General features: G+C 43.1%; 5 protein-coding genes across 6 annotated transcripts in view; 3 read left to right on the plus strand and 2 right to left on the minus strand.

Moving 5' to 3' along the window:
- Positions 1-969: 969 nt before the first annotated feature.
- On the minus strand, positions 970-15,263 carry LOC110494948. Its single transcript, XM_036949139.1, has 13 exons — positions 14,949-15,263; positions 14,125-14,253; positions 13,436-13,567; positions 5,603-5,722; positions 5,276-5,407; positions 4,748-4,831; positions 3,742-3,894; positions 3,307-3,352; positions 3,184-3,223; positions 2,959-3,088; positions 2,490-2,678; positions 2,035-2,207; positions 970-1,932 (listed from the first exon to the last, which is right to left on the minus strand). The coding sequence occupies exons 1-13, from the start codon at positions 14,955-14,957 to the stop codon at positions 1,671-1,673; spliced, it is 1,599 nt and encodes a 532-aa protein (XP_036805034.1). The 5' UTR covers positions 14,958-15,263; the 3' UTR covers positions 970-1,670.
- Positions 15,264-20,370: 5,107 nt separating this feature from the next.
- On the minus strand, positions 20,371-25,406 carry LOC110494933 (active regulator of SIRT1). 2 transcript variants are annotated; one of them, XR_005036855.1, is made up of 5 exons: positions 25,211-25,406; positions 23,076-23,264; positions 21,275-21,372; positions 20,724-20,940; positions 20,371-20,690 (listed from the first exon to the last, which is right to left on the minus strand). XR_005036855.1 is itself a non-coding variant. In XM_036949154.1 (4 exons), the coding sequence occupies exons 1-4, from the start codon at positions 25,263-25,265 to the stop codon at positions 20,791-20,793; spliced, it is 492 nt and encodes a 163-aa protein (XP_036805049.1). In that variant the 5' UTR covers positions 25,266-25,406; the 3' UTR covers positions 20,374-20,790. The 2 variants fall into 2 exon arrangements, 1 of the variants encoding a protein (XP_036805049.1); XM_036949154.1 differs by having other exon boundaries at positions 20,374-20,940.
- A 448-nt stretch (positions 25,407-25,854) lies between these two features.
- On the plus strand, positions 25,855-28,962 carry LOC110494916 (3-mercaptopyruvate sulfurtransferase). Its single transcript, XM_036949150.1, has 2 exons — positions 25,855-26,570; positions 28,045-28,962. The coding sequence occupies exons 1-2, from the start codon at positions 25,982-25,984 to the stop codon at positions 28,353-28,355; spliced, it is 900 nt and encodes a 299-aa protein (XP_036805045.1). The 5' UTR covers positions 25,855-25,981; the 3' UTR covers positions 28,356-28,962.
- An 11,833-nt stretch (positions 28,963-40,795) lies between these two features.
- Positions 40,796-51,152, plus strand: LOC110495072 (interleukin-2 receptor subunit beta). The gene is made up of 10 exons (XM_036949117.1): positions 40,796-40,813; positions 41,823-41,922; positions 44,743-44,854; positions 44,990-45,065; positions 45,313-45,412; positions 45,766-45,899; positions 46,017-46,200; positions 46,582-46,681; positions 46,908-46,992; positions 48,114-51,152. Exons 2-10 carry the CDS (start codon positions 41,853-41,855, stop codon positions 49,413-49,415), a joined length of 2,163 nt encoding a protein of 720 aa, XP_036805012.1. The 5' UTR covers positions 40,796-40,813; positions 41,823-41,852; the 3' UTR covers positions 49,416-51,152.
- An 11,186-nt stretch (positions 51,153-62,338) lies between these two features.
- LOC110495069 (interleukin-2 receptor subunit beta-like) overlaps positions 62,339-71,048 on the plus strand; it is an 18,556-nt gene continuing 9,846 nt past the window's right edge. Inside the window, exons 1-2 of the mRNA XM_036948338.1 lie at positions 62,339-62,562; positions 70,469-70,571. Of these exons, the coding sequence (XP_036804233.1) occupies positions 70,499-70,571 (73 nt within the window). The 5' untranslated portion in view covers positions 62,339-62,562; positions 70,469-70,498. The remainder of the gene's footprint in view (positions 62,563-70,468; positions 70,572-71,048) is intronic.

Consider the following 71,048-nt stretch of genomic DNA (forward strand, 5'->3'; position numbering starts at 1 on the left):
TATTTTCTCAGCTAAAAGTCAGAAGGAACAGAAGAGTAGCTCAATGAATAGGCCTATGCTACAAATTAAACGCAATTTTTAATACATCTCGTTAATAGGCTATATAACCAGTTCAATGTCAATAATATAGTTAAAATCACTAATGCCCCGGAAGCTCTGCCATCCGAGGTGAGACAAAAAAAATTACAGGAGTATTTTATGTTTTTTTGTCTGGGAGTCGGACTTAGCAGTAGTACCACAACTGTCATCGGGGACGGGGAGCGAAGAATCTGAATCTGGGTCCAAGATAGGGTCTTGGCGGCATTGTTTGGAGGTGTGGCTTGGCCTGGTGCGAGCACCTGTTCTTGTCCAGCCCAGAGAGCTGTCATCATCGGTGGAAGTGCATGGCTTGGGACTCCACCGGTTTGCCCTCTTTGCTGCTAGAATCAGCGAACCGGGGCTCGTCGTCCTCGTAGGCTTGTCATTCTCCACACCGACTGATGGACATTGCTGCATGCTGATACAATGCACCAGCACATTTCTTTGGTTCAGAGATTGTGCCTCTTTTCTCATAGTTGTCGGTTAGACGTGGTAGCAAATTGTTTCAACTCTCTATAGATTACGTTTAGCTAAAATTATATCCACTGTTAGCTACATGGTAGGCTACTGCCTTAAATCACTAATCGTGTCACACACAAATATATTTTAAAACAAACATTTAATTGGCAGATTCATTTTTATAATTTTTTCACAATTGGATAATCCCATAAACACATCACCACCAAGGATAGTGGGATTCGGGAGAAGTAGGAATGGGGTGGGGGCGGGAACAGCAGCAACGCTATGAGCTGGTGGCTGGGGTGCCGCGGGCGGTGTAGTAGCCGATCAGGGGCGCCAGAGGGCGGCAACCAATTGCCAAAATGCCTCCCCAAAAATCAAGTGCCGGGCATAATTTTGCCTAGAGGGAGGGCCGGCCCTGATCATTGCACCGGAAAGTACATTATCAGTTATAATATACAGACAGTCCTACAAGGTCCATTGAGAGATTAATTGAAATTTGAAAAAAAGGAACATGACTAAATCTATGTCTTCTAATTATTTATTTATTCACAACATTGGTTTATATGACAATAGATTTGACAATGGAAAATGTTGCAGTGATTCTGAAACCTGGTAGTGAACTGAAACCTGGTAGACAACATACCACAATGTTCTATAAATAACCATTTCTAAAAAGTTTTAGACAAAGGGTTCTGTTATGGTTACAACTCTTATGGTTATTTTTAGAAGAGAATGGAGAATGATCTCAAAAGGTTATTTATTCTGGTTTAATAGCAATGTTATATTTTTAAAATTCCATCGGTTTTTACTATTGTGTCTATTAACAGAATCAAGTGCGCTAGCGCTGGAACTGCTCAGGGTCCCTGAGGAGAGAATTGAGAACTACTGACTGTCAACCAGTCTCAATTCACAAGACACTGACCTTAAATCATGTAATCGCATAACATCAAGTCCAATGAGCCGCCACCAACATTTAAAATTTCACTGGAACCATCACCCTTCCCAAAGAAGCCTTGAGGAAACCACATTTTTGTGTGTGTGTAGGGCTGTCGATTAAGGCAGAGGGGTTGGGTTAAATGCGGAAGACATTTCAGTTGAGCAACAGACCAGGTATCCCCCTTTCCCTTTCTTCAGAGGATTAGATTATTTTCAACTAGCTCATATTTGACCTTGATCACTTCATCCAGCCCTTCATTCAGCTGCTGAGCCACTTCGCGTATCTTTCTCCCAAACTTGGACTCCAATCCCTTCTTCAGCTTCGGGCCACCTTTGCCATCCTCCTTCTGGGTAAAATAGATATCCATGCCCAGAGCAAAGCCTTGGAGCATCCCCGATGCCTTACTGCTGGCATCTATGGCACTGGAGCTACCCACTCCTGTCACTATGGCCACCCTGGTTTAGGTTAAGTTTTAAAAACATGCAAATATAAAAAAAATAAATAAAGATAATATATTTCCAGACAAGAGTAAATGCAGTATATTATTAAGATCATACCTGACCACTCTGACGGCCTCTGTGTCGACCTCCTGTCTAGTTGAGAGGTTGTGCTTCCTCAGGTGCTCCATGCCCACATTGATGAACCTCAAGCAGGCTTCAATGTCACCCATCAGGGCCAGGTAGTCTTGAAGGATCAACTCAATCTTCTTCCTGTCCTGTGCACTGCTCACCTAAGAGAGATGAAGAATTTACTTCCTGGAATGAAGAGGAGTTGGACAGTGATGTTATGCACAGTACTTCTCAACATTCGTTTAAGTATCTAAGTTCCGAAGGGAAAACTTAGTGAATTTATCTGAGTGAGTTTCATGGGAAACTAACTTGGCTCCCAGGCCAAGTTAAATTCCTGGTGTCTGTCCAATCAAGCATGAACCATATTAATATATTAAGTGTGCCATCATCCTGCAGATGCTCTATAAATATAGTTTGATTGTGTTTGGATTCTAACAGCTCACTTTGTTAGCAATAACTGCAGAGGCCCCTGTGACCCCTCCAGCTGCAGCTACACCGACACCGACCACTGTCAAGGCCAGTGATGCCCCTAGGGTGAAGGGGGCGAGGATCACCCCTGCTGCAGCCGCCACCCCTCCAACCGCCCCCGTGGCGCCCCCGGTGATGCCAGCAATCTTGGTTCCCTTGGAAACCTTGGATAGAATTAAATTGTTGATTTGAATGGAATGAACTCTAATGGAATTGTAGAATTGTATTTAAATCTGCTTGGGGGTAATTGATGTTAGTTACAGGCTTACATTAAAAATCAAAGGCATTACAAGCGTATACAGTAGTATTCTATAGTGTTCCTACCTTGTTTAAGTTGTCTGTACACTAGACTTAAGTGCTACCTTGTCTAAGTAGTCTGTACAGTAGGTCATCATGCTCCTACCCTGTCTACGTTGCCTGTACAGTAGTCTTTAGTACTCCTACCTTGTCTAAGTTGTCTGCGATGCTGATGAGGTCAATGATGTGGTTCTTTAGGGTCTCGCCATGCTTAGTCAGGAGGAGGTTGTACAACTGCAATGCATTCTGGAACCGCTGGGCTTTCTCTTTGAACAGTCTAGAAATAGAAGGTCATCAGTATGGAGGGTGGTTAGTGACAGAATATTCAAATGTACACACTTTTGTTAGCTGGGTCTAAACTAAATAACTTACTTTGCTTCTCCCTTCGTGGCCAGTTTAGGGTCTTTCCATGCTAAAAAGGCAGAGGAAAATATTAAAGTTGCACCTAAACTATGCTGGAAATTACAAAGTACATTTTGAAGCTGTGATGCTCACGTTCACTTTTCACCTTCTCCCACCATTCCATCAGACGATCTGCATCCTGATGGAAGAATTAAATGAAAGGGTGAAATGAGAATGACAAATGGTTGTGGTCAAATTGTCATTAGTGATGATTCTTTGGGAGGTTCTGTATGTAACAAACCCACATGCATGTAAATAATATAATACACAATGTATTGATGCCTGACAGCTTAGTTGAGCTGTTCATGGTTATACATAGGCCCAACAGCCGCTAGTGGTTGTGGTTTCATTCCTGTCTTTTGACCACTTTGGGTTTTACGGTGTATGGTGAATTTTCCAGTCAATTCTGATCGTGGATCAGTTTAGCATATTTCCCCCCCTAATTGTTACTGTTAGGACTGGGGAAGTGGAAGCTGATCCTAGATCTATACCCAGGGGAATCATCACGGAGCAGGTTCACGGTCATACCTTGATGTTATCTTCTTTTTCCTCTTCACTAATGCTGCTTTTTGAGAGTGTTTTGATTCTGCCTTTCAGAGGGAGTGCCTGCTTTAACGGCAATGGAGGAGGTGGCCTTACACAGTGAACATAGGTTGCACATATCCGCTGTTGAACTGCTACCTAAAACAATAGAAATACAATAAACTTTATTTCAGGACACTTTGTTTGACCTGTAATAAAGGATGACACGTCGGGCCGGTTTGCCAGATTAAGATCAAGCCTAGTCCCAGTAAAAACTATTTCAAAAGAGAATCTACATAGAGAATGGTCCCGTGTGGCACAGTTGGTAGAGCATGGCGCTTGCAACAATAGGGGTGTGGGTTTGATTCCAATGAAGAAAAAAAAATGTTGCTCTGGACAAGAGCGTATGCTACATTTTTAAAAAGCATTATTTAAACAAATTTTTACAAAATCATGGACTAGGCTTAATCTGGGTCTGGGATATCAGGCTGGTCTCAGAATAGATGTAACATAGTAAACGAAAATCAGTGGCACTCAAATGTATATGTAATGTTTGGTATGGTTACATAAGACAGAAGGTTACTTAAGGCAAAAACTAAAGGAGGATGGATGGGTTGGCGTATAAAGTGAATGTTGAGCAACCCAAAATGTGCATGTTCAAATCGCCTCATGGACAACTTTGCAACTACTTGCTACTTTGCAACTAGTTAGCTAACCTTTACCCCTAGCCTAGCAAACAGACATCTAGCTAACGTTAGCATTAGCCACCTAGCCAATGTCAGCCACCACAAATTGGAATCTAACATATGTATTACAATTTGTAACATATTGTAATTCATAACATACGAAGTGTTAAATACACAATAAATACATATACTAATTTGAGTGTCACCGATTTTTGTTTACTGTTACATCCACCCCCAAGTCCAGGAAACCGGCCCTTGAAGTATAATGTGAAAAACGTAAAAACAGTATTTTGTAGCTGGCTGACTGATCCCTTCAGGTGTCTCACCGTACGAGTTTCATGCGTAGCAAAAACCTCTTCATAGATATAGTCATTGGATTCTTCTCTGTCAACGAAGGCAGGCGACCCGAACTGGAAGAACAATGAACAGCTCGGAAAAACCAAGCATTAGTGTTATGATTAAATACTGTATTCTCCGTATAGCTCATTCTAATATTTCTACTACTGTACATTGTAGTTACAACCTTTATACACACCACATATGTATTATATACTGGATTCTTGACAGCTCACTGTAATATATATACTGCTGTACTCTGTCATTCTTAGTATATTGTGGAAGTTCTCAGTATACATACATAGATTGCATTTGGATTACCGTTCCAGTGTTATTTGGGTTGTTAATTGGATTCGTTGAGACAATCCTTACTTGTTTGGCATTATACTCCATTGTTAGGAGCTAGTAACATAAGCATTTCGCCGCACACTTTACAACATCTTCTAAACTGTGTACGCGACCAATACACGATTATTTGATTTAAGCTTAGTGTTAAACATCTGTTCTCTCTGTCTCACCGTACGAGTTTCCTGCGTAGCCAAAACCTTTTCGTAGAGAGGGGGAACGGAGTCCTCCCTGTAGATGACGGCAGGCGGACCAACAGGACAACGCACCACCAGCTGCTTGTTCTGGTCCTCTTTAGCTTCAAACTGAAAAATAACATTCAAGTCATATTCAGAGACAGAACTTACGTCAAAGTGCACAAACTTCCGCTCAAGACGAATTTCCACTTAGTTGTTCGTTAAATGTCAGTGGGAGACAGAGAAAATGCAACATGAGTGGAAGTTAGGATTCACTCTCACTGTATATGAAAGAGAAGTGTGTTGCTGCACCAGATGAGATACCTTCTTAATGAATTCAGACACACTCCCCCCATCCGGAGGGTCACAACCGCCTTCTTGTGGAGGATTCCTTCCCACCGACCTCTGGGTCACAGGGGGCGGTTTCTGGGCGGTGCCTGGCTTCTAAGATGTCAGTTACAAAAAATAAAATAGAGTCACACCATAGTTATACACACACACACACGGTACAAAACATTAAGAACCTCTTCCTAATACCGAGTTGTACCCCCCCTCAACCCTTTTGCCCTCAGAACAGCCTCAATTCATCTAGACTCCGCTGCCTCCCCAGTTGTGTCAAGTTGGCTGGATGTCATTGGGTGGTGGACCATTGATACACACGGGAAACTGTTGATCTTGAAAAACCCAGCAGCGTTGTAGTTCTTGACATAAACCAGTGAACCTGGCACCTGCTACCATACCCCTTTCAAAGGCACAACTTTTGTCAAGCCCATTCACCCTCTGAATGGGACGCATACAGTCGTGGCCAAAAGTTTTGAGAATGACAAATATTAATTTTCAAAGTTTGCTGCTTCAGTGTCTTTAGATATTTTTGGCAGATGTTACTATGGAATACTGAAGTATAATTACAAGCATTTCATAAGTGTCAAAGGCTTTGATTGACAATTACACAAAGTTGATATAAACAATTTTTGTAGGGTTGACCCTTCTTTTTCAAGACCTCTCCAAATCCGCCCTGGCATGCTGTCAATTAACTTCTGGGCCACATCCGGACTGATGGCAGCCCATTCTGCCATAAGCAATGCTTGGTGTGTCAGAATTTGTGGGCTTTTGTTTGTCCACCCACCTCTTGACGATTGACCACAAGTTTTCAATGGGATTTTCCTGGCCATGGACCCAAAATATAAATATTTTGTTCCCCGAGCCACTTAGTTATCACTTTTGCCTTATGACAAGGTGCTCCATCATGCTGGAAAAGGCATCGTTCGTCACCAAACTGTTCCTGGATGGTTGGGAGAAGTTGCTCTCGGGGGATGTGTTGGTACCATTCTTTATTCATGGCTGTGTTCTTAGGCAAAATTGTGAATGAACCCACTCTTGGCTGAGAAGCAACCCCACACATGAATGGTCTCAGGATGCTTTACTGTTGGCATGACACAGGACTGATGGTAGCGCTCACCTTGTCTTCTCCGTACAAGCTTTTTTTCCGGATGCTCCAAACAATCGGAAAGGGGATTCATCAGAGAAAATGACTTTACCCCAGGCCTCAGCAGTACAATCCCTGCACCTTTGGCAGAATATCAGTCTGTCCCTGATGTTTGTCCCAGAAAGAAGTGTCTTCTTTGCTGCCCTTCTTGATGCCAGGCCATCCTCCAAAAGTATTTGCCTCACTGTGCGTGCAGATGCACTCACACCTGCCTGCTGCCATTCCTGAGCAAGCTCTGTACTGGTGGTGCCCCGATCCCGCAGCTGAATCAACTTTAGGAGACGGTCCTGGCGCTTGCTGGACATTCTTGGGTGCCCTGAAGCCTTCTTCACAACAATTGAACCGCTCTCCTTGAAGTTCTTGATGATCCGATAAATGTTTGATTTAGGTGCAATCTTACTGGTAGCAATATCCTTGCTTGTGAAGCCCTTTTTGTGCAAAGCAATGATGACGGCATGTGTTTCCTTGCAGGCAACCATGGTTGACAGAGGAACAATGATTCCAAGCATCACCCTGCTTTTGAAGCTTCCAGTCTGTTATTCGAACTCAATCAGCATGACGGAGTGATCCCCAGCCTTGTCCTCGTCAACACTCACACCTGTGTTGACGAAAGAATCACTGACATCATGTCAGCTGGTCCGTTTGTGGCAGGGCTGAAATGCAGTGGAAATGTTTTTGGGGGATTCAGTTCATTTGCATGGCAAAGAGGGACTGCAATTCATCTGATCACTCTTCATAACATTCTGGAGTATATGCAAATTGCAATCATACAAACTGAGACTTTGTGAAAATTAGTATGTGTGTCATTCTCAAAACTTTTGGCCACGACTGTTTTAAATGTCTTGACATGGATTGTGTACAATCTTATTTAACCTGTCCCCCCCGCTTCCCTTCACTGTTTGAAGTGGATTTAACAAGTGACATCAATAAGGAATCATAGCTTTAACCTGGATAGTCTATGTAGTGGAAAGAGCAGATTTTCATAATGTTTTGTACACAGTGCGTTCAGAAAGTATTCCCACCCCTAGCCATTTAAGTCTTTCCATAGATTTAAGCCAATTGAAGTAAAACCTGTCAACTACAGTAGGCCACTCAGAAACATTCAAAGTTGTCTTGGTAAGCTACTCCAGTGTATATTTGGCCTTGTGTTTTAGGTTATTGTCCTGCTCAAAAAGGTGAATTTGTCTCTGTTGAAAAGCAGACTGAACAAGGTTTTCCTCTAAGATTTTGCCTGTTATTAGCTCAATTCCATTTATTTTAAGAAATCCCTAGTCTTTGCCGATGACATGCACACCCATAAATGGACGCCAGAGGACAAAAATCAGTTAACCACCTAACTGAGGAACTCAACTTAACCTTGCGCAATACCCTAGATGCAGTTGCACCCCTAAAAACTAAAAACATTTCTCATAAGAAACTAGCTCCCTGGTACACAGAAAATACCCGAGCTCTGAAGCAAGCTTCCAGAAAATTGGAACGGAAATGGCGACACACCAAACTGGAAGTCTTCCGACTAGCTTGGAAAGACAGTACTGTGCAGTACCGAAGAGCCCTTACTGCTGCTCGATCATCCTATTTTTCTAACTTAATTGAGGAAAATAAGAACAATCCGAAATTCCTTTTTGATACTGTCGCAAAGCTAACTAAAAAGCAGCATTCCCCAAGAGAGGATGACTTTCACTTTAGCAGTGATAAATTCATGAACTTCTTTGAGGAAAAGATTATGATTATTAGAAAGCAAATTACGGACTCTTCCTTAAATCTGCGTATTCCTTCAAAGCTCAGTTGTCCTGAGTCTGCACAACTCTGCCAGGACCTAGGATCAAGAGAGACACTCAAGTGTTTTAGTACTATATCTCTTGACACAATGATGAAAATAATCATGGCCTCTAAACCTTCAAGCTGCATACTGGACCCTAGACCCTAACTAAACTACTGAAAGAGCTGCTTCCTGTGCTTGGCCCTCCTATGTTGAACATAATAAACGGCTCTCTATCCACCGGATGTGTACCAAACTCACTAAAAGTGGCAGTAATAAAGCCTCTCTTGAAAAAGCCAAACCTTGACCCAGAAAATATAAAAAACTATCGGCCTATATCGAATCTTCCATTCCTCTCAAAAATTTTAGAAAAGGCTGTTGCGCAACAACTCACTGCCTTCCTGAAGACAAACAATGTATACGAAATGCTTCAGTCTGGTTTTAGACCCCATCATAGCACTGAGACGGCACTTGTGAAGGTGGTAAATGACATTTTAATGGCATCGGACCGAGGCTCTGCATCTGTCCTCGTGCTCCTAGACCTTAGTGCTGCTTTTGATACCATCGATCACCACATTCTTTTGGAGAGATTGGAAACCCAAATTGGTCTACACGGACAAGTTCTGGCCTGGTTTAGATCTTATCTGTCGGAAAGATATCAGTTTGTCTCTGTGAATGGTCTGTCCTCTGACAAATCAACTGTAAATTTCGGTGTTCCTCAAGGTTCCGTTTTAGGACCACTATTGTTTTCACTATATATTTTACCTCTTGGGGATGTCAATCGAAAACATAATGTTAACTTTCACTGCTATGCGGATGACACACAGCTGTACATTTCAATTAAACATGGTGAAGCCCCAAAATTGCCCTTGCTAGAAGAATGTGTTTCAGACATAAGGAAGTGGATGGCTGCAAACTTTCTACTTTTAAACTCGGACAAAACAGAGATGCTTGTTCTAGGTCCCAAGAAACAAAGAGATCTTCTGTTGAATCTGACAATTAATCTTAATGGTTGTACAGTCGTCTCAAATAAAACTGTGAAGGACCTCGGCGTTACTCTGGACCCTGATCTCTCTTTTGAAGAACATATCAAGACCATTTCAAGGACAGCTTTTTTCCATCTACGTAACATTGCAAAAATCAGGAACTTTCTGTCCAAAAATGATGCAGAAAAATTAATCCATGCTTTTGTCACTTCCAGGTTAGACTACTGCAATGCTCTACTCTCCGGCTACCCGGATAAAGCACTAAATAAACTTCAGTTAGTGCTAAATACGGCTGCTAGAATCCTGACTAGAACCAAAAAATTTGATCATATTACTCCAGTGCTAGCCTCTCTACACTGGCTTCCTGTCAAAGCAAGGGCTGATTTCAAGGTTTTACTGCTAACCTACAAAGCATTACATGGGCTTGCTCCTATCTATCTCTGTGATTTGGTCCTGCCGTACATACCTACACGTACGCTACGGTCACAAGACGCAGGCCTCCTAATTGTCCCTAGAATTTTTAAGCAAACAGCTGGAGGCAGGGCTTTCTCCTATAGAGCTCAATTTTTATGGAACGGTCTGCCTACCCATGTCAGAGACGCAAACTCGGTCTCAACCTTTAAGTCTCTACTGAAGACTCATCTCTTCAGTGGGTCATATGATTGAGTGTAGTCTGGCCCAGGAGTGGGAGGGTGAACGGAAAGGCTCTGGAGCAACGAACCACCCTTGCTGTCTCTGCCTGGCCGGTTCCCCTCTTTCCACTGGGATTCTCTGCCTCTAACCCTATTACAGGGGCTGAGTCACTGGCTTTACTGGGGCTCTCTCATGCCGTCCCTGGAGGGGGTGCGTCACCTGAGTGGGTTGAGTCACTGATGTGGTCATCCTGTCTGGGTTGGCGCCCCCCCCCCCCCCCTTAAGTTGTGCCGTGGCGGAGGTCTTTGTGGGCTATACTCAGCCTTGTCTCAGGATGGTATGTTGGTGGTTGAAGATATCCCTCTAGTGGTGTGGGGGCTGTGCTTTGGCAAAGTGGGTGGGGTTATATCCTTCCTGTTTGGCCCTGTCCGGGGGTGTCCTCGGAGTGGGCCACAGTGTCTCCTGACCCCTCCTGTCTCAGCCTCCAGTATTTATGCTGCAGTAGTTTATGTGTCGGGGGGCTAGGGTCAGTTTGTTATATCTGGAGTACTTCTCCTGTCCTATTCGGTGTCCTGTGTGAATCTAAGTGTGCGTTCTCTAATTCTCTCCTTCTCTCTTTCTCTCTCTCGGAGGACCTGAGCCCTAGGACCATGCCCCAGGACTACCTGACATGATGACTCCTTGTTGTCCCCAGTCCACCTGGCTGTGCTGCTGCTCCAGTTTCAACTGTTCTGCCTTATTATTATTCAACCATGCTGATCATTTATGAACATTTGAACATCTTGGCCATGTTCTGTTATAATCTCCACCCGGCACAGCCAGAAGAGGACTGGCCATCCCACATATGCTCTCTCTAATTCTCTCTTTCTTTCTCTCTCTCGGAGGACCTGAGCCCTAGGACCATGCCCCAGGAATACCTGACATGATGACTCTTTGCTGTCCCCAGTCCACCTGACTGTGCTGCTGCTCCAGTTTCAACTATTCTGCCTTATTATTATTCGACCATGCTGGTCATTTATGAACATTTGAACATCTTGACCATGTTTTGTTATAATCTCCACCCGGCACAGCCAGAAGAGGACTGGCCACCCCACATAGCCTGGTTCCTCTCTAGGTTTCTTCCTAGGTTTTGGCCTTTCTAGGGAGTTTTTCCTAGCCACCGTGCTTCTTCACCTGCATTGCTTGCTGTTTGGGGTTTTAGGCTGGGTTTCTGTACAGCACTTTGAGATATCAGCTGATGTACGAAGGGCTATATAAAATAAATTTGATTGATTGATTGATTGATAAATGATGCAGCCACCATGCTTGAAAATATGAAGAGTGGTACTCAGTGATGTGGTGTTGGATTTGCCCCAAACATAATGCTTTGTATCCAGAACCGATGTTCCCTCTGAGCTGCATGCCTGCGCTAGCACGCAGCTCCCCCGGGACTGCAGCACAGAAGAAATATCAGTGCACACAGAGAAGCATGAGATTGAACATCACTCAATTTTCTCGAGTTTTCCCCCTTAGTGTTACATATCCACATTTCCCCTTTACTGTGGGAGTTGTGATCGAATCAACACAATATTAGCCACTTTCAATTTAACATACCGAAATAAAAAACGATCTACGCAAGAGATTGTTGTAGGCAGAACGCATCAAAGTAGAATTCTATAGCATTGACAGGCACGACCCATACTCTACACAGACCCATACTCTACACAGACCCATACTCTACACAGACCCATACTCTACACAGACCCATACTCTACACAGACCCATACTCTACACAGACCCATACTCTACACAGACCCATACTCTACACAGACCCATACTCTACACAGACCCATACTCTACACAGACCCGTGTGCCATAACCAGATCAGAGCTGCAGTAGGCCTATATGCAAACAGACTCATTGCCATATATAGATCTGTGCCATTCACTTTGAACTGGACTGTGTTTACAGCATGAGCGGTCATGAGTAGATGCGCTTGAAATCAAAGCGAGAGCTACATATAGTGACAATGCATTTTATTTTGTAAAGTGGCTTCTTGTATCAAACACCAGAACATTTTCAGTCACCTTGTCTGAAGGACAAGTGGATCAACAGGTTCATGTCAAGCCCTGAATTTTTTTTTTCAAAAGTCTCATGGAATGTAGGCCTACATTGAACGCCACACATTAGCTGCTACTGTAGGCTGAATGATAGAACAGCTATTTCCATGTTAAAATGTAACGTGATACATCGTCTTCATTGTAAGCCCCTCTAGTAGGCCTTCATTATAATGAAATAGTCACAGTAGCCTACTTGACCACTTTAGTTAAGTGGGTACAGCCTCAGTGTTCTGCACTCAGCAGACCAGACATACTCACTGATGCTACTCTCTGCCTATTGTCTACTTAGCTTATTCATGCCGGTCTCAAAATACAACACTGCCCATTTAAGCAAAAAAATAAAATAAAACTTTTCAAAGATGTCCAGAAATGCAGACGTTTTGTGCTCTTGTAGGAAGCAATCGCTCCCCCATTGCTGACTACAAATGACCTAGAACTGGGCTAATAACCAATTATACTTTTCTAGTTTTGAACACGTGTCGCTACATGTACCTAAAAACAAGCCATTTACTCTTGCGTGGTTCGTTTTGCTTCGGTATGCTTGCATTGAAAGTGGCTAGTGTTGATTCAAACAGTAGAGAGAAAGGTTTTTAGTGTTAACGGGGAAAACAGAAAGTTCAGTGTTGTCTTGCTTCGCTGCTTACAGAGAAAGTCGCCTGTATATAGTATGCTATATTTTTTGTTCTACGTAATTTTTTAGTATTACATTGTTATTGATTTCTGCAATGTTGGGGTTAGACCTTCAAGAAAGACATTTCACACGTCTACCAGCTCTCACATCAGAGTTAGATGTTCATCCATGTTTCTCAAACATCAACTTCTTAATTGTTTAAGGTTAACCATTCACTCTGAATTGTTTAAGGTTAAGCATTCACTCTGAATTGTTTAAGGTTAGGCATTCACTCCAAATGGTTATGGCTTAAAACAAAAATACAGAAAACGACTTCATTGTTTGATTCGAACATGAAGCCTTTGGCATCAGGGGCAGATGCTTACGCCATCCCCAACGCCCTAGCAAAACTGAAACCTTCTTGAAGGTAACAGCGCTCACTGTTGCCCCTAGTGGCCAGGTTCCACTTCATTTCCCAACATCCTCAGACATAGATGGACATTGAATACTGACTTGTATCATGGGTGACCTGACTGGTTGTCAATGGTTGATTCCAATTCATTGATTTATGGACAGTCTCTTACTCTGCCTCTATCAACCCCTGGACCGGATGTGTGTGAGGGAGAGGAGGGACCATAGCTCCATCTCCTCTGGGGCTTACTCTCCTCAGGCTTGCTCCTATTGATTTTCCTGGGGTGGGGCACTGGAGGTGGAGGCTGTGGGTGAAGAATGTATGGGTGGGTGTTAAGATTCATACTGTATGAGAGCAAAGTAAAAGAGAATAATGCATATTGCTGCATCAGATGAGATGCCTTCAGACACTCCATCCTGAGGGTCACAACCACCTTCTTGTGGAGGACTCTCAACCATCCCTTATTCTGGGCCACAGGGGGCAGCTTCTGGGCTGTTCCTGGGTTCTAACAATTCACATTTACAATAACAGTTTCACACTATAGTTATATACTGTACATCATGGTATACCACTGCAGTTCTAATATAAATACATTTGAGTCCATTTATATTTCAAACCATAGGTCTCTCAGAGAAGAGTTAGGTGGAGAGCCATGGTGGATGTCCTACGCTCCCCAGGGGGCCAAGAGGATGAAGTCAGGTGAGTCATACCATAGTTAAAACTGCAGTTCAAATAGTAAGGAATGCAAGTCAATAGCCATGTCAAAGGTAGTGCACTATATAGGGAATAGGGTCCCAAATGGCTCCCATTCCCTACATAGTGCACTTCTTTTGACCAGGGCTCATGTTGTCAGTCTCTTACTCTGCCTTCACCAAGCCCTGGGACAGATGGGTCTGGGGGAGAGGGACCATAGCTCCATCTCCTCTGGGGATCACTCTCCTCAGGCTTGCCCATACAGATGTTCCTGGGGTAGGGCACCAGAGGTGGAGGCTGTGGGTGGAGGGGGGGGGGGGGGTTAAGAACGTATGGGTGGGTGTGAAATAGAAGCCGAGGTGGCTGATCGGACAGTGAGGAGGAGACAGGACGAATTGGCCAATAAACCTTGTACAGAAAATAACAGGACGTTAACATAAATACTTTAATAAATCTAAATATTCTCTGTATACTAGCCAGGCAACAACTCTTGGCCTTTAAGAAAACTCAGGTATGACTGTACTCTACCCAACCTGTTAACTGCCCAGCCTGCTCTCCCGCCAGCAAAGACCAACTGAGCACTCCCAGTAGGAATGTTCCATCATGATAGCCCCAAAACACATCTACCATAAATGCATAATTTATCTTAAGTAAAATGTTATCAATGCAATAGTTTTAAATCTGCCTAAATATGCTTTCTTTTTTTTTTGCAGTGGTAAAGGAACCCTGGATGTAATTGCCTCGTCTATCCAGTTGGACGAGACATTTCAGCTGTTGACACTGCGCCTTGCCATTCCACCCCTTTCACTTTCAGCCTGACTTTTTACATGTAGATTGTGTGAAAAACAAAATGCATTTACTGTGACACAACAGAGAACTACAAACATCTGTCAAACACGGTGCTGCACAATGTTAGTTTCCACTTAAAATTATAAGCTTATCAATTGCACTTCAGTCATAAAACTCCACAGGTAAATGAAAAAGTACCTTACCTTTGCCATCTCAGATATACCAGTATTCCCCTGTCTGAACGTCTCTGGATATTGGTCTTGTCCTAAAGCACGGTTTACCTCATACACTTCCTCTCCTTTCTCCACTCACAATAGGAGAGACTTCTTTGTGTGCATCAATCTACTATTCGGAGGGCAGTGCCTAGAAAAGCAGGTTTTTCTGCATCAACTTGATAACACCATGCAACGGGGACTACAGAGTCAGTTATGCAGCGTTTCCCCCCAACCCTGGTCCTGGAGTAGCCCCAATAGTACACATTTTTCTTGTAACCCTGGACACGCACACCTGTTTCAACTTGTCAACTAATCATCAGGCCCTCAAAGAGTTGAGTGAGGTGTGTTTGTCCAGGGCTATAATTAACTGTATTGTTGGGGGTACTGGAGGACCAGGGTTGGGAAACACTGCCATATAACTGTAATCCCCGGTGCAGTTATACGGTACACTTTTACAAGGCCCATTGAGAGATTCAGTGAAATGAACATGACTAAATAATTTCTCTTTTAATGATTTGGTTCACAACGATAGATTGGACGATGAAACATGGTAGCCATTCTGACGCACAACTGAACCAGACTGAATGTACCCAGTTGGTCTCACTAATGCAGGGTCTCCCAGACCAGGGGTGGGCGCGAGAGAAAATGTGCACTTGGTTCATAGAACCGGGGTTACATTAGTAAACTCCGGTTGCCGCTAGTTGAGGTTGTAATAAACAAACAGAGCGCTTTATGTTTTCTTCCTGTGTAGAGACAGTGTACTTTTACATTGAAAAAGAAAATGCCACTTGGGGCCAATTTCCTATTTAGAGCTGACTGACTGTGATGCTTTCATTTTGTCTCACCGAACACATTTCCTGTGTAGCTGAACTGGACTCCTCTCTGTCAACAATAGAAGGTGGCCTGAGAGGAGTAAAAAAAGATATTCAAGTCATTTCAGAGACCATGCACTCTGGGGAGAAATGTAACCGCCACTCAAGTAGAATGGTCACTTAGCCATGCATTTAGCCATGCATTGATGTCAATGGGAGACAAAGTGAAAATACAGTTCAAACAAAGGAATTTAAGACCATGTACAGTGAGAATACAAAACATTATGAACACCTCTTTCCATACATAGACTGACCAGGAAAGCTACGACCCCTTATTGATGTCACATGTTAAAATCACTTCAAATTAATGTAGATGAACCAGAGGAGTCAAGTTAAATAAGGATTTTTAAGCCTTGAGACATGGATTGTGTATGTGTGACATTGAGGGTGGACGTGTAAGACAAAATATTTAAGTGTCTTTGAACAGGGTTTGGTAGTAGGTGCCAGGCGCACCGGTTTGTGTCAAATTTTAACGGTGCTGGGTTTTTCCACACTCAGTTTCCTGTGTGTATCAATAATGCTCCACCACCCGAAGGACATCCAGACAACTTGACAACTGTGGGAACCATTGGAGTCAAAATGGGACAGCATCCCTGTGGAACACTTGACACCTTGTAGAGTCCATAGCATGACAAATTGAAGCTGTTCTGAGGGCAGAGGGGGTGGGTTGATTTGAATCTCTTGAGTTATGGACAGTGTCTTACCCTGCCTTCACCAACCCCTGGGTCAAGTGTATCTGAGATACAGAGGGCGAACCAATTCTCCATCTCATCAGGGGGTCACTTTCCTCAGGGTTGCCCAGAAAGCTTTTCCTTGGGTGGGGCACCAGAGGTGAAGACTGTTGGAGGAGTGGGACTGAGTTTCTGAACATTTCTACATGATGTGGATGCTCTACCAGGATTACAGAATCTTGAATGAAATGTTAATAATGATAATATACTAACCTCCCTTGTTATTGGTGAGAGGTTAGCGTGTCTTGGGGGTATGATATTTGTGCTTCAACTTTCTTACTCATTATACAGGATTATCTGTAATTATACTAGCGTCAACATTATGTAGAAATGTTCAGAAACATTCTATTCACAAAATTGACTCCAAAATGGCAGTACATTATTTACCATCATTTATTTTGGGCACAAAATAATCTGAAACAAAAACAAACAGCAAATGCATCCAACAAGTTTGTAGAGTCACAAGCTTGATGTAGTTATTGTGTTTTAGGAACATGGGGCCAAATCAATGATGAATATAAACCCTTGATTGGTGATGCTGTGCGTTATTGGCCATTGAAAGGCTTTGAAGCAACAGGTCAGCCATAATGGCACTCCCCAGTAGGCGCAGTCTTCCATAGGAATGAATGGAATTCTACAGTATTTACATTAAATATGCCATGGACACAATGACATGTATTTAAGGGTATTATTCTGGTGACCGATGCTTGATAAATAAACGTATTCTCGCTTTTACCCAAAATAATCTAATCATGTAGCCTAGATTAGTTTACCCGTGCTGCATCTGCGCGCTGTTGGCTAATGATGGGTCGATCTCGAACGGACGGCTCTTTCTGAGCCGATTGTTTTGGTGAACGTCGTTGGCCGAATCGAATCGGTAGAAGAGTCGTTCATAAAATACCGGAGGCACTCCTGATTTGTGTCATAAAATAAAACTTTACAATAACTGTAATAGGCCTACCTGAGTTTCAACAAATGCCTGAAATCAATTGTTTGTCCATGCAAGTAATGTTTTATTGTGTGATATAATTCAGTCAATATCTGATTGATTTTACAAGTTCAGTATCTTCATCCATCGCAAACAGCTTCGATAACCGTTACTACTTTAATCTAAATATATTGGTAATTAGACAACTTCTAGATATTATGCAGCAAAAACAGCGACATCGGATTTTAGTAACCTTATGGGCCTGTTGGGACACAAGTCACGTCGGATTTGACGAATATCTACTTTGTTTGACCAGCTTTTTTGAACGGCCGCTAACGAAGGCGTCCTATGTCCCACGGTCTGTATTCCATCTACTGCACGTATGGTACATTTCCAAATATTCTCATTCAGTCAACACATGAATTGTTAAATCAAACCAGCCTCGGAGTCCTACTATTCCACAGATAAGACCCTTACCATTTCAGATGTCAGTCTTTTGTCACAAAGCAGTTTCTCACTGATATTCTCCCAACAGAGAGGAGACTGGTTCATTTATGTGCTGCACCTGCGATATATTTATTCTGGGGTCAGTGCCTATAAAGGCAGGTCTTTCTCCATCGTCACCTTGATACGGTCATATCTAGACTGGATACAGCTTTTGTCAAATTTGACATCAAACGTTGATAGTTTTTAGCTAACTCTTTTCCTGACCTTAACCTAATTATCCTAACCAGCGCCAGATAGAGGCTACAACCCATAGGAATCTCCACCCAGTTTACTATTTTAAAAGGGTGGAATCACTCAATGGCACTGCTCATGCTAAAACTGCATTTTGGCTGCTTAGAGGCCTCTATCATTCTCTATGGCCCACCTCTTAGTACATGTCACTGGGTGGGAGTGTGATGCCTTTAAAACTCAATGTTACATTGTTTGACCTCACTGTGCTTGCACCATATTTAATTATGATGTTAGCCTACCTCTATCCAGAGCATTGTAGGCTATTAAGGCTGTGTTTACACAGGCAGGCCAATTCAGATATATTTCTTACACTAATTGGTCTTTTGACCAATCATATCAGATCTTTTTACATCGGATCATTTTTCAACTAGTGAAAAATAACACAGCCATTGAATCTGATCTTTTGACTTCCGATTTATACCACATCCATATGTGGATCTCTAACCTGGTACTAACCCAATCCTCCATAGATCTCGCCAGCTTGAAATGAGTTACCTGTGCTTCGTTCAGCCATTCCTAAGGGGAAAATGAATTGGCCCTCGTGGGGCAATACTTGTAAACACAGAAAGGGTTCAATAGGTGTTGGCCAACGAACCATGACTGAGTTAGTGCATACAAAAAGACGCCATTGGGACTACTATTACTTGCTCTCTACACGCGAACGGTCTGGACACTCAGATCAGATTTTGTTTTACTTATAAATTATTATTATAGATTATTTTTTACAACCCGTCGTTACCACGACAACCACCCCAAATTTTAAAGGAACAGTGGAATGTTGGTGTGCTATTTCAGAGGCTACATTAAGTGTGAATGTGCATATCGGATATGGATCAGGTGTGGACATTCAGAAAAAAAAGATTGTCTATAAAGAAAATCAGATTTGGGTTTTTAGGGTGGCTGTGTAAACACAGCCTAAGAGAGTTGGGCCGATTCATAATGGAATTCTCTAGTCTACACCACCGATTAAAGATGATGCACTCCCATCACCATTTATCCTCAGAATTCAGCTTATTCAAATTCAATCCATTGGTAGACCACAGCGCTTGTAACACCAGGGTAGTGGGCTTGATTCCCAGGACCACCGATATGTAAACTGTATGCACACATGACTGCATGTCTCTTTGGATGAAAGCGTCTGCTAAATGGCATATACAGCATAATGAATTGTTTCATGTGAATTTCTATTGCCTTTGTAATGATGTCATTGTCAATGTTACATTGTCTGACCTCACTATGCATCATCTTCGTCCGTCAAATTACTTTGAGTGGGTGGGAGTATCATGCATAGACAGAACAGCGTAAGCCTGACATACAGGGGCTATACACCCAGAATATGCTGTTCCGTTCTGTTGAAATACATTTTATTTGTATTATGTTTCTTAGTTAAGATGTGCCTAAACAATGAAGCATTTTCGTGATGGTCAATATTAAATGGAATTATTACTGTTTAAATGTAGCGGTTCCAAAGGCACACATCAGCAACTTGTATGGCCGGAGATACAACACATGTTTATGTTCATGGTAAATAACTGTGACAGCGCAATGATTTGCATGACAGTTAACGGCTAACACAAAATGTCATGACCGTCACACCCCTACTGCTGCTTCAGTTTGTGTAGGCTTCATGACAGTGTTCTACATACATTTATTCATCGTTTACAAATCAAAGGGACACGACATTTACTTTCTGAAAATTCACTTAATAAAACAGCATCCTCTAGTTCATTGTCCTTTCATCTTGTCAACACAAGGAAACAAGAAATTCTCTGAAAATCGATTTGAAGACAAGTAGAAAATGAAGTTTTAAACAATACTTTTGTTTCTCTGAAAGTTGACTATTTTCTCCTGCATGAATAGAACAAGTTGGGAATGAGCCTCAAGGCCACTTAACAGTCACATGTTGTCCATGAAGCGCAGTATCACATTCCAAGTCCAAAGTGAAGTACTTTGGACAAAAACTAAAGTCAGTCAAGTGTCCAATCTCTTTACCAAGTCCTCATTGGCTCTGGAACTGAACTCACATTCTCCCATGGATTTAAAAAGGCCCAGTGCAGTCCAAAATGTGATTTTACTGTTCCCCCCCCCCCCCCCCCCCCCCCCCCCCCCCCCTCTCCTAGGAGGTTGGAATAATACTGTGAAAATGCCCTGTTAGAGTAAGCTGTTTGAAAAGACTGCCTAAAATGTCAGCCTGTTTTGGTGAGGTGGAGTTTTGGCCTGCCTGGTGACATAACCAGGAGGTAAATAAGAGAGTTCCAACCTCTCTGCCAATAACAGCTAGTTTTCTCCCTCCCCACTCAGACCACTCCCAGACAGGCATGGGAAGATAATTGTTTGAGAAATTGCTCTTTGCAAAGAAGGTGTTTTTCTTTTTAAATAACACGGTCAAAAATTAACAATCACAGTAAGATACTTAATTGTTACCCATAAAATAGTCGATATTGAAATACAGCTGCATTGGACCTTTAACAATGGTGAAATTAGCAATCCATGGCAAGGAGTGTGAAGCGCACACCTCTGGAATTGGAATGCAGCCTTAAGTCTCTGGAACTAGAATCTGTCTAGTTACCCTCCTCCACAGTTCTGCCAAAGTATTCCTTCTGGAACTGTTGGAACTCATCCTCTGTGAACACAGACTTCTCCCCGGAGGCTTTCTTGACCGTGCGGTCCGGACGGTGGCGAGACTGCCGGCCCGAATTCTGGTTGACGATCTGAAGGGGAATAAGAAGGGAGACAGTCTAAGAAATTAAGATGATGAAGACTATGTGATTCACCCATAAGAGGGCGCTTAGAAGGCGCTTAGAAGAAAAGTTGACTGAAACAGGGATAGGACCTTTCCAATAAAATTAAATAAAAAAACACTACTTTTTTGATTTCCGTTTCAAAGTGTTAAAACATTTTTCCACGTGTATCTACAGTTATTTTACCAAATCAATCAAAAGTCATGACAGGGACCAAAGACCTCAACCAACTATCCTCCGTAGTAGTAGTAGTAGTAGTAGTAGTTAGAGGGCATGACATTTGAACTGTCAGACTGTCTCTTACCTTCATAGTGTCGGAGTCTGTAGCTCTGAAGCCCGTCCCCAGGAAGTACAGCAGGTTGGAGCTCAGATGGCTCTTCCCCTGCTTCTTCCTGAACTCCTCTGGAAACACAAAGACATGACAGATCAGAGGTCAAGACGAAGTCCATGACACAGACACTAAATGATATGACCTGAGGAGTTTGCACAGAAGGCCTACGCATAATCTATGGAAACACAAGATGGAGACAAAAGAGGATGGTAAGGAGTCGGCCCATGAGGCTGACACACTGACACCAAGTTTACAGACAGACAGTGTGATTCTATTGATTTGATTAGCATTCCATTATTATTATTGGACAGACTGTAAAAACAAAAAGCCAATCAGCTCCAAGTGATTTTCATTGTCAAGTTCCAAAGTTTTCCCACATATAATAAAGAGTTCCTGTATGTGATCGTATACAAATGTAAGCAAGGTTTGAAGTGATCATGTTTTAGTCATATGTTATGTTTGGACTTCTTGCGGTCAATTTGCAGCAGTGGTTGATAAAGTCCCCAATTGTCATTCTTGAGTAAAAGTAAAGACACCTTAATAGAAAATGACTCAAGTGTACTTAAGTATCAAAATGATGAATCATTTCTAATTACTTATATTAAGCAAACCAGTAGGCACAATGTGTTTTTTTATTTTATTTACAGATAGCCAGGGGCATTTTCCAACACTCAGACTGCTAGAGCAGAGGCAGTAGTAATGACCAGGGATGTCCTCTTGATAAATGTGTTCTGTCTCGCTAAACATTCAAATTGTAAAGAGTACTTTTGGGTGTCAGGGAAAACGTATGGAGTAAAAAGTACAGGATTTTCTTTAGGAATGAGTTTAAGTAAAAGTAGTTAAAAATATTACGGTAAAGTACATATACCCCCAAAAACAACTTAAGTAGTACATTAAAGTATTTTTACTTAAGTACTTTACACCACTAACTTGCAGTCTAAATGATTTGTGATTATGTTTCGACCCCGTAACCATCTGCTCAAGAAAAAATAACATTCTAAATTGTCACGTGGCTGAATCTAGTTGATGATCCCTGGACTAGACCATGAGGCTGGTACACTGACATCAGCTTCACAGACACACTAGTCCCCTCAAATGCAACTGTGGACCTCAAAGCCAGTTGCATTTTTTTCATTGTTCCCCTCTAATCTGGGACTGATTTAGACCTGGGACACCATAACACAAAGTCACATAGGGTATAGTCTTACACATATGAGAAACAACATTGGGTGTGGATACCATGGGAACATGTGGGTCTGAACAAGTGTGATGTCATTAATGTTTGTGGAAATGTATTCATGTAAATGTTAAGTTTTTTTTTTTTTTTTACACAAAAAACAATAAATATCTGCAACAAAAAAGTTAAATAAAATATTACAAGAAAAATAAACCTGGTACACCAGGTGGGTATAATTAACTATCAGGTAGAACAGAAATCCAGCAGACTCAGAATCTCGTAGGGTAAGAGTTGAATTCCCCTGGACTACACCAGGAAGCTGATACACTGACACCAATTTCACAGACAGACTAGTTTCATCTTCAGACACACACGTCAACAAATAGCTAAGAGAAGAGCATGATCCTCAACCCAAGAAAAAACAAACATTCTAGCTAGTTGCCAGAACATAGAAATAGCATGAACAGAGACCATAGCAATAGAATAACTAGACTATATTAATATGTACCAGACCATCCCCTACACAAATGAATGCGTTCATTTTTCTGCACAGTGCACAGAAATACTTTGTGCCTCTGAACGCGTTGAGCCACTCACCCACAGCAGACTTGATCCTCTTGTCTTTGACGGTGGCCTTGCTCTTCCCCGGACCGAGACGCCCCTGCAGCCGCCGGACCTGCCTGCTGACGCCCTGACGGTTGGTGCTCACCAGGCCCATCAACTCAACCTTGCTCGGTGTGTGCTTCTTCTTGGCAGCGCTCTTCTGCTTCTTGCTACCATCTGACACTGCGGAGGGAGAAAGGGGGAGCGAGAGAGAGAGAGACATTTGTGTAGGAGACATTTTGGACTGCTTATGTTATCTGCTCATGTGTGTTGTGTATGTGGTCTGTCTAGGGATGTTTCACATGGGCTAATAGGTCATGTGTAAATAGGCACACAGTGGTGACCAGGAAGTGTCAGCACAGATGACACTACTTTGCATAGAATAAATACTGTAACAATGTGAACCCTAACATGGTCCAAACACACCAACACAGTTGTGAAGAGGGCACGATAACACCTCTTCCCCCTCAGAAAGCTGAAAAGATTTGGCAACTTTGATCCTCAAAGTTCTACTGCTGCAAACATCTCCTGAACAGCTTCTATCCCCAAGCCATGAAACTGCTTAACAGTTCATCAAATGGCTACCCGGACTATTTACATTGACCCCTCCCTTTTTTTGTGCACTGACTCTGCACACTCACAACACACTACACACACACACAGATACACTTTCACACGTGTTGCGGCTAGCCTGTTTATTATCTATGCTGATTGCCTTGTCACATTTACCCCAACCTACATGTTCATATTACTACCTCGTACCCCTGCACATTGACTCGGTACTGGTACTGCTTGTATATAGCCTCGTTATTGTTATTCCACTGTGTTAGCTACTATTTTCCTCCTTTTTTAAAAGCTAATTATATATTTTATTCATACTTTTTTACTCTGCAGTGTTGGGGAAGGGCTCATAAGTAAGCGCTTCACGGTAAAGTCGACACCTGTTGTATTCGGGGCGTGTGACAAATACAATTTTACTTGAAGAATGGGTCTCACTACAACACGTATGAAATGCACCTTTCTTTCACGCTGTAACATTTCGGTAATTATATTATGCAAAGTAGCTAGCTGTATGTCGCTTATCTGCAATAAATAGGAACATCACAGAACTAAAAGATCTACGTCTGGAAAGCCAATTGAATTGTCATGAACTGCTCTCAACCTGTGCCCTTGGTGTTTCATAGATAGCTATAGCTTTGATGCAACCAAGAGAGTATCTATTTAGTTTTTATATTGTGCTGGACACTATCTTGGTGGCATTGAAGCTAACATAGCTAGCTCAGTCATTCCTACAATGCAGTGCCATTTGGACCTCAAAACTTTAGAACACACACGTTATTTTTCCTATCAGAAAAAGGATGTTTAAGTTTCTGAAAAACATACTGGTCAAGCTCAGGAACGTTTTGGGTGCATTTTCCAATTTGTTAGGTGCATAATCCTAACTGGGCTGAAATGTTTAGCCTAAATTTCCCATAGCTCTGTGAATGAGCAAGATTGAGCATAATGGTGAACACTTGAACAGGATTAACTTATCACATATATTTTTCTCTCTATATAATTTAGCCTAACAGGGTGAACATTTATGAGTTGGACCTACAGACTAACATGAAACATGGACAAACAGATAAAACTACGTGTTTATATTTATTTAGCCTTCTACCATAGTTTTCCCATCAAAGAAATGATGACATTTCCTGAATGTGGTGTCATTGTAGGAAGGGGTTGTTTTCTATAATGGAGAATTACAACAAACTAAAAGGGTGGAAAGTGATATCAGGGAAACACAGAAAATATATCATAAATACAATGATCATGAAAAAACGTTAATGATTAAAGATGTTATAAATGTTATGGCTTATATTTCTTGTGGAAGTAGATAAATAACAACTGGGGACGTGGCAAAAACGCCAACATCCTATGACATTTATTTTTTTAAATGCATAGAATTCCCTTTCAGAATCCATATTTTTGTGTTTTTAAGGTACATAACACCTGACATTATACTTAAAGCCTTTGGAATCCACACTTACACGAAATAAGAACTGATATTTCATAAGGGCAGAAAATGCACCTCAAAGTAGGAATGACCCAACTAGCTAATGAAACCGTGGTTACTGTAGATAATTTACCTTTTATGTCATCGCTTAGCAACTCCAGTCCCCTCCGAATCATTGATGCCGACATGTTGATATGCACTTTACTTTTTAAATAACAAACATGTGAGTAAACGTTAAGATTTCTCCAGCAAATCTAGCAAAACTATCTTGCTTCTGTAAAAAAAATAACATGTGAGTTCTACATCCGGCGAAGAGTGTTTGGGGATCACTACTCGGGTGAAAACTATTTTCAAAGTGCACCATCCCAAAATGGTTCCGGATTGTTTACAAAATACCTTTCGCGTTTGGAAACATGATGACATTTCATAGAAAACACACAAGGCCATGTTAATGAGGTTATTTAGCCTTATTATTATTTAGACATGATTTAAATACATGCTTTATAAAGTTCATGATCTGATCCTATTTGAATTGTTGTGGGTACGGTGGGAAAATATGCCATTAATGTTTTTGGAAATGTTTGTAAATGTTAAGTTGTTATATGTTTTTGTCTATATATGTTTTTGTAAATAAAATGTTACAAATTACGCACAATTCCATATGAATAAAATAAAAAACATGACGGAAATACCGAGTTTCCAACTTATATAAAGTTGCCTTACTGTTCATTTTGATGAATGTCTGTTGGCCATATGGTAACGCCCCCATTCACTTTCAACTGTAACTACAGGCTGTGCAACGGGGGCGTGTTATTTCTTCTGGGACAGCTCTCTTTCTCCATAAAACCCGTCTCTCGTTCTACCTGTATCACATTTGCAAACGTGGGGAATTACACGTTCAACCATGGCGCTCCAAGCGAGGGCTATCGTCGCATCCAAGTGGCTTCTCGATGCCGTCAAAGACCAACGGGTCGGACCAAAACTCCGCGTCTTGGACACGTCTTGGTACTTACCCAAACTCAGGCGCAACGCCAAGAGCGAATTCAAACAGAGGCATATCCCGGGTGCAGCCTTCTTTGACATAGACCAGTGTTGCGACAAAACATCTCCGCTGGATCATATGCTGCCATCTGAGCGCATTTTTGCAGATTATGTTGGAAATTTGGGAATTGGAAACGATACGCACGTCGTGGTCTACGACGCTAGCAACTTCGGCGCGTTCTCTGCGCCTCGAGTTTGGTGGATGTTCCGAGTTTTCGGCCACAGTTATGTATCGGTTCTGAATGGAGGACTCAAAAACTGGGCGAACGAGGGACTTCCAGTGAGTGACCGGTACTCCCGACCCGAGCAGACCGAATTTAGGGCCTCTTTGAACCGATCCTGGGTAAAGACGTACGAGGACATCCTGGATAACCTGGATAGTAAAGAATTTCAGGTGGTCGATGCCAGACCAGGGGGGAGATTCAGAGGGGTGGATCCAGAACCCAGAGACAGTGAGCCACACACACACACACACACACACACACACACACAACATCAATGCACTTTCAGTGTGTGTATCTCACACACTGTAAATACGTCTCTTACTTACCCTTTCCCAACAATGCAGAGTTAAAATTAAGAAAATGCAAAAAAAAGAGACACAAGAAAGGTGTAGCCTACAATAGGTGTATAACTTAAAGTATGGAGGTGTGCTCATGTCACCTTATTAGTAGCTCATTTAGCATTTGATCAATGCTGCTGATCGGTCAACAGGGTTCCAACTGGGGGGGTAAACATAAACAACAACTCCCTTTGGGGGTAAACATAAACAACAACTCCCTTTGACCTATAATCAATAGGCCTAGACCAACTACTGACAACTGAGAAGCCCACTCCTCTCCTTCAATCCTCTCGGATCTCTTCCTCCAGTGAGCTTTGACCCATGATCAACAACACAATAGACTGACAGATTGCTCATGTTAGTTGATCCAGTTTCTCTCAGCTGTCATGTTGAGATAGATAATAGGTGTGTTATCTATGGGATGTGGACTTCGTCTGGCCTTGAGGCACAGAGCTGCTGAACGTGTGACTTCCTCCTCGTACACTGGCTGCATCCTATGGTTCACTACTTTTGACCAGGGCCCATAGTGCACTACTTTGGACCAGAGCTCTATGTAGGAAATGGGGTGCGATATTTGGATGCACACTTGGTCTGAAATGTTACTTACTGCCTGTCAAATCCTTTCTTCCTCTGTCCTTGTTTCCTAAATTCCTCTCCAAAGCTCATTGGAGGAGAGGATCCAAGGTCCTTCCTTCGGTCCTTTTCCTCTGATAAGCTTTGAGTGGAATTGAGGCGACGAGGACAGAGGAAGCAAGGCTTTGCACAAGATGGCGTTTGCAGACACAAGCCATAGGCCTCCTTTGTTTGCACAAGCTGATAAGCAAACATGGAGGTTGGGTCATAAATCAGAACATCTGTCAGCACAATTGTGTACCATACGCATGCATGCACACACACACTAGTGAACAGAGTGGAAACGCAGCATATAGTAGTAGGCTGAATACAATTCTGTAGATTTGACTGTTGCACTTGATTGGTATTGTACCAGTTTAGAGCATACCCCTTGTTGTGACGCTCTAGCCGTTCCAGGTGTTCTAATCTACCTTGTTGTCACGCTCTATTCGTTCTAAGTGTTCTAAATGACCTCTATGGCGATTAGGGCTTATGTGGCTGTACTTTATTTATTCTGAAGTTGTCCTACACACACACATTATGTACGTGCTCTTTCACACATTTCAGTGTTCATCTGCCTATAAGTGTCTCTCCGGCTGGGGACTTTGACCTCTTGAGTATTCTCTATTGGCATGGAAACGACACAGGAAGAGGGAGCATTTTTAGACTGGAAATTCACCCAGCAGCACTAACCCTTTCCCTCTGTTTGTCCTTTTTTGTCATCCACTCACTCTCTTCCTCCTCTCTTTCAGATACTGAGCCAGGCCACATCCCTGGCTCCATCAGCATGCCCTTCTCCTCCTTCCTCTCTCCGTCCGGTCACCTCCATCCCCGTGAAGACCTCCAGACCATGTTCACCCTGGCTGGTGTCGACCTCTCCCACCCGCTCTGCGTGTCCTGTGGGTCGGGTGTGACTGCCTGCCACGTGGCCCTCGCCGCCCACGAGTGCGGGCACCCTGGGGTGTCTGTGTACGACGGGGCGTGGTCCGAGTGGTACACCCGCGCCGTGCCCGAGCATGTGATCTCTGTGGGGTTTGGGAAACACTCCCCTGTGTTTGAATGAGGGAGGAAGAGGAATGTGTGATTTGGATGGGGAGGGAGAGGAAGCTCGCTGTGGTTGGATGATTATTGGACAATAGTTAGAACCTGCCTTACCCCCACCCCGTAGCCACAGATCTAGGATCAGCGTACTCTCAATTCTTAAGGAGCAATGTAGAACTAGCCTTAGATCAGTGTCTGGGGGTAACTGTATCCTACTGTTTGGACTAGAGGGGGTTGGTGACGATCACATGTCATAGAAGGTCAGTTGGCGTTTGAATTCACGTCAGTTAGTCAGTCTTTCATTAGCCTTATCATTCACACCAGACAATGACATCACTGATTTCCTCAACACGAGGGGAAGTGGGTGGCCCCACTGGACAATCCAGTACCTCTGCTAAACAGTGTGTGGGTCTGGTCCTCACAGATGGATGGGGCTGAACCCCACACGCCTACACAAACCTTAAGACATTCTGTAGTTATATCAATATTGTAACGTCACCGATTTTACATTTTATTTGTGAAATAACATGGTTGAATTCTTGTACACATCTGATATTAAAAATAAGTTCTATAATAACTTATGCCTCTCTTTGCTGTATAAATAAAGCACCGGGATACGGTTGAAGGAAGACTCATGTAATGAACAGTCTCATTTCACAGTTTCTTGTGGAGGAGAAAATCGACTAGTTGTTACGCCAAGGCCATACTTTATTCATACTTTGTCCACTAGATGGCAGCAAAACGTCTTTGTTCTCTCTTGCTCGTTCTCTTTCATTACCTAACTCACATCAAGATATTTTCAAAGCTTTTGCACCTGTTATTTTCAGAGGAATAATTTTTAAAAATAATTTTACACTTCTTAAAATGTCACAATAGCAGAAGTAATATCTGATGCTTTTGAAAAAAGAAACAAGAACAGAGACCGAAAGAAGAACTTATTTTTACAACAAAAAAATTTCTCCACCCCCACTTCTGATAAAGGGAAGCAAGATCACAGCGTTGATGACGTGTGTGGTTTCAGTTGAAACTAACGAACCACAGAAATCCCTTTTCAGTCAACAATCTCTTTTCTGTTCACACATTTACTTTTCAGAGAAGGCAGTCAGATGTTTTTCTCCTCATTAAAGGGTTTGAATCATCCGGTGGCAGAGAGACGAGAAATTCATCATTAAGCACTTGTCCTTCAGTTCAGAGTGAAACGTAACTCAACCGTAGAGCATTGAGAAGCCGGTGTTTCTGAGACTACAAGAAGGTCCACTATACAGTAAGGTAAGGCTCTCTTTGAATATTCATATACAGATGTAGGATCTTAATTTGACGAATCTTGTAATGCTTAGAATTTTCCTGCACAGTAGAAAATGCAAACTTGTCGTGTAATTAAGGTTGAATAAGGCTTCTAAAGTTTGTCATTTCCTCTTCATCAGACTTGATTTGCCTTAACAAAAATTGTATCAACCCCTACAAAAAATGTCCATTATAATTCACATTTCTGGTTGCTGCTATAGCAAACTGTCTCAAATTAAGATCCTACATCTATGATGTATTCAGGTGGTTATGGATTACATTTATTGTTCAAGCAAAGTTACTCTGCCTGTGTGTGTGTGTGTGTGTGTGTGTGTGTGTGTGTGTGTGTGATCATTTGGAAGACACAGTATTACACAGTTGAGATAAAGATCATTGTGTTGCTGCCATGCCCCTGACCCGCATAAGGCCTTTTGGTAGGCCGTCATTGTAAATAATCATTTGTTCTTAACTGACTTGCCTAGTTAAAGGTTTAAATATAAAACATGTAAAATCATGGTACTGATGATTACACAGAGAGCGGAGTTGTTACAATATTGCATACGCCTCTCCAATCCTTTGGGGCCCATTGAGACGTCCAGGCTATGTGCTACCACAGTATTCTTCCACCTTGGTCCCAGAGAACCCAAGGCTTTTAATCACTTTTTCAAGCTTTGTGCATATCTTTCTCTATAATATATATTCTATATTTGATATACTCCTGTAGTATATGCCAGCCTTTTTGTTCTGTGTTAGTGTTGGGCTGCACCAAAACCCTGCACACCGTTTAGATTTCTAGGATCAAGGTTGAAGACCACTGTCCTCATGGTGGAGGGGGCTAGGGGTTGATTAGGGCCTCATTACGGAGGTTGATGAGGGATGATGCGGGCTTCATCATGGAGGGGGCTAAGGGACGAATAGGGCCTCATTACGGAGGGGGCTAGGGTTTGATTAGGGCTTAATTACGGAGGGGACATGGGGTTGATTAGGGCTTTATTATAGAGGGGGCTATGGATTGATTAGGGCTTTATTATAGAGGGGGCTATGGGTTGATTAGGGCTTTATTATAGAGTGGGCTATGGGTTGATTAGGGCTTTATTATAGAGGGGGCTATGGGTTGATTAGGGCTTTATTATAGAGGGGGCTATGGATTGATTAGGGCTTTATTATAGAGTGGGCTATGGATTGATTAGGGCTTTATTATAGAGGGGGCTATGGATTGATTAGGGCTTTATTATAGAGTGGGCTATGGGTTGATTAGGGCTTTATTATAGAGGGGGCTATGGGTTGATTAGGGCTTTATTATAGAGGGGGCTATGGGTTGATTAGGGCTTTATTATAGAGGGGGCTAGGAGCTGATCTGGGCCTGGGTTTACTAGGACAGGATGTTCAAATAGAAATGGAGCAAAACCCTGCACACCTTGTGGGCTCCCAGTAGAGTTGAACTGGAGACTGTTGTCCTCATTGTGGAGGGGCTTTGGAGTGTGTTCCTAATGGCACCCTATTCCTTATATTGTGTACTACTTTTAACCAGGGCCTCTAGGGTATATAGTGCACTATATAGGGAATAAGGGTGCCAGTTAGAATGTAGCCTAGGGGTTGATTTGGTCCAGTGTTTAAGTAGGACAGGATGTACACACCCAGCCACAGGTACAGAGGAAGTCAAAGACAAGAGGGGGAGGTGAAGGGGGAGGAGGGAGAGAGTGTTTGTGGAAACGAAGTCAGAGAGAAGATAGGGAGCGTGAGGAGGGGAGAGTCAGAGAGAAGATGGTGAGGGGGGAGTCAGAGAGAAGATGGGGAGGGGGAGGAGGGGAGAGTCAGAGAGAAGATGAGGAGGGGAGAGTCAGAGAGAAGATGGGGTGGGTGAGGGGGGAGTCAGAGAGAAGATGGTGAGGGGGGAGTCAGAGAGAAGATGGGGAGGGGGAGTCAGAGAAAAGATGGGGAGGGGGAGGGGGAGTCATAGAGAAGAGGGGGAGGGGGGAGTCAGAGAGAAGAGGGGGAGGGGGGAGTCAGAGAGAAGAGGGGGAGGGGGGAGTCAGAGAGAAGATGGGGAGGGGGAGTCAGAGAGAAGATGGGGAGGGGGAGTCAGAGAAAAGATGGGGAGGGGGAGGGGGGAGTCATAGAGAAGAGGGGGAGGGGGGAGTCAGAGAGAAGAGGGGGAGGGGGGAGTCAGAGAGAAGAGGGGGAGGGGGGAGTCAGAGAGAAGATGGGGAGGGGGAGTCAGAGAGAAGATGGGGAGGGGGAGTCAGAGAAAAGATGGGGAGGGGGAGGGGGAGTCAGAGAAAAGATGGGGAGGGGGAGGGGGGAGTCAGAGAGAAGAGAGAGAGGGAGGGGGGAGTCAGAGAGAAGAGGGGGAGTCAGAGAAAAGATGGGGAGAGGGAGGGGGGAGTCAGAGAGAAGAGGGGGAGGGGGGAGTCAGAGAGAAGATGGGGGGTGACAAGAGATGTGAGCGGCTATGTCTAAACACCCCAACATTCTAAATAGTAACATTTGGGCTGTGGAAAAGTTGTACAGTATGTGAAATGTCAAAACTGTAAATACCAGCATGTCATACTAATTTAGTCTTTTCATCTAGTAGAATTCACTGCACACTATTGAGGAACAGAAACGTGCTTTGGAATCCACGTGAGTCTGACAACAGCTGATAATCAGCTGAGGGTACTTGCTCTACCAAAATGAAGGAATGGCTGGAATCAACACAGTTGTGCTTCAGATGACACGTTCTCAGTAGGATGAAGCTAGTTTTCTGTTATTTGTTGCTGACTGCATACGTTTATACTAAATAGTATGCAGCACCATTAGTACACAGATTATCACACAGTATGCAAGTAGTAGGCAAGCCAGATTTCAGACACTGCCAGTGAGGGAGTGAGTGGGTGGGATGAGAGGATGGGGGAGTGGGTATATACTCTTAGAAAAAAGGGTTCAAATGGTTCATTGGCTGTCCCCACAGGAGAACCCTTTTTGGTTCCATGTAGAACCCTCTGTGGAAAGGAACCAAAAGGGTTCTATTTAGAACCAAAAATGGTTATTCATTTCCCCTATAAGGACAGCGTAGGAACCCCTTTAGGTTCTAGATATCACCTATTTTTCTGTGAGTATAGTGTAGAGCCAAAAAAGGAGAGGAGGTAGGGGGGGGGGGGGGGGGTGAGAGGATGAGCAATGTACATAAGAAGAAGAAGAAGGGAGGGGTGTTAGTATGAGGTTTGGTTTGGGAGAGGATGAGAAGAGAGGAGGAGGGGACGGGGGTGTTAGTGGTTTGAGGTTTGTTTGTTATTGGAAACAGCTTGTAAACATTCTGGGAAATGAGGACGTTGTGGTTTTCTTAACTGCAGCCCGTGTGTGTGTGTGTGTGTGTGTGTGTGTGTGTGTGTGTGTGTGCGCGTGTGTGTATATAAGCATGTGTGTGGGAGTACTGTGTGTTCATGTATGCAGAATGTGCTTGTGTGTGTGTGCATGGATAACGTGTTTTGTGAGTGTGTGTACATTAAGACTGCACTTGCGTTGGTGCTTGCGTGGGCATGTGTGAGTGTGTTCTCTGCGATACTGACCTTTAAACTGTTCTCTCAGAGGTTGATCATGTCTGCTGTGCTGTTTCACTTCACTGAAGGGAACTTCCTAATGTCTGACCCAGAGACCAATAAGAGGGACAAAGTCCATCAGGGCCTGTATACACAAAGCCTCTCAGAGTAGGAGTGCTGATCTCGGATCAGATATCCCCCCCCCCCCCCCCCCCCCCTCTGTGTTTTTAACTGTGGCCTAAAAGGCAGAACTGATTCTAGATCAGCACTCCTACTCTGAGAGGCTTTATGTATACAGGCCCTGGACAGTAGCCTGAGAGCCCTGAATTGGGACCAGGCTACCAGGTTAGGGCTGGAAAGCCCTGAATTGGGACACAGGACTGTTGGTACATTTGACATCGAACACGACATCAGAAGGCTTCACAGCTAACAATGTACAGAAACTAGTGGTGGCTGGTGGCAGACTCCTAGTAATGGCTGGAACAGAATTAATGGAAGGGTATCAAACACATCTAACACACTGATTATATACACTGCTCAAAAAAATAAAGGGAACACTTAAACAACACAATGTAACTCCAAGTCAATCACACTTCTGTGAAATCAAACTGTCCACTTAGGAAGCAACACTGATGGACAATACATTTCACATGCTGTTGTGGAAATTATAGGCATTTAGCAAGACACCCTCAATAAAGGAGTGGTTCTGCAGGTGGTAACCACAGACCACTTCTCAGTTCCTATGCTTCCTGGCTGATGTTTTGGTCACTTTTGAATGCTGGCGGTGCTTTCACTCTACTGGTAGCATGAGACGGAGTCTACAACCCACACAAGTGGCTCAGGTGGTGCAGCTCATCCAGGATGGCACATCAATGTGAGCTGTGGCAAGAAGGTTTGCTGTGTCTGTCAGCGTAGTATCCAGAGCATGGAGGCGCTACGAGGAGACAGGCAAGTACATCAGGAGACGTGGAGGAGGCGGTAGGAGGGCAACCACCCAGCAGCAGGACCGCTACCTCCGCCTTTGTGCAAGGAGGAGCAGGAGGAGCACTGCCAGAGCCCCACAAATGTGCATGTGTCTGCTCAAACGGTCAGAAACAGACTCCATGAGGGTGGTATGAGGGCCCGACGTCCACAGGTGGGGGTTGTGCTTACAGCCCAACACCGTGCAGGACGTTTGGCATTTGCCATAGAACACCAAGATTGGCAAATTCGCCACTGGCGCCCTGTGCTCTTCACAGATGAAAGCAGATTCACACTGAGCACATGTGACAGACCTGACAGTCTGGAGACGTGGTGGAGAACGTTCTGCTGCCTGCAACATCCTCCAGCATGACCGGTTTGGCGGTGGATCAGTCATGGTGTGGGGTGGCATTTCTTTGGGGGGCCGCACAGCCCTCCATGTGCTCGCCAGAGGTAGCCTGACTGCCATTAGGTACCGAGATGAGATCCTCAGACCCCTTGTGAGACCATATGCTGGTGCGGTTGGCCCTGGGTTCATCCTAATGCAAGACAATGCTAGACCTCATGTGGCTGGAGTGTGTCAGCAGTTCCTGCAAGAAGAAGGCATTGATGCTATGGACTGGCCCACCCGTTCCCCAGACCTGAATCCAATTGAGCACATCTGGGACATCATGTCTCGCTCCATCCACCAACGCCACGTTGCACCACAGACTGTCCAGGAGTTGGCGGATGCTTTAGTCCAGGTCTGGGAGGAGATCCCTCAGGAGACCATCCGCCACCTCATCAGGAGCATGCCCAGGCGTTGTAGGGAGGTCATACAGGCACGTGGATGCCACACACACTACTGAGCCTCATTTTGACTTGTTTTAAGGACATTACATCAAAGTTGGATCAGCCTGTAGTGTGGTTTTCCACTTTAATTTTGAGTGTGACTCCAAATCCAGACCTCCATGGGTTGATACATTTGATTTCCATTGATCATTTTTGTGTGATTTTGTTGTCAGCACATTCAACTATGTAAAGAAAAAAAGTATTTAATAAGAATATTTCATTCATTCAGATCTAGGATGTGTTATTTTAGTGTTCCCTTTATTTTTTTGAGCAGTGTATGTTTGATACCCTTCCATGAACTCCATTCCAGGCATTATTATGAGCCATCCTCCTCTGTTATAAACACACAGGGTGTGCATGCTTTTGTTCCAGCCCTGCACTAACATATCATCCAGGTCATTCATTATCATCATCACAATCTTCTTCTTCCTCACCCGCTCAACACATCTTGTACCTGTTAGATGGTTGTTTATATAACAGAGGAGTGGAAACTTCACATCTTCACAGGCTGAACATAACATCAGTCTCTCTAACCACAGTGACCTTTTACTAAATACCAAGACATGAGAGAATGGTTGCAAACAGCACACTGGCCATCAAATCTAAGTGTATTTGTCACATGCGCTGAATACAACAGGTATTATGGGGAGGGGGTATCACAGTGAAATGCTTACTTACAAGCCGTTAACCTACAAGGCAGTTAAGAAAAATACCAACAAAAGAAAATAAATAAAAGTAACAAATAATTAAAGAGCAGCAGTAAAAGAACAGTAGTGAGGCTAAATACAGGGTACAGAGTCGATGTGTGGGGGCACCGGTTATTCGAGGTAATATGTACATGTAGGTAGAGTTATTAAAGTGTCTATGCATAGATAATAACAGAGAGTAGCAGCACCGTGAAGGGGGGTAGTCTTGGTAGCTATTTGATTAAATGTTTTGGAGTCTTATGGCTTGGGGGTAGAAGCTGTTTAGAAGCCTCTTGGACCTAGACTTGGTGCTCCGGTACTGCTTGCCGTGTGGTAGCAGAGAGAACAGTCTATGACTAAGGTGGTCTTTGACAATGTTTAGGGCCTTCCTCTGACAACACCTGGTGTAGAGGTCCTGGATGGCAGGAAGCTTGGCACCAGTGATGCACTGGGCCATTCGCACTACCCTCTGTAGTGCCTTGCGGTCAGTGGCCGAGCAGTTTCCATATCAGGCAGTGATGGAACCCGTCAAGATGCTCTCAATGGTGCAGCTGTAGACCCTCTTCACGTCGTGCCTTCTTGGTGTACTTGGGCCATGTTAGTTTGCTGGTGATGTGGACGCCAAGGAACTTGAAGCTCTCAACCTGCTCCACTACAGCCCCATCGATGAGAATGGGGACGTGCTCGGTCCTCCTTTTCCTGTAGTCCACAATAATCTCCTTTGTCTTGATTACGTTGAGGGAGACGTTGTTGTCCTTGCACCAAATGGTCAGGTCTCTGACCTCTTCCCTATCGGCTGTCTCGTCATTGTCGGTGATCAGGCCTACCACTGTTGTGTCATCGGCAAACTTAATGATGATGTTGGAGTCGTGCCTGACCGTGCAGTCATGAGTGAACAGGGAGTACAGTAGTGGACTGAGCATGCACCCCTGAGGGGCCCCCATGTTGAGGATCAGCGTGGCGGATGTGTTGTTACCTACCCTTACCACACGGGGGCTGCCCGTTAGGAAGTTCAGGATCCAGTTGTAGAGGGAGGTGTTTAGTCTGGGCAGGTCTCGACTGTGCAAGCCCTGCCACATCCGATGAGTGTTGGAGCCGGTATAGTACGATTCGATCTTAGTCCTTTATTGACGCTTTGCCTGTTTGATGGTTCAAAGGCATAGAGGGATTTCTTATAAGCGTCTGGATTGGTTTCCTGCTCCTTGATAGTGGCAGCTCTAGCCTTTAGCTCAGTGAGGATGTTGCCTGTAATCCATGGCTTCTGGTTGGGGTATGTACGTACAGTCACTGTGGGGACGACGTCATTGATGCACTTATTGATGAAGCCAGTGACTGAAGTGGTGTACTCCTCAATGCCATCGGAAGAATCCCGGAACATATTCCAGTCTGTGCTAGCAAAACAGTCCTGTATCTTAGCATCTGCTTCATCTGACAACTTTTTTCATTGACCAAGTCACTGGTGCTTCCTGCTTCAATTTTTTTCTTCTAAGCAGGAATCAGGAGGATAGAATTATGGTCAGATTTGCTAAATGGAGGGTGAGGGAGAGCTTTGTATGCGTCTTTGTGTGTGGAGTAAAGTTGGTCCAGTTTTTTCCCCCTCTGGTTGTACATTTAACATGCTGGTAGAAATTAGGTAAAATGTACAGCTATGGAAGCATATATACAGTTGAAGTCAGAAGTTTAAATACACATTAGCCAAATACATTTAAACTCAGTTTTTCACAATTCCTGACATTTAATCCTAGTAAAAATACCCTGTCTTAGGTCAGTTAGGATCACCACTTCATTTTAAGAATGTGAAATGCCAGAATAATAGTAGAGGAAATTATTTATTTCAGCTTTTATTTCTTTCATCACATTCCCAGTGGGTCAGAAGTTTACATACACTCAATTAGTATTTGGTAGCATTGCCTTTAAATTGTTTAACTTGGATCAAATGTTTTGGGTAGGCTTCCACAAGCTTCCCACAATAATTTTGGGGAATTTTGGCCCATTCCTCTTGACATAGTTGGTGTAACTGAGTCAGGTTTGTAGGCCTCCTTGCTCGCACACACTTTTTCAGTTCTGCCCACAAATGTTCTATAGGATTGAGGACTGAGCTTTGTGATGGCCACTCCAATACCTTGACTTTGTGGTACTTAAGCCATTTCTCCACAACTTTGGAAGTATGCTTGGGGTCATTGTTCATTTGGAAGACCCATTTGTGACCAAGCTTTAAGTTCCTGACTGATGTCTTGAGATGTTGCATCAATATATCTACATAATTTCCCTTCCTCGTGATGCCATCTATTTTGTGAAGTGCACCAGTCCCTCCTGCAGCAAAGCACCCCCACACCATGATGCTGCCACCCCCGTGCTGCACGGTTGGGATGGTGTTCTTCGGCTTGCAAGCCTCCCCCTTTTTCCTCCAAACATAACGATGGTCATTGTGGCCAAACAGTTCAATTTTTGTTTCATCAGACCAGAGGACATTTCTCCAAAAAGTACGATATTTTTCCCCGTGTGCAGTTGCAAACCGTAGTGTGGCTTTTTTATGGCGGTTTTGGAGCAGTGGCTTCTTCCTTGCTGAGTGGCCTTTCAGGTTATGTCAATATAGGATTCTTACTGTGGATATGGATACTTTTGTACCTGTTTCCTCCAGCATCTTTGCACGGTCCTTTGTTGTTGTTCTGGGATTGATTTGCACTTTTCGCACCAAAGAACGTTCATCTCTAGGAGACATAACGCGTCTCCTTCCTGAGCGGTATGACGGCTGTGTGGTCCCATGGTTTTTATACTTGCGTACTATTGTTTGTACAGATGAACGTGGTACCTTCAGGCGTTTGGAAATTGCTCCCAAGAATGACTGAGACTTGTGGAGGTCTACAGTTTTTTTTTCTGAGGTCTTGACAGATTTATTTTGATTTTCCCATTATGTCAAGCAAAGAGGCACTGAGTTTGAAGGTAGGCCTTAAAATACATCCACAGATACACCTCCAATTGACTCAAATTATATCAGTTAGCCTATCAGAAGCTTCTAAAGCCATGACATACTTTTCCTGAATTTTCCAAGCTGTTTAAATGCACAGTCAACTTAGTGTATGTAAACTTCTGACCCACTGGAATTGTGATGCAGTGAATTATAAGTGAAATAATCTGTCTGTAAACAATTGTTGGAAAAATGACTTGTGTTATGCACAAAGTAGATGTCCTAACCGACTTGCCAAAACTATAGTTTGTTAACAAGAAATGTGTGGAATGGTTGAAAAACTAGTTTTAATGACACCAACCTAAGTGTATGTAAACTTCCGACTTCAACTGTACAACATTATATACTTTTAAAAAATTGCATGTTTTTTGCATGTTATTTTTGCATTCATTTGTATCCCATGTCAGTTTGCAAACAATGTAAAAAAATAACTGTTTTCCTTGAGTTAATTAATCTGCATACAAACATGGCCTCTTTCTTGAATAAGGCAGCTCCAATATGCAGGTGTTCCAGCCTAGCTCAGTGCTTTCTGTGGTGGAGGAGCGGCCAGCAGAAGCACACAGCATAGGCGTTTTCTCTAGTTGTGCCTTGGTTGGCTCAATGTTCCGTCACTCATGGGGACACTATGTCACTGCCGAATCTACAGGGAGAGCTAGGTAGTTCAAGCCCTCTTGGGTGCTGCCATAGATTTACATTAGAAATGCCTCTCCAAGAAGGTTGAAGGTCATTGGCCACAGATAAAATGTAAAATCATGTTACATATACTGTAGCTTTGATTGGACTGATGTCAACATCATACTTTCACAATCTTAGCTAGTAAGCTAGACAAACAGTCATCATCATGAATCACCTTGACAATCTACTGTCAAATCCTTTTCAAATTATAGATAAAAAGTATTGGTGCTCATCGGTGATTGGACATAAACATTATACAACATGTCGGAAATCGCTAATTCAACAATGAGTGGTTTGGAACGAATCAATGGCTAACTACAAGAGTCACAAAGCAATCACTCTTTTGCTTTCTTTGCTTGCTATTCGGTAGAGAGGGTGTGTGGTCCAAGTCTGGGTTTAAGGATTTAAAACATCTGTCTGAAAGGCTCTCTTTTCCAAGCTTAAATGGATTAACATTCACATGCAACACCATAAGTCAGAAAAGGTTGAATACATTGGTCATGTAGTCAATCCAGCATGATTTCTGCCACATTCAAGACAACTGGCAACTAAAACAGGCTCAGACTGGAAAAATACGTTTTGAACGGTCATCCAACCTGAAATTCCAAGTCGGGAACTCTGGCTTCTTTCTAGATCTCTGACCTGAAGAACACTGACGTCATGATTGTTTGTTTTATTCCGAGTTCCCAGTTGTCTTGAAAGCAGCATAAATCCAGGGAATGCCTGACTTTGATGACAAAGTTTTCCCACAAGAAGGACCACTGCGCCACATTCAAGTGAGCACAGTACAACAACGGTTGTGTCCAAAAATATGTCTTGTATACTGCTGGATAAATTATGTAATATGCCAGGGAGATATGAATACAGTAGCTAAGAATGTAATAAAAATGTTGTGTAGTCAGCTGTTAGTAGCCCATAAGACCTCATCCTAAGAATTTGGTACCTCTCCACCTAAGAACTTAGCCTACTGTTCTGACTTGGTGGTGCACATGTAGCCTATAGCCTGTTTTAGAGAAATGTCATTCAATTGAATATTGTAAGCGCTTTCATTGTGTGCTTATATGCCCCCATTATTTATCCTAAGGTTCTGACTTGGTGTACAGGGAGAACACTCTAAGAATGGCCAATGTTCTGAACTCTGTCCCTGTACATATCAAAAGTGCTGAACAAATAGTTATATCGACTACTCACTCATTAAAATCTTAATCGAAATGACTGCTTGCCTCTTATTCGCTCATCGTTCCCTTATGCCATGGTTTGTACATCCCAATTGCTATATTGCTTATAGGTTTATCTCAGTACAGTATCTTATTCATAATTTTAGACAATGTTGGAATGATTTCATTGTTTTGCTTACTTTGTGTTTTATAATTAGTGTAACAGGGTTATATTGGTGATTCCCCTTGCCACTTTATTGTTAAGCCAATGGGTTTTTGGTTTGAGTTTGTCTTGCCTTCACCTACTCAACATGGCATCTTATTGGCTGGTTTGCGTAGCTTGCTTACGAGGGGGGATGTTCCAGTTAGAATCGCCCCAGTGAACAAGCACCAAACCAGCGGTAAGTTGTTGGTTGCAAAGCACTGCACATCAAAAGTGATTTTTATACTCTCAAGTGATGATTTAAATGTACAATTTATATCAAATTGTTTGTAAATGTTATTCGAACATCACACATAAGATGCAGCGGTTTTTGGAGAATATTTGTTGTGCATTTTGTTGTAAAGAATTCCCACCAGACACAGTAAGTTGCTAGCTAGTACTGGTGGGAATTCTTTACAACAAAATGCACAACAAATATTCATATATTTTGTACAGTGCGTGAGTGCAGAGTTGGATGGTGAGACGTGCATTGCATGACGTGCATTGCATGACGTGCAATTTTGTGCCGTTCCTATCAGAATAAAGCTACATGACTGGTGCTACATGTTGGAGTTCCGTGTCGATGACTGATTGTACACAACGCAAGAATAGTACTGTTACATTAGCTCATGTGCTTTTCTTCACGAGGAGGGGATAATTACTATAAAATGTTGCTGGGTCTGTAACCATGTTTGACAGTGACACTCGTCTCATTCCAATAGTTTTTTTCCCACAAAAAGTTCAGTAATAGATGTATGCAATTCCAGTTGATATTGCGAGGCCTGTTTTGTTTGCGCTGCCTGTGCGTCGGTATAATGTATATAAAAGTGGATGCTCGTGATGGTATTTTCCTTGACTTTTATACCACATAGGCCTAGTAATATAATCAAATGACTTTACTGGCATGTCTATAAAAAGTTTCAGTTAGCCTCACCAAGATGTTATGCTAAAATCACCACTGGTATGCGTGTGGCATTGATACAACTGACAACACTTAATCACCACGCAAACACACAGAAAATTCATATACACCTTTTTCCCTCCCATCTGTTTTCCATCCCAAATGGCACCGTATTCCCTACATAGTGCAGAGCCAAATGAGCCCTGGTCAAAAGTAGTGCCCTATATAAGAAATAGGGTACCATTTGGAACACTAAGCCACCTGTCTGTCACCTGTTGCTAAGGTCATGTCTCCTACTGTGTTCTAGAATGAGAAAAAGGACCAGGAAGAAGTCATAATGGTTCTATGGTGTCTCTATGTCATCCTGCTCCTCCCCCTACTAACCTGCTCCAGCCAACCACAGTCCTGTAAGTCATCAATACCCTTCACAATGCATTACAACACATGTAGAATGACTTTGAGGTTAAAGTGCAGACTGTCAGCTTTATTTTGAGTGTATTTACATCCATATCGGGTGAACCTTTTTAGAAATGACAGCACTTTTTGTGCATAGTCTACCCGTTTTAGGGGACCAAAAGTATTGGGATAAATGCACTAATATGTGTATTAAATAGTAAAAGGTTAAGTATTAGGTTGTATATTCATAGCACTCGATGATTATATCAAGCTTGTGACTCTACACACTTGTTGGATGCATTTGCTGTTTGTTTTGGTTGATAACGTTGTCATGTCTTTATTGAACACACCATGCAAACATTCACAGTGCAGGGTGGGAAAGTATGTGAATCCTTGGATTTGATAACTGGTTGACACTCCTGGCAGCAATAACCTCAACCTAATGTTTGCTGTAGTTGTGGATCAAACCTGCACAACGGTCAGGAGGAATTCTGGAACATTCCTCTTTACAAAACTGTTTCAGTTCAGCAATATTATTTGGATGTCTGGTGTGAACTGCTCTCTTGAGGTCATGCCACAGCATCTCAATCGGGTTGAGGTCAGGACTCTGACTGGGCCACTCCAGAAGGCATATTTTCTTCTGTTGAAGCCATTCTGTTGTTGATTTACTTCTGTGTTTTGGGTCGTTGTCCTATTGCATCACCCAACTTCTGTTGCGCTTCAATTGGCGGACAGATATCCTAATATTGTCCTGCGAAATGTCTTGATAAACTTGGGAATTCATTTTTCCGTCAATGATAGCAATATGTCCAGGCCCTGAGCCAGTAAAGCAGCCCCAAACCATGATGCTCCCTCCACCATACTTTACAGTTGGAATGAGGTTTTGATGTTGGTGTGCTGTGCCTTTTTTCTCCACACATAGTGTTGTGTGTTCCTTCCAAACAACTCAACTGTAGTTTCATCTGTAAACAGAATATTTTGCCAGTAGCGCTGTGGAACATCCAGGTGCACTTTTGCAAACTTCAAACGTGCATCAATGTTTTTTTGGAGAGCAGTGGCTTCTTCTGTGGTGTCCTCCCATGAACACCATTCATGTTTAGTGTTTTACGTATCATAGACTCCTCAACAGAGATGTCAGCATGTTCCAGAGATTTCTGTAATTCTTTAGCTGACTCTAGGATTCTTCTTAACCTCATTGAGCATTCTGCGCTGTGCTCTTGCATCTTTGCAGGACGGCCACTCCTAGGGAGAGTAGCAACAGTGCTGAACTTTCTCCACTTATAGACATTTTGTCTTACTGTGGACTGAGGAACAGCAAGGCTTTCAGAGATATTTTTATAGCCCGTTTTATGCAAGTCAACGATTCCTAATCTTAGGTCTTCAGAGATCTCTTTGGTGCGAGGCATGGTTCATATCAGGCAGTGCTTCTTGTGAATAGCAAACTCACATTTTGTGAGTGTGTTTTATAGGGCAGGGCAGCTCTAACCAACATCTCCAATCTCATCTCATTGATTGGACTCCAGGTTAGTTGACTCCTGACTCCAATTAGCTTTTGGAGAAGTCATTAGCCTAAGAGTTCACATACTTTTTCCAACCTACACTGTGAATGTTTAAATGATGTATTCAATATAGACTAGAAAAATACAATAGCTTGTGTGTTATTAGTTTAAGCACACTGTGTATGTCAATTGGCTTAGATGAAGATCAGATCAAATTTGATGACCAATTCATGCAGTAATTCAAATCAAATTGTATTAGTTACATGTGCCAAATACAACAACCTTACAGTGAAATGCTTACTTACGATCCCCTAAGCAACAATGCAGTTTAAAAAAATGTATGGGTAAGAATAAGAGATAAAAGTAACAAGTAATTAAAGAGCAGCAGTAAAATAACAATAGCGAGACTATATACAGGGGGGTACCGATACAGAGTCAATGTGTGGGGGCACCGGTTAGTGAGGTAGTATGTACATTAAGGTACAGTTATTAAAGCGACTGTCCATAGAGGATAAGAGAGTAGCAGCGGGGGGGGGGGGGGGCAATGCAAATATTCTGGGTAGCCATTTGATTCGATGTTCAGGAGTCTTATGGCTTGGGGGTAGAACTGTTTAGAAGCCTCTTGGACCTAGACTTGGCGCTCCGGTACCACTTGCTGTGCGGTAGCAGAGAGAACAGTCTATGACTAGGGTGGCTGGAGTCTTCGACAATTTTTAGGCCCTTCCTCTGGCACCGCCTGGTATAGAGGTCCTGGATGGCAGGAAGCTTGGCCCCAGTGATGCACTGGGCCGTTCGCACTACCTTCTGTAGTGCCTTGCGGTCGGATACCAAGCAGTTGCCAGGCAGTGATGCTCTTGATGGTGCAGCTGTTGAACCTTTTGAGGATCTGAGGACCCATGGCAAATCTTTTCAAATCTTCTCCTGTGGGGGAATAGGTTTTGTCGTGCCCTCTTCACGACTGTGCTTGGTGTGCTTGGACCATGTTAGTTTGTTGGTGATGTGGGCACCAAGGAACTTGAGGCTCTCAACCTGCTCCACTGCAGCCCCATCGATGAGAATGGTGGCGTGCTCGGTCCTCTTTTTACTGTAGTCCTCAATCATCTCCTTTGTCTTGATCACGTTCCAAAGGGTTCACATACTTTTTATTGCCATTGTATGATATATGATACAATATGATATAGAGCCTGATAAAACTGGCTATTAAACAATGCTAAGCCACAACTATTGAATTCTTTCTCTCTCTCTGCCTCTCTCTCTCTCCTCTCTCACTCTCTCTCTATCTCTGCCTCTCTCTCTCCTCTCTCACTCTCTCTCTGTCTCTGTTTCTCAAAGATCTACAGTGTGTCAATGACTTCATCAGTAACATCACGTGTGTGTTGAACAACACATGCATACCCCCAGACATGCCGTGCACTCTGCATGGTGAATACCCCGGGTTTAAAAGGTAAAGAAGACTAAGGATGCAGCCTAACTGGAACCCTATTCTCATAGAGTCCTGGTCTAAAGTAGTGCACTATATAGGGAATAGGGTGCCATTTGGGATGCTAACTGAAACAATGGTTCACTGTTGTAACTACAGGCAATGTGAGATGAAGTCCTTGGCCGGTTTCAACACAACCTTGAGAGGCGGCAGTCTGGTCTTTGAGGGCAATCCAGTGAGTTTTTATAAAACTACATCAAGTTAAAACCAATGCTTGGTTATATATGTGCATTATTATAGATCAAAACTAGAATTTGTAACACATTCATCTGGATGAATAAATTAACCAGGAATTTGTTTATTTTTTAATTATTTTTTATGACGTTTTTCTAATAATAATATTAATAAAACAATGACAGCATATATATAGACCAATAGGCAAACAACCCTGGATAACTGAGCCTCTGTAAATGATCTTTCAGTTCTTTTGGGAAGAGGATAAAATATCCATTGTTGTACGGTGTGGACAAGCAGAAGATTATGTGATACAGATTGAATACCTGTATCAACCATTTAACCACAGTAAGTGTACAGTAATTTGAGTGATATTATGTACGATGTGTCATCTATTACTAATCTACTACATTAATTGTACACCAACTACAACGACTCTTATTGTGACGTTATTGTCCATTTACATGAAAATGAATTCTGTGTGTTCAGCATACAAAATGCTCAAACTCAGTACACTATAATACAACATAATGCAATACAAACATGCTGGGAAGGTTATTCATTTAAACAACTTAATACTAATTCATACCTGATGCTAACATTTCTAATTCAACTTAGTACTAGTAGTTCTGTTACAGTGATATTAGTAATATATTAGTACTACTATGAGGACATTAACTGTGTTGTTTTGTGTTTGGCAGTTAAAATGCATCCCCCTGGCAAGCCGACCGTCATCAATGCCTCAATCGCCTGGACACCAGGAGCTCCCATTTCAAAAATGATAGTCAACTATGACTTCCAACTACAGTGGAAACAGGAACTACATCACTGGGAGGTGATAGAGAGAGAGAGAGAGGGGGAGGAAGAGAGACAGAGGACAGATAATAACAACTATGTCTCTCTCTTTGTACACTATCTAAAAGTAGACCTACTGTATGTTGTGCTACTGCAGGATGCTGTGGAGGTGAACATATCAAACAAACAGATGTATTTTGACCTGGACCCTGAGATGCTGGAGGGAGGAAGGAGGTACCAGGTCAGAGTCCGGGTTCGAGCCGATTACCCAGACTGTCAGTGGAGCGACTGGAGCCCCAGTGCATCATGGGTCTCCACTCTGGGCCAGATGAAGCCAACAGGTAAATAGAGCATCAGTGATGTCATTGGTTATTAGTACACATTTGAATGTGGGCCTGTATATACTTGGGCTGTGTCCCAAATGGCCCTATAGTTCCCTACATAGTCCAGAGCACTATGGGCCAAAAGCACTGCACTAAACAGGGAATATGTTGCCATTTGGAAGGCAGGCATAGTAGTGTGTTTCCATATGAATCTTGAAAAATAGTTCCTTCTTCCCTATTTCTTTCTTTCGTTCTTAGACAGGCACACACATGCTCAAAACAAACTTACAGACAGAAATGTAAATGAAGGCTTTTCTATGCCAATCTTTTAGTAAAACAGTGGTGGTGTTATGTACGTTGTAAATATGTTCTATGTTGTTCCTCTGATCCTGTTCTCAGGTAGTCCTGATGTTCTAGACCAGGACTTTGTGGTGGTCACCGTGGTGGGAGCTGTTGTTGTACTGGTCCTGCTGGTCTCCATGTTGCTCTGCAAAGGAAAGTAAGTACTGTATCTCTGTCTATCTGTCTGTCTGTGTGTGTGGGAGAGTGTGTGTGTGTGTGTGTGTGTGTGTGTGTGTGTGTGTGTGTGTGGAAGGGGGTGGGGTCCATTGTAAATGTGATTTATTTTAACACCAACGGACTGCAAAGTAAACATCATGTTTTAGATGTAATGTTTTGTAGTTGGTTAAGTGCAACTTCCTTTCATTTCCGTTCATTGCTGACAGGGTCAAGAATATTCTGAATCCTCCTATACCAGATCCCTCCAGGTACTTTGAGGGCCTCAACCTCCAGCACGATGGAAACTTCAAGGTCAGTTCTACTTTTGACTGAAGTTATGTGCACTACCTTGTTATGGCGGTAGTTAGGTTATAATGGCTGTAGTTAGGTTATAATGGCTGTAGTTAGGTTATAATGGCTGTAGTTAGGTTATAATGGCTGTGGTTAGGTTATAATGGCGGTAGTTAGGCTATAATGGCTGTAGTTAGGCTATAATGGCTGTAGTTAGGCTATAATGGCTGTAGTTAGGTTATAATGGCTGTAGTTAGGTTATAATGGCTGTAGTTAGACTATAATGGCTGTAGTTAGGCTATAATGGCTGTAGTTAGGTTGTAATGGCTGTAGTTAGGTTATAATGGCTGCAGTTAGGTTATAATGGCGTTAGTTAGGTTACAATGGCTGTAGTTAGGTTATAATGGCTGTAGTTAGGTTATAATGGCTGTAGTTAGGTTATTATGGCTGTAGTTAGGTTATAATGGCTGTAGTTAGGTTATTATGGCTGTAGTTAGGTTATAATGGCGGTATTTAGGTTATAATGGCAGTAGTTAGGTTATAATGGCTGTAGTTAGGTTATAATGGCTGTAGTTAGGTTATAATGGCTGTAGTTAGGTTGTAATGGCTGTAGTTAGGTTGTAATGGCGGTAGTTAGGTTATAATGGCTGTAGTTAGGTTATAATGGCGGTAGTTAGGTTATAATGGCTGTATTTAGGTTATAATGGCTGTAGTTAGGTTATAATGGTTCTAGTTAGGTTATAATGGCGGTAGTTAGGTTATAATGGCTGTAGTTAGGTTATAATGGCTGTAGTTAGGTTATAATGGCGGTAGTTAGGTTATAATGGCTGTAGTTAGGTTATAATGGCTGTAGTTAGGTTATAATGGCTGGAGCCTAATGAATGGAATGGTATCAAACAGATAAAATACATTTCCATATATTTATTACCAGACATTATTATGAGCTGTCCTCATCATTGTCTTACATTGGCATCATGTTGGAGTGAAGTCACTCCAACATTTAGCTAAATAATTATCATTTTATTTTCCTCTCTGTGTGTGTGTCTCTCTCTCTCTATCTATGTCACTCTCTATCTCTTTCTCTCTCACTGTCTCTCTCTCTCTCTCTCTCTCTGTCTCTGTGTGTGTGTCCGTGCCTACAGGCTTGGCTGGGTCCTTTGTTCGCCTTTGAAGCCGTCGACTCTGCCTTGCACCGTGAAGACATCTCCCAGGTAGAGATTACCAACAACATTGGCACCATCGCCCCCCTGAGGAGGGAGACCGATACTGCACTACTACTGAAGAAGAGATTGGACAATAGTGGCCGCTCCGGCTTCAGCAACTTCTTATCTCAATGCTCCCAGCCTGGATCCACATCCACCAAGTTGGAACCCTGCTCTGTACACTCCCCTTACGGACCAGTAGGTGGCACTACTGAAGAGATAGATGAGTGGAAGGAGGAGAACAGAGGAGATAGGATGGATAGTAATAGAGGTGTAGGGGGGAAGGACGAAGATATCAGGGGTGGAGGGAAGGAGGGAGAGATGGGGGGTGGAGGGAAGGAGAGAGAGTTGGGGGGTGGAGGGAAGGAGAGAGAGATGTGTGGTGAAGGGAAGGAGAGAGAGATGTGTGGTGAAGGGAAGGATAGAGAGATGTTGGGTGGAGGGAAGGATAGAGAGCTGTATGGTGGAAGTATATTTGGAGGCATCAGTGGAGGTAAAGATATCGTCCAGGTTTCTTCTTACGAGCGTGTTGAGAAGCTCCAGGCCGAGCGTCGGGCCCTCATAAGCCCAGATTCAGGCATCGGCAGTGGGGCAGAGGATCAGGAAAGTCAGGAGAGCGTGGAGGATGCGGTCGGGCCTATTGCATCCACCCCCCATTTTGTCTCTCAGGACTTCCATCTTGTTCCGCTTCTTCCTCTTATCAATAACAATAACTTTACATTCTGCTCCACCCCCTTACCCATTTCCCTGTCCGCTTTCCCCCAGCATCCCTTCACCCTACCTGGGTTGGATAGTGTAGGGGGAAAGGGTACGGAGATGGGGGTTGGAGGAGGTTCTCTCACAATGTCTTCCTCCTATGAACGTGTGGATAATCTGCAGCTCCAGGCCCAACTCTTGGCCCCTCAGAGACCAGATTCAGACATTGGCAGTGGGGGAGAGGATCAGGAAAGCCAGGAGAGCGTGGGGGATGAGGTCAGGCTAACTGTGACCCCCTGTAACCATATCCCTCTTATTACCACTAACAATATATTTCCATTCTGTTCCACCCCCTTACCAATCCCGCTGGATGTTTTACCCCAACTACCCCTCACCTTCTCTGGGTTTGGGATGGTTCCATCCCTGGGACCCAGTACTAGTACCAGTCATCAAGACAGGCTGTTGGAGATATCTCTCCTGTCTTCTTCAATGGCAATAGAGCCCTCTAGTGGAGGCTACATGCCAGTGAAAGAAGCTCAGAACTGAACTATGAAAACATTTGACTAGGGAGGGACTAATGATTTATATATACACTAGATGCCTGACAGGCTGTTTTGAAGCCACCACTCCTCCATCTTGGCACTCCCCCTCCATTGTAAAAAATACTTTGGAAGCTATAGAAATGCATTTACTAATGTCTACATTTGTTTTTACCACATGTATTCTATTACAGACACACTTTTTTTTTAAGAACTAATGTAACTGTCCCCACTACAACAACAGAAAAAGACTTACAAATACGTCATTTGGTCGTTGAAACGTTTCAATGACATACTGTAGAATTCCATCCATTCCAATAGAGCTCCACAGTGGAGGTGCTATAATACCCATAAAACCTAGCGTTCAAACAGGGAAACGGTTCCAATTGTTTTTCCACCATTCATTTTTCCCTTAATGGATTTTAGAAACACTTAAAATAAGGCCTGTGGCCTCCTGAGTGACGCAGTGGTCTAAAACTCTGCATCGCAAGCTGTGTCAGAGCCCGGCTGTGAGCGGGAGCCCCATAGGGCGACACACAATTGGCCCAGGGTTTGGCCGGGGGGCTTTCCTAGGCTCATCGCACTCTATCGACTCCTTGTGGCAGTGTTAAAGTGTTAAACAAATCAAAATATATTGTAGATTCTTCAAAGTTGCCACCTTTTGCCTTGATGACAGCTTTGCACACTCTGTGTTCTCTCAACCAGTTTCACCTGGAATGCTTTTCCAACTGTCTTGAAGGAGTTTCCACATATGATGAGCACTTGTTGGCTGTGGTCCAACTCATCCCAAACCCTCTCAATTGGGTTGAGGTCGGGTAATTGTGGAATCCAGGTCATTTGATGCAGCACTCACAGCTTGGAGGTGCAGAGATTATCACAGTTTGGAGGTGCAGAGATTATCACAGTTTGGAGGTGCAGAGATTATCACAGTTTGGAGGTGCAGAGATTATCACAGTTTGGAGGTGCAGAGATTATCACAGCTTGGAGGTGCAGAGATTATCACAGTTTGGAGGTGCATAGATTATCACAGTTTGGAGGTGCATAGATTATCACAGTTTGGAGGTGCAGAGATTATCACAGTTTGGAGGTGCAGAGATTATCACAGTTTGGAGGTGCAGAGATTATCACAGTTTGGAGGTGCAGAGATTATCACAGTTTGGAGGTGCAGATATCATCACAGCTTGGAGGTGCAGAGATCATCACAGCTTGGAGGTGCAGAGATCATCATAGCTTGGAGGTGCAGAGATCATCATAGCTTGGAGGTGCAGAGATCATCACAGCTTGGAGGTGCAGAGATCATCACAGCTTGGAGGTGCAGAGATCATCACAGCTTGGAGGTGCAGAGATCATCACAGCTTGGAGGTGCAGAGACACATGCAGATCATCTGTTCACCTACTCTGCATCTCACAAAGACATGGCGGTTGGAACCAGAAATCTAAAATTTCGACTCATCAGACCAAGGGACAGATTTCCACCTTTCTAATTTCCATTGCTTGTGTATCTTGTCCCAAGCAAGTCTCTTCTTATTATTGGTGTCCTTTAATAGTGGTTTCTTTGCAGCAATTCAGCCATGATTCACACCGTCTCCTCTGAACTGGTGATGTTGAGATGTGTCTGTTATTTAAACTCTGTGAAGCATTTAATTGGGCTGCAATTTCTGAGGTGGTAACTGTAATGAACTTATCCTCTGCAGCAGAGGTAACTCTGGGTCTTCCTTTCCTGTGGGGGTCCTCATGAGAGCCAGTTTCATCATAGCGCTTGATGGTTTTTGCGACTGCACTTGAAGAACTTTCAAAGTTATTGAAATTTTCCGTATTGACTGACCTTGTCTTAAATTAATGATGTACTGTTGTTCGCTTTGCTTATTTGAGCTGTTCTTGACATAATATGGACTTGGTCTTTTACCAAATAGGGCTATCTTCTGTACACCACCCTACCTTGTCACAACACAATTGATTGGCTCGAATGCATTAAGAAGGGAAATAATTGACACAAGTGAACTTTTAAAAAGGCACACCTGTTAATTGAAATTCATTCCAGGTGACTACCTCATGAAGCTGGTTGAGAGAATGCCAAGAGTGTGCAAAGCTGTCAAGGCAAAGGGTAGCTACTTTGAAGAATCTCAAATATAAAAATATACTTTAATTCCATATGTGTTATTTCATAGTGTTGGTGTCTTCACTATTATTCTACAAAGTAGAAAAGAGTAAAAATAAAGAAAAACCCTTGAATGAGTAGGTGTGTCCAAACTTTTGACTGGTACTGTATATTCGGCTCTATTTACTCTCCGATTCGAAAATACTAATTTGCATCAACATAGACATCATGCAAGTCCTGCACATCATCTCTGGTGTCATCGCTGACACCTTTTGCTAGCAGGTATTGTGTCAATTTAAAACTTGCACAAGATCGTTTCCAGAATTGTAAATTTAAAAAGATTCTGCCAATTCATTCATTACTCCATTTAGCTAACATTAGACACTTAATCCAGAGATTTGGGGCAGCAGGTAGTCTAGTGGTTAGAGCCTCTGTTCCCCAGTAGGCCGTCATTGTCAATAAGAATTTGTTCTTAACCGACTTGCTTAGTTAAATAAAGGTTACATTTAAAAAACATGTATTTTTTTATTATTCCCTTTCCCTCATGGTATTTGTAGTTCTTTATGATAGCCACATTAGCAGCTAATTAGCATCACATTTTGGGGGGTGTAAATACAGGCGAATACATTGATAAAAGTCACCTTGTCCGAGAGAGATTTACAGGATTATCAAAACATTAAATCAGGGTAAGACTACAGGAAACACAGCCCTTATTTGAAGTGTTTCTGAAATCCCCTGTGGGAAAAATGAATGGTGTAAAAACGCTTGGAACCATTTCCCTGTTTGACTGCTAAGTTTTATCTGTATTATGACTCATACTCGTAGTCTATGGAGGACTGCTTTTCTGAGGAGTGCCAATATGGCCGACAGTAACATACAGTAGCATCAGCAATCCAGGGTTTATATACGTCATTGGGAGGGATACAGTGCTTCCAGGTGGATAGAGAAAAAGGGGAAATCTGGGGATTGGTACATTCATTTTGTTGCTGTTTGAATCCCAGATTTCCCTTTTAATGGGATGTGGTTGAGGTATGGGAATGTTTTAGATAGGTTCATAGATATGCATGTCCAGTAGATACTGTACATCAGGGCTATTCAACTAGCGGCCCGCGCGCCAGATCCGGCCCGTTTAGGAATTTAAACCCTGAACATTAATAAAAGTTCTGTAAAAAAAAAAAAAATCCACCAATATCTGCCCCGCCGTTCAGTGCCAAAATGACAAGCCCTATGGTGGTTGTCTATAGTCTGGTGCCTATGTAGAATGTCAATGGGTTTTCTTCATATGGATTTGGCAGTAGAGTTTGAACAGTTTAAGCTTCAAAATATGATGAAAGCTACACCTCTAAGGAACACATACATGCCTTCTGTTGTCCTCTCTGATGCTCACAAAGACTCGTTAGAAGTGAGAGACAAACAACACACCTAATGACTGAGGGAAATTCATTCAAAACATCCTTCCTTCAGACTGGAATTTGACATGATCTGATTTGACATATCTTTGTCTTATTTACTGAGATGCTTAGTTTTCAGATGCTTTTAAAATGACCTAATTACTTTTAAGAAGCTTTTAATAATTATTTAACTGCTTTATTGGTGGTTGTGGGTCACTTGTTTTATACAGTTCTTCAAAGAATAATCACATGTGGAAAATGTCCTGCAATTAAACCTTTTTTCATCTGGCCTCTGTAAGAAGATAGTTGAATAGCCCTGCTGTACATTATATAGATACACATTCATATCATCAGTTCCATAGGATGGTAACAGGTGGATAGAGACAGTTAATGTGGTTCTATAGGATGGTAACAGGTGGATAGAGACAGTTAATGTGGTTCTATAGGATGGTAACAGGTGGATAGAGACAGTTAATGTGGTTCTATAGGATGGTAACAGGTGGATAGAGACAGTTAATGTGGTTCTATAGGATGGTAACAGGTGGATAGAGACAGTTAATGTGGTTCTATAGGATGGTAACAGGTGGATAGAGACAGTTAATGTGGTTCTATAGGATGGTAACAGGTGGATAGAGACAGTTAATGTGGTTCTATAGGATGGTAACAGGTGGATAGAGACAGTTAATGTGGTTCTATAGGATGGTAACAGGTGGATAGAGACAGTTAATGTGGTTCTATAGGATGGTAACAGGTGGATAGAGACAGTTAATGTGGTTCTATAGGATGGTAACAGGTGGATAGAGACAGTTAATGTGGTTCTATAGGATGGTAACAGGTGGATAGAGACAGTTAATGTGGTTCTATAGGATGGTAACAGGTGGATAGAGACAGTTAATGTGGTTCTATAGGATGGTAACAGGTGGATAGAGACAGTTAATGTGGTTCTATAGGATGGTAACAGGTGGATAGAGACAATTAATGTGGTTCTATAGGATGGTAACAGGTGGATAGAGACAGTTAATGTGGTTCTATAGGATGGTAACAGGTGGATAGAGACAGTTAATGTGGTTCTATAGGATGGTAACAGGTGGATAGAGACAGTTAATGTGGTTCTATAGGATGGTAACAGGTGGATAGAGACAGTTAATGTGGTTCTATAGGATGGTAACAGGTGGATAGAGACAGTTAATGTGGTTCCATAGGATGGTAACAGGTGGATAGAGACAGTTAATGTGGTTCTATAGGATGGTAACAGGTGGATAGAGACAGTTAATGTGGTTCTATAGGATGGTAACAGGTGGATAGAGACAGTTAATGTGGTTCTATAGGATGGTAACAGGTGGATAGAGACAGTTAATGTGGTTCTATAGGATGGTAACAGGTGGATAGAGACAGTTAATGTGGTTCTATAGGATGGTAACAGGTGGATAGAGACAGTTAATGTGGTTCTATAGGATGGTAACAGGTGGATAGAGACAGTTAATGTGGTTCTATAGGATGGTAACAGGAGGATAATGACAGTTAATGTGGTTCTATAGGATGGTAACAGGTGGATAGAGACAGTTAATGTGGTTCTATAGGATGGTAACAGGAGGATAATGACAGTTAATGTGGTTCTATAGGATGGTAACAGGTGGATAGAGACAGTTAATGTGGTTATATAGGATGGTAACAGGTGGATAGAGACAGTTAATGTGGTTCTATAGGATGGTAACAGGAGGATGAAGACAGTTAAGGTGGTTCTATAGGATGGTAACAGGTGGATAGAGACAGTTAATGTGGTTCTATAGGATGGTAACAGGTGGATAGAGACAGTTAATGTGGTTCTATAGGATGGTAACAGGAGGATAGAGACAGTTAATGTGGTTCTATAGGATGGTAACAGGTGGATAGAGACAGTTAATGTGGTTCTATAGGATGGTAACAGGTGGATAGAGACAGTTAATGTGGTTCTATAGGATGGTAACAGGAGGATAGAGACAGTTAGTGTTGATTGCTTTGTGTTAGTCATAAACAGTGTTTTGTCTTGTAGGCTACTTTGTTAGTTTAAAAAACAAAGAAGAAATAGCAGTTGAGTTTACCAATCAAGTCATATATTTTCTGTTGAATACTCAGAAAATTGTCTATAAGCTTTTATAAACTGGGTTGTTCGAGCTCTGAATGCTGATTGGCTGAAATACATGGTATATCAGACCGTATGCCACAGATATGACAAAACATTTATTTTTACTGCTCTAATTACTTTGGTAACCAGTTTATAATAACAATAAGGCACCTTGGCTAATTTACTCCACGTTGCATCGTGCCTAAGAACAGCCCTTAGCTGTGGTATATTGGTACATACCACACCCCCCCGGGCCTTGTTGTTTTTTCATACCACTTCTAAACACTTTTCTATCTCATGACAGTACTACATCTATTTATGATATCAATATGATACTATGATTGTGCTCCCAGTAAATACTGATCTGATACTGATAAATCTCTCAGTAGAAATTAAGAATGTATTATTATGTTGTGTATAACATGGCCATCTTGAATGTAATGTCTCTTTTGAAAAATGATATTATTTTTGTATATTTAAATAACACTGTTGTATGTTAAACATCACAGCATAGTTGGAAGATATATGGTGCATAGAAATCTGAAGAGGGTGGCCAGCAGAGATGGGATGGGCTGAGGGAAGCTGAGGGAAGCTGAGGGTTGGGATGTGGAATTGGAGACAAGTGGGATTGGAGTTGTTTGGTGGGGGATAGAATGATGGTCAAAGATCAAAGTAAAACAAATAAAGTCCAAATAAAACTGAACAAACACTGAGGGGCAGTGTTGTTACAGCTAACAGTGTTGTTACAGCTTACAGTGTTGTTACAGCTAACAATGTTGTTACAGCTAACAGTGTTGTTACATCTAACAGTGTTGTCACAGCTAACAGTGTTGTCACAGCTAACAGTGTTGTCACAGCTAACAGTGTTGTCACAGCTAACAGTGTTGTCACAGCTAACAGTGTTGTTACAGCTAACAGTGTTGTCACAGCTAACAGTGTTGTCACAGCTAACAGTGTTGTTACAGCTAACAGTGTTGTTACAGCTAACAGTGTTGTTACAGCTAACAGTGTTGTTACAGCTAACAGTGTTGTTACATCTAACAGTGTTGTTACATCTAACAGTGTTGTTACAGCTAACAGTGTTACAGCTAACAGTGTTGTTACAGCTAACAGTGTTGTTACATCTAACAGTGTTGTTACAGCTAACGGTGTTGTTACAGCTAACAGTGTTGTTACAGCTAACAGTGTTGTTACAGCTAACGGTGTTGTTACAGCTAACGGTGTTGTTACATCTAACGGTGTTGTTACAGCTAACGGTGTTGTTACAGCTAACGGTGTTGTTACATCTAACGGTGTTGTTACAGCTAACGGTGTTGTTACAGCTAACGGTGTTGTCACAGCTAACGGTGTTGTTACAGCTAACGGTGTTGTTACATCTAACGGTGTTGTTACAGCTAACGGTGTTGTTACAGCTAACGGTGTTGTCACAGCTAACGGTGTTGTCACAGCTAACGGTGTTGTCACAGCTAACGGTGTTGTTACAGCTAACGGTGTTGTTTGTTGTTGCAGCTAACAGTGTTGTTACAGCTAACGGTGTTGTTACAGCTAACGGTGTTGTTACAGCTAACAGTGTTGTTACAGCTAATGCCAGTTTGTCTGAGGCTGATGCCGTGCAGGTGTTTGTACACAGGCATATACACGGACACACACATGGAAATAGTGCCATACGTGCACTCAACGTGCACTCAAACATATTCAAACATATTCAGTTGACCTCGCTCTTATGATTTTAGTTGTCCTTGATGTCTTTTGTTTTTTGCATTGTTGTTTTCTGTTTTCCTTTGTCTTGTTTTGTCTTTTGTTCATTTTGTTGGTTGTTGGTGCTTTGGGGGGGGCGGGGGGGGGGGGTGGATCGCTGGTTCAGGGCCACGTTTTTTACCTTGTGGGAGATCTGTCGACGTGCCCTTGAGCAGGGCGTTGACCCTGGTTGCTTCTGTGTGTCTCTCTGGATGTCTGTTAGATGACTAATGTGATGTAGTTGTTGAGCGGCTTCACTGGCAGTATATTGTATGTTTTAAATATTATATAAAAAATTATATTAAAAATGTATAAAAATGTTGCAGATGAAATAGTTTGGGATTTTGCAAATTGTCATTATTGTAAGTTAGCCTTTTTAAATGCATCTTTATAAGGCAGCTTAATTTTCATTACAATCTTATTGATAATCATTGGTAAAGGGATGTATTGTTTAACATAGATGAAAGTTGTTTTAAAAAAAAGAATATTTCAGCCAATTAATAAAGAATCAACTGTCTCTCTCTGTGTGTGTGCGTTACAAATTCTACAAACACTTCCTTTGGACACATTGAAATGTACCATTAGGTCAGTGTTATCCGGGATCCTTAGGACGTCCATACCCTAAACCCTAACACTAACCCTTACTTTAACTCATTTGATTTTCGACTTCAATGGGGTAGAGCCGTCCCAACAATACCAGATAGCACAGACCCTGTTGGATGCGGGGGCCGGGCTGCCCGGATGATGGTGAAGGTGCTGCTGTTGTTAGGCGTCGACTGCTGATGTCAATAGAACCTACTTGTTACATGCCCCGAGAGGATGTACGGTGCTACAGGCGATGGCTTTTAACATTTTTTAATTGTTTAATTTCACCTTTATTTAACCAGGTAGGCCAGTTGATAACAAGTTCTCATTTACAACTGCGACCTGGCCAAGATAAAGTAAAGCAGTGCGACAAAAACAACAACCCAGAGTTACACATAAACAAATATACAGTCAATAACACAATAGAAAAATCTATGCACAGAGTGTGCAAATGTAGAAAAGTAGGGAGGTAAGGCAATAAATAGGCCATAGAGGCGAAATAATTACAATAACGAGAACGGAACTAATCTTAAATGTTTAATGCTTTGACAGTTACCAGACAGAGACAACAAATGTCTCGCAATCAATTACTTTTTACGTGTAGGATAAATTAAGTTGAGCTTTTAGGCTGTTGTTATTATTGGTTCAAGTTTAGGCTACTAGCTTATCTGGTCCAATGGGAATTCGGAAGGTACAATGCGCTTTAGGAAATATTGACCGAGGGCTCTAGCCTACCTTTGGATTTAAAGAATAAAAGGTAGAGTTGTTTCCTCCTGCCGTTCTAGTGGTCGTTACCGACATGTCTGACCCTGGACGGGGGTTCAACCAAGACACATGTAGAAATTAAGCGCTCCAACTATACGCCACCGGTATTTTTTTGACGAAGAATGTCTCGCGCGGAACAACGGTTTTGTGAAGTTTGATCGCCCTCGAGCAAGGCTTCAAAAAGTCGCGCTCTTGTGGACCTGCCATTAGAATGGGTCAGCAGAAGTAGTGATTGGCAATAGGCACATGATTTAGCTACCATATAAAGTAAATAACAAATATTTTCTCATTTATAATAGCTCCGAAGAAACATTCGAGTATTTCAGTTATCGTGTAGCCTAATGCTTGATTAGATCAGAAACAGAAGCCTTGTCCATAAGAACAGATCTAGAGTCAGATTTGCATACTCTACCCCAATCATCACCATTAGGATGAAAGAATACCTGTGTCTGTGTGCAGAATCCTACTCATGTAGAACTCTAAACTCTGATGCCAGCTGTTAGGGAGCATTGTGTGTGGGTTTGTGTAGTGGTGTTGATGTTCTTTACAGTTAGGGAGCATTGTGTGTGTGTGGGGGTTTGTGTGGTGTTGTTGTTGATGATGTTCTTTACAGTTAGGGAGCATTGTGTGTGTGAGGGGTTTGTGTGGTGGTGGTGGTGTTGTTGTTGTTTATGTTCTTTACAGTTAGGGAGCATTGTGTGTGGGGGGGGTTTGTGTGGTGTTGTTGTTGTTGATGATGTTCTTTACAGTTAGGGAGCATTGTGTGTGGGTTTGTGTAGTGGTGTTGATGTTCTTTACAGTTAGGGAGCATTGTGTGTGTGTGTGTGTGGGGGGGGGGGGGGGGGGGGGGGGGGTTGTGTGGTGTTGTTGTTGTTGATGTTCTTTACAGTTAGGGAGCATTGTGTGTGTGGGGGGTTGTGTGGTGGTGGTGAGGTTGTTGTTGTTGATGTTCTTTACAGTTAGGGAGCATTGTGTGTGTGGGGGTTGTGTGGTGGTGGTGTTGTTGTTGTTGATGTTGTTTACAGTTAGGGAGCATTGTGTGTGTGGGGGGTTGTGTGGTGGTGTTGTTGTTGATGTTGTTTACAGTTAGGGAGCATTGTGTGTGGGGGGGGGGTTGTGTGGTGGTGTTGTTGTTGATGTTGTTTACAGTTAGGGAGCATTTTGTGTGTGTGGGGGGTTGTGTGGTGGTGTTAGTGTTGTTGATGTTCCTTTCAGGCTGGTAACGAGACCTCTGTGACGTCCTCTAAAACTTCTAGATGACCCTATAGGTGTCTCCTAGCCTCACCACTCCTAGCCTCAACACCCCTAGCCTCACCACTCCTAGCCTCACCACTCCTAGCCTCACCACTCCTAGCCTCACCACTCCTAGCCTCACCACCCCTAGCCTCACCACTCCTAGCCTCACCACTCCTAGCCTCACCACCCCTAGCCTCACCACTCCTAGCCTCACCACCCCTAGCCTCATCACCCCTAGCCTCACCACTCCTAGCCTCACCACTCCTAGCCTCACCACCCCTAGCCTCACCACTCCTAGCCTCACCACCCCTAGCCTCACCAATCCTAGCCTCACCACCCCTAGCCTCACCACCCCTAGCCTCACCACTCCTAGACTCACCACTCCTAGCCTCACCACCCCTAGCCTCACCACCCCTAGCCTCACCACTCCTAGCCTCACCACTCCTAGCCTCACCACTCCTAGCCTCACCACTCCTAGCCTCACCACTCCTAGCCTCACCACTCCTAGCCTCACCACTCCTAGCCTCACTATCGTCACCATCATCATCCTTGCTGGAGGAAGCACTCTGGTCTGGTACTTCCTGGGTGAGCAGGGGATTGTGGAATAATAATGTGGGACACAGACACGCTTGCGAGCAGCCCAGACCACTCACACACACACACACACACACACACACACACACAAGCTACGATTGGCTATCTGATATGTAACATGCCTGTAAGTCTCTCCCCCTCCCACCAGGGTACAGGATGTGGGTACTGGAGCCTATTTTTGTTTTACGCCTATCCCAACCCTTTACCCAACCCATAACCATTACGGAGTTAATGCCTAGCCTTAACCTTAAACACTTTGAAATTTGACATTCAAGAAAAATGCATGAACGTCTAATTCTGACGTGAGACTGTGAGAGCTAGTTGTGCGCACACACACACACACACACACACACACACACACACACATGCATTGCAGTCTCTGTATTGTTTTGTTGTTTTGCTGTATTGTCGTATTGTTTTTTCTTTACAATTTAAATACTGACAATCAAACTACAGAATATACATGTGTCTCTCTCTCTCTCCCACTCCCCCCTTCCTCTCTCTCTGCCGCCCCCCCCCCTATCTCTCTTTTTACTCTGTCTGTCTCAGGTTTGAAGGAGAGTGAATGGCTCAGATCTACAATATCTCACTACTTCAACTCCACTGAAGTGTTTGGGTTGGTGAAACCAGATCCAGATTCAGGCCAACATAGATACTGTATCTACATCAATGTAGAGGTACCTGCTGAACTAAAGGAAGCTCCAACATTGGGGAGGCAGGGTAGCCTAGTGGTTAGAGCGTTGGACTAGTAACCGAAAGGTTGTAAGTTCAAATCCCCAAGCTGACAAGGTACAAATCTGTCGTTCTGAACAGGCACTAGGCCGTCATTGAAAATAAGAATTTGTTCTTAACTGACTAAAAGAATAGTGTTTGTTTGGATGAGACAGAGTGATTGGACAATAGTTAGAAACTGTCTTTAGGTCAGTGTCTGGGGGGTACTGTTTGGACTAGAGGGGGTTGGTGATGATCAGTTGGAGTTTGAATTCACATCAGTTAGTCATTAGCCTTATCATTCAAACATCTCATTCCAAAATCCTGGGCATGGAGATTGCATGTCTGTGTGCTCGATTTTATATACCTGTCAGCAATAGGCATCACTAAAATAGCTGAATTTAAACTGTAAATAGTGTATTTTAGTAAGTGTAACGTTACAGTTTGACCAGTTTGTGCTCCTGTTCCCACCTACGAAACTTGTCCTGTAAATGGACATAGTCATTTCAGGAAGTTCTTCCATGTCTGCATTCAGAGTTCTCCAAGGAAAATCATATCCTTGTGAAATAATAGTTGACTCATCCTCATTTCTTTGTTGAATCTGTGTGTCTGTGTGTTTATGATCATCAGATGAACGGGTTCAGTCTGTTATCTGTCTCTACGTTTGGACCAGACCCACCCACTGTTCAGCAGAGATACAGGATGGCCGAGTGGACCCACCCACCGGTCACACAGACACACACGGAAACACACACACACACACACACACACACTTTAAACCGGAAGACATTCCGTAGTGATAGGAATGTACTTCATGTGGAATAAACTCATGGTATGCATAGCAGCAGGAAGTAAGGATGCTGGGTGTGCTTCAGCGCCCCCTGATGAATCACATTTTAAAAAATAATACTCGTACAAATAAAACATTTAGGATTATTAGTTTTTTTTACCACCAAATTAGTGCCTTAGTCCTTTATGAGCAGAGATAAATACTAGTCAGCAGAACAGGGAGGAAAATACCCCCAACCCTAAAAACCTCTTCCTGATGGTGTGTATTGTAATCAGTGATCTTTAATGGGTTAAGAACATGGCTGAGTTTTTGTTTGTATCTAATAACTATTATACCTCTTTATCCTTGTTCTATATGAATAAAGCACCTGGACACGGTTGAAAGAAGACTGTTCAGTACATGCTAAATAGTCTCCTTTCGTAGCTGCTTGTGGAGGTGAAAAGCGGCTGTGAAAATCAACTGCTTGTTACACCAAGACCATACTCTAGTCACACTTTGTCCAGCTGAGGGCAGCAACACATCGTATTTGGTCTCTGTCTCTCTCTTTCACTACCTCCCTCGCCACACGGCACTTTCAAAGGTTTTGCTCCTGTTATTTCCAGAAAGGAATAAAAACAGAACATGTTCTAATGTGACACTTTGCATCATCTCAACATTTCACAGTAACCAGAGTCATATTCTTTACAAAAAGGGAACAAGAACAGAGACCGAAAGAAGAACAACTGAAAAATTTAATATTTTTGATTTAACCCCCGATTCTGAAAAGTACAGATAGCAGCGTTGATGGTGTGTGTGTGTGTGTGTGTGTGTGTGTGTGTGTGTGTGTGTGTGTGTGTGTGTGTGTGTGTGTGTGTGTGTGTGTGTGTGTGTGTGTGTGTGGTTTCAGTTGAAACTAACTGAAGCCACAGAAATCCCTTTTCTGTCAGTAATCTCTTTTCTGTTCACTCCTTTACTTTTCAGAGAAGGCAGGCAGATGTTTTTCTCGTCATTAATGGGTTTGAATCATCTGGTGGTGACCCAACTGAGAGACAAGAAACTGATTCATCATTAAGCACTTGTCCTTCAGTTCAGAGTGAAACGTAACTCAACCGTAGAGCATTGAGAAGCCGGTGTTTCTGAGACTACAAGAAGGTCCACTATACAGTAAGGTAAGAGTCTCTTTGAATACTCATATACAGATATAGGATCTTCATTTGATCACTCTTTTGTTGCTTAGAATTTTCCTGCACAGTAGAAAATCCAAACTTGTAGTGTAATCAAGGCTCAATAAGGCTTCTAACGCTTGTAATTTCCAATTGAAAATGTCAGACTTGATTTGCCCTATCAAAAAATATATCAGCCCCTACAACAAATATCCATAATCCACATAACTATAACTATAATCCACATAATAATTCACATTTCCAGTTGCTGCAGGATCATTTTCCTGCTATAGAAAACTGTCTCAAATGAAGATCCTACATCTATGATGTGTTGGTTATGGATTACATGTGTTGTTTAATCAAGAAAAGCTCCTCTGCCTGTGTGTGTGGCCATGTGTGGGTCTGAGTGGGATCATTTGGAAGACACAGTATTACACCGTTAAGGTCATGATCACGGTAGTGATGATGATGATGATGATGAGGATGACTATTATCACTTGAGAGACTCACAGAGAACGAAGCTGTTACAATATTGCATACACCTCTCCCATCCCTTGGGGCTGATGAAATGTGTCTAGGCTATGTGCTAGGAAAGGATTCTTCCATCCTGGGCCCAGAGAAGCCCAGGCTTTGTTCTGTGTTAGTGCTGGGCTGCACCAAAACCCTGCACACCCTTTAGATCTCTAGAATCAAGGTTGAAGACCACTGTCCTCATTGTGGAAGAGGTTAGGGGCTGATTAGGGAGTCTTTGTGTAGGGGGCTAGGAGCTAATTAGAGTTTCATTATAGAGGGGGCTAGGAGCTGATTCAATCTTCATTATGGAGGGGGCTAGGAGCTAATTAGATTTTCATTATGGAGGGGACTAGGAGCTGATTAGGGCTTCATTATGGAGGGGGCTAGGAGCTGATTAGGGTTTCATTATGGAGGGGGCTAGGAGCTGATTCAATCTTCATTATGGAGGGGGCTAGAAGCTGATTAGGGTTTCATTATGGAGGGGGCTAGGAGCTGATTCAATCTTCATTATGGAGAGGGCTAGAAGCTGATTAGGGTTTCATTATGGAGGGGGCTAGGAGCTGATTCAATCTTCATTATGGAGGGGGCTAGGAGCTGATTAGAGCTTCATTGTGGAGGGGGCTAGGAGCTGATTCAATCTTCATTATGGAGGGGGCTAGGAGCTGATTAGAGCTTCATTGTGGAGGGGGCTAGGAGCTGATTAGGGCTTCATTATGGAGGGGGCTAGGAGCTGATTAGGGCTTCATTATGGAGGGGGCTAGGAGCTGATAAGGACTTCATTATGGAGGGGGCTAGGAGCTGATTAGGATTTCATTATGGAGGGGGCTAGGTGCTGATTAGGACTTCATTATGGAGGGGGCTAGGAGCTGATTAGGGTTTCATTATGGAGGGGGCTAGGAGCTGATTAGGACTTCATTATGGAGGGGGCTAGGAGCTGATTAGGGTTTCATTATGGAGGGGGCTAGGAGCTGATTAGGATTTCATTATGGAGGGGGCTAGGAGCTGATTAGGACTTCATTATGGAGGGGGCTAGGAGCTGATTAGGACTTCATTATGGAGGGGGCTAGGAGCTGATAAGGACTTCATTATGGCGAGGGCTAGGAGCTGATTCAATCTTCATTATGGAGGGGGCTAGGAGCTGATTCAATCTTCATTATGGAGGGGGCTAGGAGCTGATTAGAGCTTCATTATGGAGGGGGCTAGGAGCTGATTCAATCTTCATTATGGAGAGGGCTAGAAGCTGATTAGGGTTTCATTATGGAGGGGGCTAGGAGCTGATTCAATCTTCATTATGGAGGGGGCTAGGAGCTGATTAGAGCTTCATTGTGGAGGGGGCTAGGAGCTGATTCAATCTTCATTATGGAGGGGGCTAGGAGCTGATTAGAGCTTCATTGTGGAGGGGGCTAGGAGCTGATTAGGGCTTCATTATGGAGGGGGCTAGGAGCTGATTAGGGCTTCATTATGGAGGGGGCTAGGAGCTGATAAGGACTTCATTATGGAGGGGGCTAGGAGCTGATTAGGATTTCATTATGGAGGGGGCTAGGTGCTGATTAGGACTTCATTATGGAGGGGGCTAGGAGCTGATTAGGGTTTCATTATGGAGGGGGCTAGGAGCTGATTAGGACTTCATTATGGAGGGGGCTAGGAGCTGATTAGGGTTTCATTATGGAGGGGGCTAGGAGCTGATTAGGATTTCATTATGGAGGGGGCTAGGAGCTGATTAGGACTTCATTATGGAGGGGGCTAGGAGCTGATTAGGACTTCATTATGGAGGGGGCTAGGAGCTGATAAGGACTTCATTATGGCGAGGGCTAGGAGCTGATTCAATCTTCATTATGGAGGGGGCTAGGAGCTGATTCAATCTTCATTATGGAGAGGGCTAGGAGCTGGTTCAATTTTCATTATGGAGGGGGCTAGGAGCTAATTAGGGCTTCATTATGTAGGTGACTAGTGGCTGAATATGGCTTCATTATGGAGGGGGCTAGGAGCTGATTCAATTTTCATTATGGAGGGGGCTAGGAGCTAATTAGGGCTTCATTATGTAGGGGGCTAGGAGCTGATTAGGGCTTCATTATGGAGGGGGCTAGGAGCTGATTCAAGTTTCATTATGGAGGGGGCTAGGAGCTAATTAGGGCTTCATTATGGAGGGGGCTAGGAGCTGATTAGATGTTCATTATGGAGGGGCTAGGAGCTGATTAGGGCTTCATTATGGAGGGGGCTAGGAGCTGATTAGATGTTCATTATGGAGGGGGCTAGGAGCTGATTAGGGCTTCATTATGGAGGGGGTTAGGAGCTGATTATGGCTTCATTATGGAGGGGGCTAGGAGCTGATTAGAGCTTCATTATGGAGGGGGCTAGGAGCTGACTAGGACTTCATTATGGAGGGGGCTAGGAGCTGATTAGGGCTTCATTACGGAGTGGGCTAGGTTTTGATTAGGGCTTTATTATAGAGTGGGCTATGGGTTGATTAGGGCTTTATTATAGAGTGGGCTATGGGTTGATTAGGGCTTTATTATAGTGGGCTATGGGTTGATTAGGGCTTTATTATAGAGTGGGCTATGGGTTGATTAGGGCTTTATTATAGAGGGGGCTATGGGTTGATTAGGGCTTTATTATAGAGTGGGCTATGGGTTGATTAGGGCTTTATTATAGAGTGGGCTATGGGTTGATTAGGGCTTCATTATAGAGTGGGCTATGTGTTGATTAGGGCTTTATTATAGAGTGGGCTATGGGTTGATTAGGGCTTTATTATAGAGTGGGCTATGGGTTGATTAGGGCTTTATTATAGAGTGGGCTATGGGTTGATTAGGGCTTTATTATAGAATGGGCTATGGGTTGATTAGGGCTTTATTATAGAGTGGGCTATGGGTTGATTAGGGCTTTATTATAGAGTAGGCTATGGGTTGATTAGGGCTTTATTATAGAATGGGCTATAGGTTGATTAGGGCTTTATTATAGAGTGGGCTATGGGTTGATTAGGGCTTTATTATAGAATGGGCTATGGGTTGATTAGGGCTTTATTAAAGAGTGGGCTATGGGTTGATTAGGGCTTTATTATAGAGTGGGCTATGGGTTGATTAGGGCTTTATTATAGAATGGGCTATAGGTTGATTAGGGCTTTATTATAGAGGGGGCTATGGGTTGATTAGGGCTTTATTATAGAGGGGGCTATGAGCTGATCTGGGCCTGGGTTTACTAGGACAGGATGTTCAAATAGAAATGGAGCAAAACCCTGCACACCTTGTGGGCTCCCAGTAGAGTTGAACTGGAGACCGTTGTCCTCATTGTGGAGGGGCTTTGGAGTGTGTTCCTAATGGCACCCTATTCCTTATATTGTGTACTACTTTTAACCAGGGCCTCTAGGGTATATAGTGCACTATATAGGGAATAAGGGTGCCAGTTAGAATGTAGCCTAGGGGTTGATTTGGTCCAGTGTTTAAGTAGGACAGGATGTACACACCCAGCCACAGGTACAGAGGAAGTCAAAGACAAGAGGGGGAGGTGAAGGGGGAGGCGGGGAGAGAGTGTTGGTGGAAAGGAAGTCAGAGAGAAGATAGGGAGGGTGAGGGGGAGGAGGGGAGAGTCAGAGAGAAGATGGGGAGGGTGAGGGGGAGGAGGGGAGAGTCAGGGAGTGAGCGTTGGTGGAAAGGACGTCAGAGAGAAGATAGGGAGGGTGAGGGGGAGGAGGGGAGAGTCAGGGAGTGAGCGTTGGTGGAAAGGAAGTCAGAGAAGAGGGGGAGGAGGGGAGAGTCAGGGAGTGAGCGTTGGTGGAAAAGAAGTCAGAGAGAAGATAGGGAAGGGGGAGTCAGAAAGAAGATAGGGAGGGGGGAATCAGAGAGAAGATAGGGAGGGGGGAGTCAGAGAGAAGATAGGGAGGGGGGAGTCAGAGAGAAGATAGGGAGGGGGGAGTCAGAGAGAAGATAGGGAGGGGGGAGTCAGAGAGAAGATAGGGAGGGGGGAGTCAGAGAGAAGATAGGGAGGGGGAGTCAGAAAGAAGATAGGGAGGGGGGAGTCAGAGAGAAGATAGGGAGGGGGGAGTCAGAGAGAAGATAGGGAGGGGGGAGTCAGAGAGAAGATAGGGAGGGCGGAGTCAGAAAGAAGATAGGGAGAGGGGAGTCAGAGAGAAGATAGGGAGGGGGGAATCAGAGAGAAGATAGGGAGGGGGGAATCAGAGAGAAGATAGGGAGGGGGGAATCAGAGAGAAGATAGGGAGGGGGGAGTCAGAGAGAAGATAGGGAGGGGGGAGTCAGAAAGAAGATAGGGAGAGGGGAGTCAGAGAGAAGATAGGGAGGGGGGAATCAGAGAGAAGATAGGGAGGGGGGAATCAGAGAGAAGATAGGGAGGGGGGAATCAGAGAGAAGATAGGGAGGGGGGAATCAGAGAGAAGATAGGGAGGGGGAAGTCAGAAAGAAGATAGGGAGGGGGAGGAGGGGAGAGTCAGGGAGTGAGCGTTGGTAGAAAGGAAGTCAGAGAGTGATAGGGAGGGTGAGGTGAGAGGTGTACATAAGAAGAAGAAGGGAGGGGGTTTTAGTATGAGGTTTAGTTTGGGAGAGGATGAGAAGAGAGGTAGAGAAGAGAGGAGCAGGGGACGGGGGTGTTAGTGGTTTGAGGTTTGTTTGTTATTGGAAACAGCTTGTAAACATTCTGGGAAACGAGGACGTTGTGGTTTTCTTACCTGTAGCCCGTGTGTGTGTGTGTGTGTGTGTGTGTGTGTGCATGCACAATATGTGTGTGTGTGTTAGCTTGCATGAAGACTGCACTTGTGTTCGAGCTTGCGTGGGCAATGCATGTGTGTGTGTGTATGTTCTCTGCTTTCAGGTTACGGCTGGAAAGCCCTGATCTGGGATCAGGCTAACATGTTATAGCAGGAATGCCCTGATCCGGGATCAGGCTATCAGGTTAAGACAGGAAAAGCCCTGATCTGGGACCAGGATATCAGGTTAAGACAGGAAAAGCCCTGATCTGAGACCAGGCTACCAGGTTAAGACAGGAAAAGCCCTGCTCTGGGACCAGGATATCATGTTAAGGCAGGAAAGCTTTGATCTGGGACCAGGCTACCAGGTTAAGACAGGAAAAGCCCTGATCTGGGACCAGGCTACCAGGTTAAGGCAGGAAAGCTTTGATCTGGGACCAGGCTACCAGGTTAAGACAGGAAAAGCCCTGATCTGGGACCAGGATATCAGGTTAAGGCAGGAAAGCTTTGATCTGGGACCAGGCTACCAGGTTAAGACAGGAAAAGCCCTGATCTGGGACCAGAATATCAGGTTAAGACAGGAAAAGCCCTGATCTGGGACCAGGCTACCAGGTTAAGACAGGAAAAGCCCTGATCTGGGACCAGGATATCAGGTTAAGACAGGAAAAGCTTTGATCTGGGACCAGGCTACCAGGTTAGGGCTGGAAAGTGAACAGTGAACACGACAGTGAACACGACATCACAAGGCTTCACAGCTAACAATGTACAGAAACCAGTGGTGGCTGGTGGCACTTTAAATTGGAGGACGGACTCCTAGTAATGGCTGGAACAGAATTAATGGAACGGTATCAAACACATCTAACACACTGATTCCTTGAACTCCATTCCAGGCATTATTATGAGCCTTCTTTTTCTTCGCCCAGTCAACACATCTTATACCTGTTAGATGGTTGTTTTTAGGTGGGTTTTTTTTTTTTTAAAGGAGTGGAAACTTCACACCTCAGACTGAACATAACATGTCTCTCTAACCACAGTGACCTTTTACTAAAAAAAAACACATGAGAGAATGGTAGCAAACAGCACACTGCCCATGTACAGCTATCGGAACTACTGTATATATATATATATATCTGATCTAAAAGGCAAAACTGATCCTAGATCAGCACTTCTACTCTGAGATGCTTTATTGATCTGGGATCAGGTCCCCTTGTCCATGTAATCTTATATATTATGATCTAAAAGGCTAAACTGATCCTAGATCGGTACTTCTACTCTGAAATGCTTTATGAATACAGGCCCTGACAATAATATACAGAGATATCAATAATAGCAATAGTGACTGTCAAAGGACAACAGTGTCTCAGATGAGTAGCATGGTTCAACTGTTGCATCTCTGGCCATGGTTCTGGAAACGTCTTTAGGTGATAGTATAGTGTGTGGCTAAGTGTATATTTCTAGAACCTGAGTGTGTTAGAACGTGTCACAGAGAGACGCTGGTCGTTGGTAGGATGATCATCTTGATTATGATTGACACACTGGGAGGGAGGGAGAGAGGGAGAGAGAGAGAGAGAGAGAGAGAGAGAGAGAGAGAGAGAGAGAGAGAGAGAGAGAGAGAGAGAGAGAGAGAGAGAGAGAGAGAGAGAGAGAGAGAGAGAGAGAGAGAGAGAGAGAGAGAGAGAGAGAGAGAGAGAGAGAGAGAGAGAGAGAGAGAGAGAGAGAGAGAGAGAGAGAGAGAGAGAGAGAGAGACAGACAGACAGACTCACTAGAGTTGGAGTAATACCATAGTTAGTAACACCATCAGTAGAGCTATCATCCTTCATCCAACCCTTTCCATGTTTTTTAATTAGTTCCATCACAACTCATCCAGCTACCCAGCTTGGGCCGTTCAATATCTGAAGGTAAGAGACAAAATATCTGCAATATTAAAAACATGGAAATGTTTGAAATGCACCTAAAATGCTATGCAAATTTCAATAACCTACTAAATGGGTTTACAGTGTTTAAGTGTGTGCTTGGCTTGTTTCTGGCATACCAGTGTGTAAGAACAGTTGGTTTAAACAAATGCAACTTTGTTAATAAGATGTTTTACACAAATAACCTTCATGTCTAGTGATATGTTTTGCACAAATAACCTTCATGTCTAGTGATATGTTTTATACAAATAACCTTCATGTCTAGTGATATGTTTTATACAAATAACCTTCATGTCTAGTGATATGTTTTATACAAATAACCTTCATGTCTAGTGATATGCAACAGTAAAACAGATGTTACTTTGTATTCACCAGATGTTAATTATATCTGACATGTATTTCACCTTATGTGACCTAATAAGTTTCTATTCTGTAAATGAGGATGTATGGATCCCTCTCCCACTTGCACACCTGTTCAGTTTCTGTGGCTTTCACTGTGTGTGTGTATGCGTGTGTGGCTACGCTTAAACTGATAACACTTGATCTACTTTCATGGAAAAAACACACCACGCAGACAGACATAGAAAGTTGCACTTTTTCTTCTCATGCTTCAGGCTTTCTTCCATCCCAAATGTCACCCTATTCCCTACATAGTTCACTACTTTTGACCAGAGTTAAATGAGCCCTGGTCAAAAGTAGTGCCCTATATAAGAAATAGGGTACCATTTGGAACACTAAGCCACCTGTGTCACCTGTTGCTAAGGTCATGTCTCCTACTGTGTTCTAGAATGAGAAAAAGGACCAGGAAGAAGTCATAATGAAGGTTCTATGGTGTCTCTATGTCATCCTGCTCCTCCCCCTACTAACCTGCTCCAGCCAACCACAGTCCTGTAAGTCATCAATACCCTTCACAATGCATTACAACACATGTAGAATGACTTTGAGGTTAAAGTGCAGACTGTCAGCTTTATTTTGAGTGTATTTACATCCATATCGGGTGAACCTTTTTAGAAATGACAGCACTTTTTGTGCATAGTCTACCCATTTTAGGGGACCAAAAGTTCTTTAATGTGTGTTAAAGTAGTAAAAAGTTTAGTATTTGGTCCCATATTCATAGCATGCAATGATTACATCAAGCTTGTGACTCTACAAACGTGTGATTATTTTGTGCCTAATAGAAATGAATGGTAAATAATGTATGGTGTCATATCAGCTTGGATATCAGCTTGGATTTGGCGTCTCTCCTATCAAAACACGTTGAGAGTAAACATCATTAACAGAAACAACTGAATTGTTGTGTGTGTTGTTGTTGTCCTCCAGTGTCCCTTTCCTAAATTAGCCATTGATGGAGGTAGGGATTTGGACTT

This window comes from Oncorhynchus mykiss, chromosome 17 (genome assembly GCF_013265735.2).
Source record: "Oncorhynchus mykiss isolate Arlee chromosome 17, USDA_OmykA_1.1, whole genome shotgun sequence".
NCBI classification, from domain to species: domain Eukaryota; kingdom Metazoa; phylum Chordata; class Actinopteri; order Salmoniformes; family Salmonidae; genus Oncorhynchus; species Oncorhynchus mykiss.

Coding starts and splice junctions, on each gene's coding strand:
- LOC110494933 (XM_036949154.1), bottom strand. CDS start 25,265: ATGTCGGCATCAATGATTCGGAGGGGACTGGAGTTGCTAAGCGATGAC. Junction 23,265..25,210: donor GCTAAGCGATGACATAAAAG/GTAAATTATCTA, acceptor CTCCCTCCGCAG/TGTCAGATGGTAGCAAGAAG. Junction 20,941..21,274: donor CAGACTCCGACACTATGAAG/GTAAGAGACAGT, acceptor ATTCCCCTTCAG/ATCGTCAACCAGAATTCGGG.
- LOC110495072 (XM_036949117.1), top strand. CDS start 41,853: ATGGTTCTATGGTGTCTCTATGTCATCCTGCTCCTCCCCCTACTAACC. Junction 45,413..45,765: donor GTATCAACCATTTAACCACA/GTAAGTGTACAG, acceptor TGTGTTTGGCAG/TTAAAATGCATCCCCCTGGC. Junction 46,682..46,907: donor ATGTTGCTCTGCAAAGGAAA/GTAAGTACTGTA, acceptor CATTGCTGACAG/GGTCAAGAATATTCTGAATC.
- LOC110494916 (XM_036949150.1), top strand. CDS start 25,982: ATGGCGCTCCAAGCGAGGGCTATCGTCGCATCCAAGTGGCTTCTCGAT. Junction 26,571..28,044: donor GGATCCAGAACCCAGAGACA/GTGAGCCACACA, acceptor CCTCTCTTTCAG/ATACTGAGCCAGGCCACATC.
- LOC110494948 (XM_036949139.1), bottom strand. Junction 5,723..13,435: donor CAGGGGTTGATAGAGGCAGA/GTAAGAGACTGT, acceptor CTGACATCTTAG/AAGCCAGGCACCGCCCAGAA. Junction 2,208..2,489: donor CTGCAGTTATTGCTAACAAA/GTGAGCTGTTAG, acceptor CATCTCTCTTAG/GTGAGCAGTGCACAGGACAG.